We start from the raw sequence: 72,089 nt of genomic DNA, 5'->3' as shown, positions 1-72,089 counted from the left end.
GCGATCTCGGCTCCGGCGTACTGAGAGAACTTTCTCGCTTGATGGTGTCCAAGCTCTAGTGAGACACTGGGGTAAGTGCATTAGTGTATCAGGGGATTATAAAGAGACATAAAGGGAGTGTTTACTCTCAGGACTGAGTTCTGTTATTCTGTACTGTAAAAAGTCCCGCTTTGACACGAACGCCCCTTGTACAATTACATTTTACTGGTCCAGTGCTTTAGTTCAAGTCAAGTGTCTTATAATGTCCTAGAAAGTCCTAGAAAGTTCCATATTGTTCCTCAAAGCCATGGAACGTTCTCAAAACATGTCTCACATTATGAAGAACAGCTCGTTCCCATTTGGACCACAGCTGGGAATCAACTGTCCATGATGCAACAACTGGTTTAAAGAAATACTTTAAATGAAATAAATGTTTTATAAAATATCACCAGTACGGCATTTCTGCAATTTATACAGAGCACAGAGTATACTGCAGAGGGTACGACCGGACCTGACTTGAACCGTAAAGCTTAATGAACCCTTAATAAACCCTTAATGAACCCCTAATGAACCCCTAATGAACCCTTAATAAACCCTTAATGAACCCCTAATGAACCTCTAATGAACCCCTAATGAACCCCTAATGAACCTCTAATGAACCCCTAATGAACCCCTAATGAACCTCTAATGAACCCTTAATGAACCCTTAATAAACCCATAAGGAACCCCTAATAAACCCTTAATGAACCCCAAATGAACCCCTAATAAACCCTTAATGAACCCCAAATGAACCCTTAATAAACCCTTAATAAATCCCTTAATGAACCCCTAATGAACCCTTAATGAACCCCTAATGAACCCTTAATAAACCCTTAATAAACCCTTAATGAACCCTAAATGAACCCCTAATGAACCCTTAATAAACCCTTAATGAACCCCTAATGAACCCCTAATGAACCCTTAATAAACCCCTAATGAACCCCTAATGAACCCCTAATGAACCCCTAATGAACCCCTAATGAACCCCTAATGAACCCCTAATGAACCCTTAATGAACCCCCTAATGAACCCCTAATGAACCCCTAATGAACCCCTAATGAACCCTTAATGAACCCTTAATGAACCCCTAATGAACCCCTAATGAACACCCCTAATGAACCCCTAATGAACCCCTAATGAACCCTTAATGAACCCCTAATGAACCCCTAATGAACCCTTGTGCTCTACGTGTTTAGGCAATGCAGCTAAATGTTAAACTAATGACAGGTTGCAGAGTTTAAAAAGAAAATAATGAGCAATAATTTGACAAATTATCATTTAGTTTTTTTATTTATTTATTTATTTTACAAATAAATGTTTCCATGAGCTGATGATTAGTTGATTATTAAGTCTTTTTGTTGTTCTTTGTACCACATTAGTCTGATGTGTTAGTGTTCTTTCCCTGCTGATGATAAACACTGACCGCTCTGGGAGAGGAGGCCACAGTGCTGGAGGTGACGCTCCGGTCCCGGGGCTCAGATCTTTATTTGACATCTCCTCGAGGGTTCTGATGATAAAGCTGGTCATGAGGCAGCGTAAGGACATGATGATGATGATGATGATGATGATGATTGTTCTGACGGCGGGATGAGAGCGCGCCGTGCCGCGGTGAGATCACTCCACAGCGAGGCCGAGAGAATCGGCTGGTTATTAAAGGTGATGTGAGCGTCGCACGCAGCTCAGGGCTCAGACCCGACTGTGTTCTGGATTTGATTTGACTCGGACCGTAACCCAAAGCTGAGAGATTCTAATCGCTGTCCTAATCCTGGACAGACAGAGTTTGATCCGTTAATCTGTTCCCACACGAGCCTGATCCCCAGCGCGCTCAGAGTCATGGAGGTGTGTGTGTGTGTGTGTGTGTGATCACATCTGGCCCTGTGAGTTCAGTGAGACGAAAAGGGAAAGAGTCGTGACCCAAGCACAGCCTGAGCAAGGTGAGCGCCGCTGCCAAGTCACGCAAAGTTAGTTTAGCGGATAATCTGGAACATGTTCGGTGTGTAAACACGCTGCAGGCGGCGTCTCGACCCGGCCGAGCGCACCAACACACACTAATCACATCTACTGAGACTAACCAATGTCTTATAGCCGTGTGAGGAAACCAGGAGAGAGAGAGCGTTATTGGTGCGCGCACACACACACACACACACACACACCGGTGTCTTTACACGCACTCTGTGTTGTGCATGAGAAATAAAAATTTATACCTGAGGAATGTTTTAAACAGCAGTCGGTATTAAACACTGAGTGTGTGTGTGTGTGTGTGTGTGTGTGTCTGTTCTCATAAAGTTGATTAACACCACGTCAGTGTTTTTCCTCCCTTACACCACAGCAACTACAAAACAATTACAAGTTATATTTATTAAAAGAAGCTGTGTGTTGTTTTATCCATTTATAGTTTCTTACAGCTTCACCTCTGACTGTTTCACCCCATCAGCGATTAGTTTGTCAGTGTAGAGTGTGATGTACACAAATGGCCGTTACCATGGAAACGATAACGTATGAGAGCGACACATTAATATAACCTGCACTGCCGTCTGAGACGCTGCTAATCAATCAACACCTGCCGACCAATCAGAGCGCAGGGTTCAGCTACTGTTATATCATCTACTGTTTAAGGTGTGTGAGAATCCCACCGGTGTGTGTGTGTGTGTGTGTGTGTGTGTGTGTAGACGGACGCGACCACAATCAGTGCGCTCAGACTGTGGGGCTCCAGCAGTGAGGCTCCTGTTTCAGTCTGGAATCTCAAACAAATATTTAACCTCCAACACGGAACCACAAACACGCTGGAGACACGCCGAGTGGGTACGGGTTCCGCACGCCAATGTTCTCTCTCTCTCTCTGTGTGTGTGTGTGTGTGTGTTTACTCCGTGCTCACACACACTCTCAGATCTAAATCCTGCAACCTGAAAGCAGGCACGAATGAAACTAGGGGAAATAAAATAAAATGAGAGCAGCGCGGGTCCTGCAGCACGTCGTGTCCCTGCACTGGACAGGTTTATATCAGGACACTGCATCCAGGTGTGTGTGTGGGGGGGGGGGGGGGGGACTCAGCAACTCAGCAATGAAGTGCAGTGGGTGCAGTGATGGTGGTGAGGTGTAGGGGGGATGATGTCATAGTTAGTCCTGCCGGAGTCTCTGCTTGACCTCTACACTCAATATACATTCACATTATAGACTGTGTGACTGTGACCAGACCTAACTCAATTTAATTCAATTCAATTCAATTTATTTGTATAGCGCTTTTAACGATTTACATCATTACAACGCAGATTTACACAATCCAAAGAAATAAGTTTGTATGAAATGTGAATGTGTATGAATCAAAATGATATGATTGTCTCTGATGAGCAAGCCTAGGACGACGGCGACAGTGGCAAGGAAAAACTCCCTGAGATGGTAATAGGAAGAAACCTTGAGAGGAACCAGACTCAACAGGGAACCCATCCTCATCTGGGTGAAACAGATAGCAGGGATTGATGTGCATAATAATATGCGAGACTGGAAGTTCAGTATAAGAGGAGATGTGTAAGATTAAAGTCCAGTTTGTTCCTGGAGGCTCAGGTAGACTGTGAGAAATTCCAATCCTGAACTATTGAGCGACTGAAGTCACAGGTCCTCAGAGAACAGCTGTCTGCATCAGTCGAGGACAGGACCACCTTCATGGAAAAGTGGAACCAACCCCAGTCACCACACGCATTCCAGGCAGACCACACGGGGCATCCATGTGATGAGATCTCCAACCAGAAGCTCCAGGATGAGTTAGAGAGGTCCAGCAGGCAGAGGGGGTCTGGATCACTGGCAGCTCAGGAGCGACATGTATAGCTCGACGGAGAAATAGGTAGAGAAAAAAGGAGAGAGGGGGGGAGAGAGAGAGAGAGGAGAGAGCAGAAAAGGAGAGAGCAAAGAGATGGAGAAATAACAGTTAGGTATGGTCACAGTCGAACAATGTAAAAAGTGAATGTATATTTAGTGCAGAGTGCAAGCAGAGACTCCGGCAGGACTAACTATGACATCATAACTAAAAAGGGAGAGCCAGAAGGAAACACAAACATGAGGGCTTCCAGAGATGTAAGGCAACCAATCACCTCACCGTCAACAAACCTGAGTGATCAATGAGAGTGGGGAAGACAGCATCCAAACATACCAGTTCACCTAATACTCTACGTCCATGAGTCCCCCAGATCTGCTCCTTTACCTAAGGTTAATCTATTTATAAAAATGCTTGGCTAAATAAATAGGTTTTTAGCCTGGACTTAAACACTGAGACTGTGTCTGAGTCCCGAACACTATTTGGAAGACTATTCCATAACTTTGGGGCTTTGTAAGAAAAAGCTCTGCCCCCTGCTGTAGTTTTAATAATACGCGGTACTGACAGGCAGCCTGCATCCTTTGATCGAAGTAGGCGTGGCGGATTGTAAGACACTAGCAGTTCACTCAGATACTGCGGCGCGAGACCATTTAATGCTTTATACGTCAGGAGTAGTATTTTAAAATCGATGCGAAATTTCACAGGAAGCCAATGCAATGTAGATAAGATAGGGGTTATGTGCTCATATCTTCTGGTTCGAGTGAGGACTCTCGCTGCTGCATTCTGGACTAATTGAAGCTTGTTTAAGCACCTAGTTGAACAACCAGACAGTAAGGCGTTACAATAATCCAACCTAGACGTGATAAAAGCATGAACTAGTTTTTCTGCATCGTTTAGTGACAATATATTTCTTATCTTGGCATTATTTCTGAGGTGAAAGAATGCTATCCTGGTAATATTATCTACATGTGCTTCAAATGAAAGGCTTGAATCTATAATCACACCGAGGTCTTTTACTGTTGCACTTGATGGAACAGAAAGGTCATTTAAAATCACATTGTGATCAGAAAGCTTACTTCTAGCTGCTTGTGGTCCTATGACTAGAACTTCTGTCTTATCAGGATTAAGCAGAAGGAAATTAATTAGCATCCAATCTCTTATGTCCTGCACACATTGCTCAACTTTAGTAAGCTGGTTTTTCTCATCTGGTTTTGCTGAAACGTATACTTGTGTGTCATCAGCATAACAATAAAAACTAATTACGAATTAGTAAAAACTGTTTACGAATTAGTAAAAACTGTTTACGAATTATGTTGCCTAGAGGAAGCATGTAAAGGGAAAAAAGCAGTGGGCCTAAAACAGAACCCTGTGGAACACCAAACTCAACTTGAGAACATTGTCACCATCTAAATCTACAAACTGATAACGATCAGTCAAATAGGATCTGAGCCATAAGAGGGCCGTTCCCTTAATTCCTACTACATTTTCTAATCTGTAAAGGAGAATATTATGATCAATAGTGTCAAAAGCTGCACTGAGGTCGAGTAACACAAGTATAGTGACACAACACTGATCAGAGGCCACTAGGATGCCATTTACTACTTTAACGAGTGCTGTCTCTGTGCTGTGATGAGGCCTAAATCCTGACTGATACAGTTCATGTATGCTATTCCTATGTAGATATGAACATAGCTGTTGTGATACTACCTTTTCCAGAATTTTAGAGATAAACGGGAGGTTTGATATCGGCCTGTAATTGGAAAGCTAACAGGGGTCAAGGTCAGGTTTTTTGATTAGTGGTTTAATAACTGCTAACTTAAGGGATTTAGGAATATACCCACTGCTGAGTGAACAGTTAATTACTTTTAACAGCGGTTCTGTTATTGCTGGAACTATCTGCTTGAGAAAATGTGTCGGTATCGGATCTAATTCACAGGTTGACGATTTTGAAGAGGAGATGAGTGAAATTAGTTCACTCGCTTCAAGGGGAGTAAAGTATTCTAGGTTCTGATCTGATGTGATGAATTTATCATCTGTATCACTTAAATTGTCTGGTTTTAAAGCCTGAATTTTTTGCCCAATATTTATGATTTTATTATTGAAAAAGTTCATGAAATTCTCACTACTGTATGTTGTTGTTGTGGAGATTTCTGCAGTGGTATTGTTTTTAGTAAATTTAGCTATGGTGTTAAATTAAATTTAGGATTATTTTTGTTATTTTCTATAAGAGTGGAGAGATATGTTGATCTAGCAGCACTGAGAGCTCTTCTATAGTTCAGGATGCTCTCCTTCCATGCTATTTGGAATACTAACAATTTAGTTTGACGCCATTTGCATTCTAATTTCCGAGCGGTCTGTTTTAAAGTGCGCGTGTGATCGTTATACCAGGGAGGAAGTTTCTTATCTCTAATAATTTTTCTTTTAACTGGAGCTACATTATCTAAGCTATGACGAAGTGTTGACTCTAGATATTCGGTCGCTTGATCGAGTTCTGTGAAATCAGATGGCGATCCAATCAAAGTTGATAACTCTGGAAGATTATCGATAAAGCTCTGTGTGGTATTTGATGTAAATGTACGTTTAAGGCGGTAGCGCGGCGCTGTGCGTACATTATTACTATGAGATACTTTAATCGAGACAAGATAGTGATCTGATATAACTTCAGACTGTGTAATTGTAATTATGTTTCTTATACTCACTCCGAAGGATAATATTAAGTGTGACCTGCTTTATGAGTGGGTCCTACTACACACTGATTTACTCCTACTGAGTTCAGTATGGACATAAATGCTGTTCTCAGAGGGTCTTCTGGATTCTCAAAATGAATATTAAAATCTCCAGCAATTAACGCTTTGTCTACGGAAACGACAAGGTTTGAAAGGAAATCTGCAAATTCACAGAGAAATTTAGAGTACGGCCCTGGAGGTCTGTAAATGATGATTAGCGGAATCGTCTGAGCTGACTTTATGTTACTAAAGAGAATTTCAAATGCATTAATCTGTGTTTTTGTACAATAGTCAGATTATCGTTGTAAATAACTGCGACGCCTCCTCCTCTACCAGTTAACCGAGGCTGGTGTATGTATCTGTATGCAGGAGGACTAGCTTCATTTAGAGCTACATACTCGTCTTGTTTAATCCAGGTTTCAGTTAAACATAATATATCAAACTCCTGGTCTGTGATAGTTTCGTTAATAATAACTGCTTTAGATGCGAGAGATCTAATATTTAACAGTCCGAGCTTCAGATCAGAGGTGCCGACTGCGCATTCAGTATGATCTGAGTTTGTAATATCTATGTTAATTAAATTATTAAAACAGACTTTCTGAGTCTTTCTAAATTTGATTTTAGCTCGGGGAACAGACACAGTCTCAATACAGTGGAACCTCGGATTACGAGCACGATTTGTTCCGGAAGTGGGCTCGTATTCCAAAACACTCGTAAACCAAATATTTCCCATAAGAAATCCCAAATTTTCCCATAAGAAATAATGGAAACTTAAATTGTTCATTCTACAGCCCAAAAAAATAAATACATAAAAATAATTAATACAAAATATCAAGTAAAAATAAAACAAATTAACCTGTACTTTACCTTAAAAAAATTTAAAATTAAACCCCGACAGATAAGGGTTTTCGTTTGTGCATGCAGAGTGTATGTGTGTAACACACACACACACACACATTAACGGATAGACCGTTTTTAAAACCATTTAAAAATTAGCAAGGGACATTCCTAGTCACACTCACGTGAGCGCATACTAACAGGATCACTGCTGTAAGTAAAACAACAACAAGAACAACAACAAAAATTAAACAGCTCCTCACCTTTGAAAACAATCGCGACAGGAAGAAGATTGTGTGTTTATTTGGCAACCTGAGAAGAGGGGGGATGAAGGGGGGCTCGCTCGCGTTTACGGCCCCCTTCTCTCAGGTTGCCAAACAAACACACAAACTCTCTGCCTTACACAGACACAAACACGCACACTCAAAAAACACTGCAGGCACTAAGACCCAGCAGGGGAGACGATAGGTCTCGCCTTTACAGCTCCCCTTCTGTCAGGTTGCCAAATAAACACATAAACTCTTCTCTGTCGCGACTGTTTTCAAAGGTGAGGAGCTGTTTAATTTTTGTTGTTGTTGTTGTTGTTTTACTTTACAGTAGTAATCCCGTTAGTATGCACTCACGTGAGTGTGACTAGTGATGTTCCTTGCTAATTTTTAAACGGTTTTAAAAACGGTCTCTCTTAATGTGTGTGTGTGTGTGCGCGCGCACGCACATCTCAAACACACACACACACACACACACAGCGCGTGTGTGTATTCACCCAGCAGGAGAGACGATTACCTACAATTCTGCTGCAAGAGAGAGAAAAACCGTTGGCTCACTCCTGATGACGTAACGCTCGGTGTTAAAACAAGAAGCGTATGCGTGAAACATGATACTCGGTGCTCGTTAACTAAGACAATGCTCGTTTTTCAAGTAAAAAATTGTTGCTCGTCTTGCAAAACACTCATAAACCACGTTACTCGTAATCTGAGGTTCCACTGTACAGTGAACCCTGGGTGACGACTCTATGCAGCTAGCAGACGGTTGGTTTAGCCTGTCTGTCTGCTCCCTGGCCTGGGCTCTGGATTGTCACCGATTAACTAGGCCTCTTCTGAGACTTTGAGCTATACTACAGGAAATGAGAGCAGCACCTTCCGAGTGGAATGGACACCGTCCCGCCCTAACAGGCCAGCTTTGCCCTCAAAGGTCTTCTATTTATCTATGAAGCCCACGTTGTTTTCGGAGCAGCACCTGGACATCCAGTGGTTCAGCGACCATAACCTGCTGTAAGTTATGTCACCACGTCTCATTGGGATGGGACCAGAGCATACTACTCCATCGGACATCGCCTTCGCTAATTTAAACACCTCTATAAAGTTATTCTTACTAACCTCTGACTGACGAAGGCGTATATCGTTAGCTCCAGCATGTACCACTATCTTGGAGAACCTGTGCTGTCCTAGAGCCCTAAGATTAACCTGCTATGTCCGGTGCTCTGGCTCCTGGGATACACCTAACCACTGCCGCTGGTGCCCCTAAAGGTCTAGCTAATTTCACGTGTCTCAGTATAGAGTCTCCTATAACCAGAGCTATTTCAGGTTTCTCAGTGGGTGCATCACTGAGGAGAGCAAACCTGTTGGACACGTGAAGCACAGAAGAGGTGTGCTCCGGTGGGCTAGCCTTAGCGTTAGCTTTGGCTGAACGAGTAGGCCGCCGAGTCGTCACCCACTCGCCCCGCTGTGAGGGCTCTAATGCCGGAGTCGGGGGCTGGTTATCTCCGCCTGCGGCACCCAGACTGTCCGCTACAGGAATAACACTGCTCTTACACTCTCTAACCCTCTCTAAAGTCTGGATGCGCTCCTCTAACGCTGATATCTTCTCCGTCAGAGTGCTCACTAACACACACCTATGACAAATAAAATTACCACTAACGACGGAGGAAGAATGTCTAAACATCCTGCACTCTACACACTGAACAAGCTGAATATTGGACATGATAACGTACCTCATTAGTTATTTGGTGGTGGATTCCGCTTGTTGTTCTCAGATGATACGCGCGTTCTCCGAAAAAGCGCAAAAAGCAAACAAACAGAAAAAGGCAAAAATCCAGTAGTATTAAAGCCTGAAAATTAGTTAATGTTGTTATTTAGAATAAACAAGAAAAGGTAATGTAATCTAAACCCCGATACAAACAAACGAGGAACTTTCGCGGGAACAATACGAAAAACAGGAAGCTACGTCACAGGAAGTTACCTAACTATCTCTCTCTCTCTCCCTCTCCCTCTATCTCTCTCTCTCTCTCTCTCCCTCCCTCTCTCTCTATCCCTACCCACACCTGTCTCTCCTGAGCTGCCAGTGATCCAGACCCCCTCTGGACCTGTCTGACTCGTCCCGGTGTCCCTCTTCCAGGTGAGATCTCGTCACATGGACGCCCTGTTGAGTCTGGTTCCTCCCAGGGTTCCTTCCTATCACCATCTCAGGGAGTTTCTCCATCAGCACCGTCGCCCTCGGCTCGTTCATCAGGGACGATCTGATCATTCTGACTCACACACATTTTCCATATTTCATCACAATTGTCATGCTATACAAATAATCTGATTATTAGTGGAGGTTGTGTCAGTAGGAGTAGCGGAGCGGTGTAGGTGCGGTGTAGGTGCGGTGTAGGTGAGTAGTGTGAGTTCGTAGACGGTTCAGCATGAGTTTGTCATTGTCTCGAGTGACCGAGAACCATCAGGAGTTTCAGTTCGGGAATGTGGGAAAGACCCCTTAGACCCACATAGCTGCTAACAGTAATAGTCAAAGAGTGTGTGTATGCGACTGCGCCCCAGCTCTGAATACTAATGAGTGTGTGTTTGAACACAGCACTCAGGGTTCAGGGTTCAGCCCGAGCAGTGTGTTTTATCAGCTACACTCGCAAACGTAAATGCGTTGTGTAGAGATGAGAGAGGCTGCGTGTCTCCATGTGCATCATGCTCCGATTGTGTGGTAAGGCTCGCACGCGACTTTCCTACAAAACACACACGCAAGGTTTTTAGCTCAGACCTCGTCTATAAAGAGCCACCATCTGGCCCAGAGTGTTTATGCGTCCTGCCTGTAATCCCTGCTGTGTCCTCAGTGTAAGATGTGTGTTAATGGATTTGGATGTGTGTTAGAAGTGAACGCGTCTGATTGTACATTAAAGAGGAAGTCATGACAAAGTTTCTGCTGAATGTCTCTTCTTACTGCTGGTGATGGAAGTGTGTGTGTGTGTGTGTGTGTGTGTAATAATTTATTTATTAATAGAAAGACATTGACTCTGTGCTGTGGTCAGTAAACTCTGAAAGTCTGTGAGTGTCTTATTTATGTGTGTGTGAGTTGATTGAGTTCAGGTGTGTACGCTCAGTAATCAGGTGACCTTGAGTGTAAGACCACACATGCGTGTGTGTATTGGTAACCGTAATCTACATCAGCCACTTTAGGGAGGATTCTGGGAACTCAGTTTGGACACTGAAGACTCCAGTTGGTCCAGTTTGTAGCAGGAGTGCCATCAAAGATGGTGTTCAGACGGCACCATATGTTGCTCCATTAATACCCTCATAGGTATGCAGTTTACACATGCCACGGCCACTGACTCTGTTAACACTTTCAAAAACTGTTTAACTCGCATTTCCAGTGTGTCCCTGTCCATCTCAGATGAGACTGAGCCCAAAGAAGTGTTTAAGACCTCTGGACAGTATTGATCTATAGCTTCCTTAAGACTTTCAGTGTAAATGCAGCAACAAATAGTCTTGAAGGACTTAATAGTCTTGGAGGTTTACCAAATTGTTCTTGAGGCCACAACATGAAATACATTAGAGAAATGTGATGGTTTTAAAGACAGGGATGTTTGAGGGAGCAGAGATCACACGTATTCAGAAGTGGGTTTCGGCCCCACCCTTGAGTTTCATGATGATATTGTGTTCTAACATTGGGGAATGTTGGTCTGTGAGTTTTGCATAGTTTGATGGTGCATCTTTGGGCAAGTTGGCAAACTTCACCCTATTCTCCCTCACCCTTTCTCTAATCTCCTTGTGTATAATAACATAACTGGTCCACCATCTTCACTCGTCACAGTGTTATTAGATTTTAATTGGCCCTGTCCCAACTTTTAGAAAGGATGTTGCAGCCGCAAGATTTGAAATGAGTGGATATTTTCACAAACAATTAAAGTTCACATGTAAATCATCTAAACACTCTGCACTGCTCAGAATGGGCAGATCTATGGTTACTCAGGGTTATGCAGGGTTGCTAGGCGATGCCGCCACAAAGGCAATCAAAGTGGACGAGCTGCACCTGGTGGCGTGTCTATTTAAGGGTCCTGATCCCTGCGCACTTCGTGAGATCATAAGCAATAGAAAGGTATTTAAACATGTGCTCTCTGCCTCAGTTTAAAGTGTAAAAGCACATAAATAACACAAGATACCCTGATATCAGGGCCAAATGACAAAGGCAAAGAAAAAGACAAATCGCCATATATTGGGTGTGCGCCCTCTGCCTTAGTTTAAAGCACCTAAATAACACATTAATCCTCGGTAAGTGTGGATTCGTGACCTGAAAGGATAAAAAATTTTGGTCTAAGAACTGTCTTAGAATTCCTAAAAAGCAGTGGGGATGTTCCAAAATATTTTAAATTAGGAGTTATTAAATCCCTAATTAACAACCTGACCTCGAGCCCTGTCAGCTGTCCACTTACACGCTGATATCAAACCTCCCCTTTGTCTCTAAGATTCTGAAAAGATAGTAGCAGAGCAGCCGTGTTTATATCCGTGTACATGACCTGTAGGAGTCAGGGTTTAGGGTTTAGGCCTCATCACAGCACAGAGCTGACATGACCTCCTATTGGCCTCTGATCAGGGATGCATCACTAGGCTTGTGTTACTCCACCTGTGATACCCATTTTGTCTGCTTGGGATGCCTGTGGTGACTGGGGACGGTTCCACGTTACCATGAAGATTAGTCTGGGAGGTAAGCGTGTGTGTTTAACCTATTTCTGTTGTGAATTCTTACACACATCGAGATGCTTTCTCTCACAGAGCAGAGGCAGATCTCCCAGAAACCTCATCTACCTTCCAGTGCTGTTTCATTCTCCTGCAGTGGTGGTAGGTGGGCTCTGGAACAACCGGTCTGTTGTAAATAAAGCAGATTTTATTTCAGCCCTAGCTACCCATTACTTTTTGGATTTTTTGGCATAAACTGAGACCTGGATATCTCCTCGGAACTCAGCTACAACAGCTGCCCTATCCTCTGCCTATGCATTCTCTCACTCTCCTTGAGAAACTGGCAGAGGTGATGGTAGGGGTCTGCAGGTGTGTAAGAGATGGTCTTCTCGCCTTTCCCCTGGTCTTATTTCAATATATTATCATTTGAATTTCATGCTGTCAAGGTAACCTCTTTAATTGACCTCCACATCTGACCATTACCTGGTATCCTTCACCATCACCTTCCTATCCTGTCTAAAGTTAAACACCAGAATTTCTCTTGTTCTCCCTCTATACCCGGTCTCTTGCTTAGGTCATATCATTGCATGGCTTTTTATACCATTGTTATGCAGATGACACGCACCTTATTCTTTCCTAGGCCCCCTCAGATATTCAGGTTTCCACCCGGATCTCAGCGTGTCTGGCAGACATATCATTCTGGATGGCAGCTCATCAGCTGAAGCTCAATCTCAGTAAAACCAAACTGCTGTTCATCCCTGCTGATTCATCCCCTGGTCAAGACCTTGTGATCTCTCTGGACAACAATTAGATCACTTCCTTCAGCAACTGCCTGCATCCTTGAGGGAACTTTGGATGATCATCTGTCATTTTCCCCACACATCGCTAACCTTACTCGCTTTTGTTGATTTCTTCTTTACAACTTCAGGGGAATTCGCCCATTTCTTTCTTCACAGGCTACTCAGGTGCTTATTCAATCCCTTGTTATTTCAAGACTGGACTACTGCAACTCACTCCTGGTAGGTCTGCCTCTGTCCACCATTCGTCCTCTGCAGCTAATTCAGAATGCAGTTCCATGTTTCGTTTTCAACCTTCCTAAGTTCTCCCACACCACTCCACTTCTCCACTCTCTGCACTGGCTTCCTGTAATTGCTTACATCAAATTCAAAAACGCTGATGCCTCTAACCAACCTCTCAGCTCTAGTTACACCTTGAACTGCACCACATTCCCTTTGATCCTCCAGCACTGCTCACTATACAACGAAAAATTGAATTGAATTGAAAAGCGCTCCAAAAACTAAGATTTTCTAAGGATCGTCTATTTTCAATTGTATGTACTTTCAAGACGTTTCTGTACCAGTTTGGAATCAAATTTGGGAATATGGGAAAAAACCCTGACAATACATGTAGAAGTTTTAGTGAATAAAGCAGAGCAAAAGAAGAGTTTTCTGTCTACTCTCAAACTCAGATAGTCAGATGTTCCTCTAATAAACAAGTGCAGCTCTTGCCCAGAGAAGATCCTAAAGCTATTGATGAGATAATGATTCAGCTGTACTGAAAACAGTGTGTCCTCAAAGAGAAGGTTAAGAAGAACTCAAATCCTGCACAGGTCCAGCAGAGTCTTTTCACTTTCAACACCTGGCTCCAGCTCAGAACCCAGCTCTAAATCAACACTGAGATCAGGCTTTTATTCTCAGGCCAACAGCTCATAAAACAAGACCAATAAAAGACTGTAAGTGCATCACACTTGTATGGCTGTGTGTCTGAAACACACACACACACAACACACACAGCGTTGCGTGAGTGTTTTTACTGCAGGTGTTGTTATGAGGACATATAAAGCTTTGTAGGATCCGTAATGTCAGCAGTGAAATTGATGGTAATAAAGTCAATAATGCTTACAAACACACAACACACATTTGACCCAGAGCTACGTCTTCTCAACATCTCAGCCTTCTGAATTGATACGGGTTTACAGGGTCCCGTAAACCAGACACCCTCCATGATGTCATCACTGTGTTCTGAGAAAAGCTTCATGTGTTACAGAAAGCTTATGTCATGCTGAAGTTAATAAAACAACATGAACCTTCACATTTTTGTCCTGCTGTAAAGCCTTAGATAAAAGATTCAATGTAATTAGAAACATCTAAATATGTCATTTCTTTAAAAAACTAAAAGGAAAGAAAGATCAGACATAGCAGTAAATGATTTACAGTTATTTTAAAAATGTAATACACATATAATAAATATATTAACATATCTAGCATAATGATGTGTTTAATGTTTCTCTACATTTCTTTCAATTCTTTTCAAATTTAAATGATGTATTTACTTTTGTACATTGTTACTTCTATTATGTACTTTTATCTATTACTAATGTAGTGTATTTTAAAATAACATATATTTCTTTGTTTTGTATAAAATGTTTCTTAATATTTTATTATATGACTGGATATCAATAAAGACTGAACACACACACACACACACACACACAGCAGTGTTGTGTGTGTGTGTGTGTGTGTGTGTGTGTGTGTGTGTTTTTACTACATGCCGTTGTTATGGACACAGCAGTGCGTTAAACTATTTGCCGTATGTTACAGATATAACGCTCAGGGCCGCTTCTCCTCCATGTGGTACTCATGCAAACGTCTGCACGCTACATTGCACTTTCCAGCTCGTCAACTGCGTCGGAGTGAACCGAGGTCACATTATACATTTCACTTACAACTGAGAGACTTGAAGAGCTTTATAGGAAGTTAGAAATATTTACTCTGATCTCATCCCTGAGACTTCCTTCTCCATCCATGATTTTATATTTATATATTTATATTCAGGCATTTGGCAAAGGGTTTTGAGGGTGAGGTGTGTATTAAAGAGTGGAGGTGTGTGTTGGTGGGTGTGGTGAGATGTTAGAGGAAGGAGATATGTATTAGAGGGTTAATGTGTGTGTTAGAGGGTGGAGGTGAGGTTAAAGGGTGGAGGTGTGGTGTTAGAAGGTTAGAGATGAGGTGTTAGAGGGTGGAGGTGTGGTGTTAGAGGTTGATGGTGAGGTATTGGAGGGTGGAGGTGAGGTTAAAGGGTGGAGGTGTGGTTAAAGGGTGGAGGTGTGGTGTTAGAAGGTTAGAGATGAGGTGTTAGAGGGTGGAGGTGTGGTGTTAGAGGTTGATGGTGAGGTATTGGAGGGTGGAGGTGAGGTTAAAGGGTGGAGGTGAGGTGTTAGAGGGTGGAGGTGAGGTGTTAGAAGGTTAGAGATGAGGTGTTAGAGGGTGGAGGTGTGGTGTTAGAGGTTGATGGTGAGGTATTGGAGGGTGGAGGTGTGGTTAAAGGGTGGAGGTAAGGTGTTAGAGGGTGGAGGTGAGGTTAAAGGGTGGAGGTGTGGTGTTAGAGGGTGGAGGTGAGGTGTTAGAGGGTGGAGGTGTGGTGTTAGAGGGTGGAGGTGTGGTGTTAGAGGGTGGAGGTGTGGTTAAAGGGTGGAGGTGTGGTGTTAGAGGGTGGAGCTAAGGTCTTAGATAGTGGAAGTGAGGTGTTAGAGGGTGAAGGTAAGGTATTAGTGGGTGGAGGTGTGGTGTGGGTAAAGGATAGAGGTGAGGTGTTAGAAGGTTAGAGGTTTGGTGTTAGAGGTTGATGGTGAGGTGTTAGAGGTTGGAGGTGTGGTGTCGTTAGAGGGTGAAGGTGAGGTGTTGGAGGGTGGAGATGTGATGTGGTTAGAAGGTGAAGGAGAGGTGGAAGAGGGTGGAACAGGTGAGGTGTAAGTAGGTGTTAACATTTGTAGATGAGGTGCTAAATGGAATAGGTGTGGTTAGAGGGTGGAGGTGAGGTGTTAGATGGCTGCCATCACAACTGCTCCGGCCTCTTTTCTTTGTTTCTGTCTTTTAAACTTTCAGTAATTTGAAACCAGTAAATTCTTCATAATTGAGCACATTAGGTATGATAGAGACACTTTTATTTCTATTGGTGTACAATATACTCACAATTCAAAGTTTTTAATCCTGGGTCCAGGCTGTCGGAGTAAGATCATGAGAAAGAACAAAGAGACGACCCAAAGCGGCAACAGACACCACGGAGAGACTGAGGAGAAGCTTCTTCCCGCAGGCTATATGGACTTTCAATCACATCACCTGAACACTCTGCTCCCCCTCATATACCACTCAGCACATCACACATCAATGCACATTTGCACATTTAACTCATTTGCTAATTTGCACATACTGTTTACACTGTTACGCTGCTATTCCCATGACTGGACATTTCACTTCAATTCTATTTTTATTTATTTATTTATTTATTTTTGTATTACTTGTACATAATGTAAATTTTGCAGCCAAAAGTTTTTTAGAAAATATTTTCCATACTGTAAATTTTTTACTTATTATATTCTTATTTCATATTCATATTTGGGCGGTTGTTAAAACATTTCACTGCATATCATACTGTGATTTGAAGCCTTGCATTTGAAGCTCATGTAGATAATATGTCCCCAGGCTTCGTCTAGAGGTGTTGGGTCAGAGTGGAGAGGACGCAGGCGTTGTATGTTTCAAGTTCAAGTTCAAGTAGGCTTTATTGTCACTTCAACCATATACAGTTAGTACACAGTGAAACGAAACAACGTTCCTCCAGGACCAAGGTGCTACATGCAACATAAACTTACAACATAAATTAACAGAGACACTAAACTAGCTAACTAAGAGGTCTAGTTAGCTGGCTAGCAGAGACAGGACAGAGAGACCTAACATAAATTACAACAAAAACTAACTAGCTAAGTAACATTTTTATAGACAACATAAAGTGCACGTGCATATGTGCAATGTGTATGTATGTACGTGTATGTATGCCGCTTCTCCACCTACGTTGTATGTATGTATGCTGCTTCTCCACCTTCTTTACCGCTGTTTTGAAAAGGACAAAGAACATGCACCTGGGAAAGGAGAGAGAAAGGAGAGGAGGAGACACAGGCGTTTCGGACGCCAACCAAATGGCCATAACTGGCGCTGGGCCAAGTCTAAAGGGGCCCGGCACTACCTTTAAATACTTTGTCTCTCAGCTGTTGAGTCTTAACTCCCGGCTACCTCCATCTTGCATCCCAGTCATAAGACAGCTTGGACTTCTTCATCGACCCCGGTATTTCCATAGAAGCCACCAAAAAAAGTTTGTCTATTTCCAGCATGGCATTGATAAAATTCCATCTGTCTGGTCTGCAACAGCGCGTGTCGCACCTGAGAGGCGTCATCGGAACATCGGCGTACCTGGATTACGTAGCTGCCACCCGCCCCGCCTCTCTCTGAGATCCTCTAGTGCTGGGCGGAATGAAAATCGTGGAGTGGATTATAGTGTTTTGCGGAGCTTACAGAGACACGTACCAATAGATCTGTCGCCTGCTACTATGGAAATACTGAACACACAATCGCTTAATAATAAATCATTTATCATACATGATCATATCTTGGATAAAAGACTGGACTTTATGTGCCTGGTTGAAACTTGGCATAAAACAGAAGATTATTCATCACTCAATGAAGCCTGTTCTCAGGGCTACAGTTATTTGGAGAAAGCTCGCTGCATTGGACGTGGAGGTGGCCTGGCTGTTACTTACCGGGATGATCTGAAACTTTCTCCTTTGCCACTATCTGACTTTATCTCTATGGAATGCTTAGCCTTGCAAATGCAAACCTCCATACTCAATGACAGTGCTGCTTATATATCGTCCCCCCAAGCCTCACTCCATATTCCTTCCTGAAATGCATGATTTACTTACATCATTCTGTTATATGTCAACCAACATAGTTATTGTTGGAGATTTAAATATCCATGTAGACAATCCCTCTTGTCAGCTTTCAACAGAATTTTTGAGTCTGCTCGACTGTCTTGGTCTCCAACAGCATGTAAATGTCCCCGATGCAACAGCTTTATTGACTTTTTTAGACTTAAAGTCTATAGTATTCGCTCTTCAATTTCTGGGCCTCACCCTAAATCTCCTTTGGTCTCTGACTCCTCATCTGGGAGTTTGCCATCTCTCCCATACTTCACTGAGGTTTCAAACAGCCACATTGAAGAAATTTTGCAAGGAATGAGACCATCATCTTGTGTATTGGACCCCATCCCAACAGTACTGCTCAAGTTATTAATTCCCAGTATCAGTCCATTAATAACACAGTTTGCTAATCTTTCACTACAAACTGGCTACGTTCCACCTTCTTTGAAAGCCGCTGTCATCCGTCCGACTTTGAAGAAGCCTTCACTTGATCCTGATGTGTTTGGAAACTACAGGCCCATTTCAAATCTCACGTTTCTATTAAAGGTTCTAGAGAAGACAGTTGCCTTTCAGCTCTTGAACCACCTCAAGTGCAACAACTTATTTGAGAAGTTCCAGTCTGGCTTTTGTCTAGCCCACAGCACGGAGACAGCACTGCTCAGGGTGACAAATGATCTACTCATGACAGCTGATGCAGGATCACCTTCTCTACTTATCCTTATTGATTTGTCAGCAGCCTTCGATCCAGTGGATCATAATATTCTCCTGGATTGTCTCCATTACACTATTGGTTTGTCAAAAACTACATTGCAGTGGTTCCAGTCATACCTGTCTGTCAGATCTGAATGTGTCATGTTGGGAGGATGTAAGTCCAGGCTGCTTAATGTCACATGTGGTGTTCCACAGGGGTAGGTTCTTGGCCCTATTCTTTTTACCATCTGTATGTTACCTCTTGGGTGCATTATCAGCAGACATGGACTGTCTTTTCATTGCTATGCTGACGACAAGCGGCTTTATATTAAAACTGCTCCAAGCCCCTCTGAAGCCCTTTTGAACCTTACTGCATGCCTTGAGGAGATAAAGAAATGGATGAACAATAACTTTCTACAGTTGAACAGCAATAAAACTGAGGCAATTCTTGTTGGAACCCCTCATCAGATCCTTTCTTCTCCCATATCTCAGTTTACTTTTGATGGTCAGGTTATCACTTTGTCCTCCACAGTCACTAACCTGGGGGTTCGGTTTGATTCACAGCTGACTTTCAGTGAACATATAAAACACCTATGTAAAACATCAGTTTACCATCTACGAAATATCTCCAAACTCCACCCCTTTTAACACTAAAACTTGTTCATGCCTTCATATTATCAAGGCTGGATTACTGTAATGGACTCTTTGTTGGGATCCCTAAAAAGGACATTAAAAAATTACAATACATCCAAAGTAATGCCGCTAGAATCCTAATGAAAACCAGGAATTTTAAGCACATCACTCCCTATCTCCAATTACTACACTGGCTTCCTGTCTCATGCCGTGTTGAATATAAAATCTTGATGTTAACGCATAAATGTCTCTCTGGTCAGGCACCATCTTATCTGCAAGAGCTGATCTCTGTACAGTGTTCTAATCGCACCCTTAGGTCATCCGGAAGTGTGCTCCTCAAAGCCCCTTTTACCAGACTCCGTACCATGGGGGACCGAGCCTTCTGCTCAGTTGCACCACAGCTCTGGAATCACCTTCCTGTCCATCTGAGAGCCACTCAGAGCCATGATTCACTTAAAGCTAACTTGAAGACTTTTTTGTTCAAGAAAGCGTACAATTGTTGATGTGGTATTTTATTATTTTTTTACCTGATGTTAGCACCTTGAGATTTAATGAATGAAAAGTGCATTACAAATAAAATGTATTAATAATAATAATAATAATAATAATAATAATAATAATAATATTACCAGGATAGCATTCTTTCACCTCAGAAATATTGCCAGGATAAGAAATTTATTGTCGCTAAACGATGCAGAAAAACTAGTTCATGCTTTTATCACCTCTAGGTTGGACTATTGTAATGCCTTACTGCCTGGTTGTTCAGCTAGATGCATAAATAAGCTTCAGCTAGTCCAGAATGCAGCAGCGAGAGTCCTCACTAGAACCAGAAGATACGAGCACATTACCCCTATCTTATCTTCACTGCATTGGCTCCCTGTGAAATTTCACATTTATTTTAAAATACTACTCTTGACATATAAAGCATTAAATGGTCTCGCGCCGCAGTACCTGAGCGAACTGCTAGTGTCTTATGATCCGCCACGCCTACTTCGATCAAAGGATGCAGGCTACTTGTCAGTACCGCGTATTATGAAAATACAACTGGGGGCAGAGCTTTTTCTTACAAAGCCCCAAAATTATGGAATAGTCTTCCAAATAGTGTTCGGGACTCAGACACAGTCTCAGTGTTTAAGTCCAGGCTAAAAACCTATTTATTTAGCCAAGCATTTTTATAAATAGATTAGCCTTAGGTAAAGGAGCAGATCTGGGGGACTCATGGACGTAGAGTATTATGGTGAACTGGTATGTTTAGATGCTGTCTTCCTCACTCTCATTGATCACTCAGGTTTGCTGACGGTGAGGTGATTGTTTGCTTTACATCTCAGTTCCCCCTCATGTTTGTGTTTCCTTCTGGCTCCTCCCTTTTAGTTATGATGTCATAGTTAGTCCTGCCGGAGTCCCTGCTTGCACTCTGCATTAAATATATGTCATCTTTCCTTCTCTTCTGCTCTCTTCATTTCTCTCTCTTTTTTCTCTCTCTTTCTCTCTCTCCCTGTCTCTCTGTCTAACTACACACGTCTCCCCTGAGCTGCCAGTGATCCAGACCCCCTCTGACCTGTTTAGCTTGTCCTGGTGTCTCTCATCTGGTTGAAGATCTTGTCACATGGACACCCCGTGTGGTCTGTCTGGGATGTGTGGCATATATGTGTGACTGGAGACGGTTCCACTTTACCAAGATAGTCCTGGCCCAGGCTGAGACAGACAGCTGTCTCTCTGAGGACTTGTGACTGCAGTCACTCAATAGTTCAGGACTGGAGTTTCCTACAGTCTACCTGAACCTCCAATAAAGAACTGGACTCCATATGAACTTCTCCACATCTCCTGTTCTACTGAACTTCCAGCCTCCTAACACACAGTATGAGTGCAGATCAATCCCTGCTATCCGTTATCACCCAGATGAGGATGGGTTCCCTGTTGAGTCTGGTTCCTCTCAAGGTTTCTTCCTATTACTATCTCAGGGAGTTTTTCCCTCAACACCGTTCTGATTCACACACACTCACATCTCATACACACTTATAATAATTTCTTTTGATTGTGTGAAGTTGCTTTGAGACGATGACAATTGTTAAAAGCGCTATACGAATAAAAATTAATTGAATTGAACTTAAATAGTACATGGGTGAAAGAGAACCATAGTGGTGTCACACAGCTGCATTTATTTTACTGAAATACACCACAACAGCTGGAATGGAGAGATTTGCGTGCAGACGTGAACATGAAGAACATCTGGAGGAACCTCTACCTCTGTCTGCTTTCATACTGTTCCTACGGCACCTACAGGGAGGAGCATCAGTGTTGTACTGCACTCAGGTTCTCTGGACCATCCGGTACCTGACGTCCCAGCATCGGGAGGTACCGCGATCATCTTCAGTTCTTTTTTTACTTTATATCAGGAAAAAGCATTTGCCTGTGGACGTAGATCTTTACGATCTGCAGAACAAGAACTTTTACTGCGTGAGATTAATGAACATGTCTAATGAATAAAAATCTTCTAACAAGAAACAGTCAACACCCCGGACTGGGTTCACTAAACACACACACACACACACACACACACACACACACACACACAACTATGACATTTACTCTAGTGTTTATCTTCAGTGCATCATCTGTTCCATCAGCCTGACATTAAACAAATCACACTGAATAAACACCATTAATACACACCACACACATCTACAGTCAGCTACACTTCATCTTCATTTACATCTCTCTCTTTCTTTCCCATTATTTCTTTTTCTGTGTGTATGTGTGCGTGCATGCATGTGTGTGTAATATTTTATTCCCATCTGGGTTCTCCGGGTTCCTCCTACACCTGGTGGTAAGAAGACTTGGTTAGTATCTTCAGTGTGTCTTTCATCTGTAAATGATCAAACCTTCTTGAGCAGTGATGTCATTTAAATATTTTACTATAAACGATACCACACACACACACACACACACACACACACACACACACACACACAGAGTTCCAGGTAAAAGACCCACCCTGATGTTCCACTGAAGGTACCATGCCAGTGTTAGGGGAAAACATCTGTACTGTTATCTTAGAGAATGTTTAAAGATCCCTTAATTAGGTCAGCTTCTAGATCATCGTTTTCGTCATTTCGACATTTTGCTCTGACAGTTTGCTTCCCTTGATGAAGAGCTGCAACCTAAGTGCTGGCATTAAACGAGTGAGAGTTTGAAGGTAAGTGGCTCATTCCTGACTGTTGACTCGTCCTTTATTAGAATTTCTTCACTCAAAATTCCTTCGTACTTAGGAAAAGTTCTGAAAAATTCTCTCCATAAAATGTATAATTTCTGAGTCACTTGGAAACAGGACACAGGTTTACTGACTCCTGCTTCAATTCAGTTTTATTTTATTTGTACAGTGCTTTTAACAATTGACATTGTCGCAAAGCAGCTTTACACCATCAAAAGAACTAGTTAAATTATTTAAAAACTCTTGATGTGACATAATCAGAGATGGCCTGTGCCTCTGCTTCTTTAGTGACGAGTGGCTTCACATGGACTCAATGGAACAATGTGGTGATGCTTCTCCCAACAATTCACTCATTCATTCATTCATTGTCTATACCAGTTAATTCTGTATTCAGGGTGGCGGGGACCTGGAGCCTATCCCAGGAGACTTAGGGCATGAGGTGGGGTACACCCTGGACAGGGTGCCAATCCATCGCAGGGCCCCAACCACTCAGCCTCTATTTGTATAGCCCTTTTAACGATGGTCACCGTCTCAAAGCAGCTTCACAAAATGTAAAGAAAATTATACAGATATGTATGAATCAGCATGATCAGATTGTCGCTGATGAACAAACCGTCTCAGGGAAAAAAAAACTCCCTGAGATGGTAATAGGAAGAAACCTTGAGAGGAACCAGACTCAACAGGGAACCCATCCTCATCTGGGTGATAACAGATAGCAGGGATTGATCTGCACTCATACTGTGTGTTAGGAGGCTGGAAGTTCAGTATAACAACCACAACAGCAACCTTTACCTTCAAACACTGTGTGAACAAAAAAAACTTTCTAAAAGACACAAATGCAGTGACTTTAGATTTCTAACATCAAGTCCCATCTGGCCTGAGACAGATTTATAAAGTTAAGGACGTATACAGTAGCATGACCTGGTGTATGTACAGTAACTTCATGAAAGATAAACACCTTTAATGGAATGTAAAAATAAGAATGAAACCTCTACAAGTTTTTTTTTTTTTTTTTTTTTTACAAGTCACTTTTTCATATCTGGACTTTTTACATCTAGAGTGTGATATACTGAATATAAGGGTCAAATTAACTAGTAGTGCCATATGTACTACCCAGGCGCATTCCCTTTTAGAAATTATGTCATGGGGACACAGGTTCAGAATCAGAATCAGAATCAGAAAGAGTTTTATTGCCAAGTGCGCTTACACGTAAAAGGAATTAGTTTTAGTGACAGAGCTTTCAGAACAGAAAACAAATGACAAGACAAAAACAGCACGACAAAAAAAAAAAAAAAAAAAAAAAACATTTGACATCAAATGGAGTAGGGTGTGAGATACTTTTTAAATAAGTTATATAAATATCTGAAATCTGTGGTATTATACAGTATATTGCACTGTGGTACTGTACACAATATTGCACATATATTTATTGACAGTTGATGTTTAACTGTTCATGAGGGAGATTGCCTGGGGAAAAAAACTGTTTTTGTGCCTGACTGTCCTAGTGTTAGGTGCTCTATAGCGTTGACCCGACGGCAAAAGTTCAAATAAAAGGTGACCTGGGTGTGAGGGGTCCAAAGTGATATTCCAAGCCCTTTTCCTCACTCTGGATGTGTACAGTTCTTGTGGCGTGGGCAGGGCAGTGCCGATAATTCTTTCAGCAGTCCGAACCGTCCTTTGTAGTCTTCTGATGTCTGTTCATACACACACACACACACACACACACACACACACACACACAAAACAGCCGTGTGTCCATAATAAATCCACTTGTTATTGAGACTCATCAGAATAAAGTCTTCAGTTTGTTCGGGATCATAAAGACTGGACTTTGGAGTGATGGAGAAAGGTCATGTGACCTGATGAGTCCAGACTGATCCTATTCCAGAGTGATGGGCGTGTCAGGGTGAGAAGGGAAGGACATGAAGCGATGCTCCCATCATGCATAGTGTCCACTGTACAAGCCTCTGGAGACAGTGTTATGATCTGGGGTTGATCAGTTACTCAGGTCTAGACTCAGTAACGTTATGGGGCAATAAAATGAAGTCAGCTGACCACCTGAATGTACTGAATCACCAGGTCATCACATCTATGGTTTTTTTTTCTTCCCCGAGGGCACGGCCGTATTCCAGCACTCAGAGTGTGTGTGTGTGTGTGTGTGTGTGAGAGAGAGAGAGAGAGAGAGAGAGAAAGTGGCTGTGAAGGCACCAGGAATCATTTACACACATGAACTGGACACACAGAGAAAAAAAATAAAGGCGACTGGATGAAATCCTCACACACGAACGCCATTGATTTTCACATATTGTATTTTTTCACACAGAGGAGTTGGCCCTGTGATCATTTATACACATGTCTATCGATATTTATTTATGTTCATGGGCCACTTGGACACTTCCAGGCTAAATTTGTACTTTTCCCCCTCAGATGATCACATAATCACATAATCATGCGTGAGAATTTTCTGTAAGACCATCACATGAAATCTTAATTATATTACAGTTTAGATTTAATAAGAACAATTGATTTAGTTAGTGTAAACAATGACTAATGATGTGAAAGATTATATTTATTTAAATCGTTTTATGTTTATTTGTTCTTTTCTTTTTTTAAAAAAGTTCCACAAATGTGTTTATAGTCTTTAAATTGCTCTTTAATTCTAGTTTAAACATTTTATCCAAACTTTGAAGTCCCTCAGGTTGCCTGGTAACGCGCCACATAAACACTTCCTGTGTCAAGTACGAGTGCTTCCGGTGCACCGCTAATACGGCGATAAGCCGAGTATTGAAGCTAGGAAAGGGTTTTGTGTAGATTAATAATAATAATAATAATAATACAGACAGACATTCGCTGCGTTTATTTATTATAATCCTGTGATTTATCTGAAAGGTAAGTGTTTATAAGTGTTGAATTCATGCGGCTAATAGATAACTAGTTTAGCTAACATTGCTAATCAGAAAGCTAATAAAGTCACGCTAGCTGCGCTGGATTGGATCTGTGCGCATGCGCGGTACGGGTCCGCGGGCAGCCTTGTTAGACACATCCAAACCACGTGATCTATAGACCTGAGTATATCTACTGTATATGTGTGGAGGAGAGGGTCGGGACCCCAGGGCGATACAGGATGGGTGAGGAAGGCCTTCTGTTCAGAGTGAGGGTGAGGAGAGCATGGTGATGGACCACAGTTCCAGTGTGTCCAGATCTGTATCACAGAAACGTGGGGCTGCTGGACAGTATGAACATGTGCAGCACTCAGGACTTGGGCGGGGCTCCTTCACATGAATTACTGCAGCAGTGGGCGTGGCATGGAGCCCATCAGTCTGTGGCACTGCTGAGGTCTTACTGTATGGAAGTCCAGGCAGCTCTGATAGCGGCCTTCAGCTCCTCTGTGTTGTTGGGTCTGATGTCTCACATCTTCATCTTCACAACACACTATAGATTCTCTACAGGGTTTAGGTCGGGTGAGGTGGCTGGATCTAGCACAGGGGTACCGTGGTCCAGGTATTAGTACTTTCGGCAGTGTGGGCAAGTCCTCCTGGAAAATGAAATCAGCTTCTCCATAAAGCTGGTAGTACGATGTACTGACCTTTGACCTGATAAAACACAGTGGACCAACACCAGCAGATGACAAATTTAAGAAATACAATTAAGTGAATGCAGTGTAACAGTGTTGTGCAGTTGTATTTATAATACTGTGACAACAGTGCAAATAATTCAAATTCAAATTTTATTTGTCACATACACAGTCATACACAGTACGAAATGTAGTGAAATGCTTACACGACCGCCAGTGACCTTAAAAAGAGAATTAAAGCTTATAATAGTAATAAATATGAATAAAAGAAATACGATAGAAAATTTAAATAAAAAAATAAATAAATAAATAAAATAAAATTTAACTAGGAAAAATAGAACTAAAAATAGAACCTGAAAATAGAAATGTACTGTACAAATAGAAATATAATGGTGTGCAAATATGCATAGAAAAAGTGACTTTGTGCAATGGTTATTAAAGTGTATTAAGGTTATTAAAATAGTAATAATTGTGCAAAGAAGAGATTTTGCACAAGACCTGCGCAGGTGTGTTGGGTCACTGAACAAACCACTGGCTTACATTTACATCTCATACTGTGTAATACCTGCTTAGTGTATTAGTGTAGTGGGACTTTGTTGATTCATTACAGTGTAAGTGCTTTCCAGTGACAATGGGCTTTCCTGTTTTCTCTCTCTCTCTCTCTCTCTCTCTCTCTCTCTCTCTCTCTGTAAGGAGAGCGTGATGTCTCAGTCAGGAGAGGACAGACAGCATGGTGCTGAGAGTGTGAATAAGGCTGGGGGACTCAGTGATGTATCAGAGGTGTGTGTGAGGAGGAGGAGGAGGAAGAAGGATGATGATGATGATGATGATGAAGATCCTCTGCAGGGTCTGGTCCTCTCTCCTCACACTGTACTGGATGAAGCTCATCACACGGGCAGGTTAAAGTGCTCCACCTGCGGCTCGTCCCGCCTCCTCTACTGCTACACCTGCTGCTGCCTGGTGGGACTCGACCCTCAGCTCGTCCCCAAGGTCAAGGTCAGAGTGTTTCCCACACAAACACAAACATATCAACAGTACATACATTTCCTATTAATTCAAAAGTGTGTGTGTGTGTTCCAGCTCCCTGTGAAGATTGACATCATTAAACACCCGAATGAGACAGACGGGAAAAGCACCGCAGTTCATGCTAAACTCATCTCACCAGACGACGTGTCCATTTACACATACCCCTGCATCCCAGAGCTGGACACACACATGCACGACGTACAAGACTCTCTCTCTCTCTCTCTCTCTCTCTCACACACACACACACACCCTGTTATTGATGTCATTTCATCTTCTTTACCTTTTACTGTTATTCTGATTGTACTACCTCTGTGTGTGTGTGTGTGTGTGTGTGTGTGTCCAGGTGGTTCTGGTGTTTCCAGGTCCAGACTCCATGACGGTTCAGGAGCTGGCAGATTATATGAGTAAGAACGGGAGGAAAAGGGAAGCGGAGAGATCGCATGAGGAGGAGGAGGAAGAGGAGGGGGACGCCAAGAAACCCAGAGTGGAAGAGACGAGCGACAGCTCACACACACCCTCACACACACCCTCACACACACGCACGTCACAGAACACGCAACACACAGCGGGGCACAGCTGGAAGCTTAAGCGGGTCGTCTTCATCGACAGCACCTGGAATCAGACCACTAAAATCATTACTGACGAGCGGTTACAGGGTAACACACACACACACACACACACACACACACACACAATATAATTGATACATTTTTAAATGTTTTTTCTTTTTTACATTCAATATCAGAAGCATTCACACACATTAAAAACACTGTACTAACTATTTATAAATATGTAAACGAGGCCACGCCCTCACTCTACTTTACATTTATGGCAGACGCCCTTATCCAGGTGGACTTGCATTTTTATTTATACTTCTATTATAAATCTGAGCAGTTGAGGGTTAAGGGGGCGTCCCCAAACTGTTCCCACAAAGTTGGGAGCATAAAATTGTCTTTCAACTCCTAAAATAACACCATTCCCGGTGCTGGAGTTCACTGAGCTCCTGTGAGCTTTCATAAGTGTGTGAAGAAGTGGTCTGCATGCCGGTGCTTGATGTTATACACCTGTAACAGTGGAACACCTGAATTCAATGATCTGGAGGGGGGCGTGCATACTTTTGGCAATATAGTACATTTCTCTCCCCACAAACATCTATCCATCTCTCTGCCCCTGTCTCCCTCTCTTTGCAATAATTTGCCAGTCAGCCTGTGATTGCTTTAAAGCAGTTATTTTAGTGACATGACAGACTGAGCTCATACTTTGCCCCGCCCACAATAAATAAAATTAAATGAAATGAAGTGATGAATTGTGCTTTATTACTTTATTTAAAACAAACAGATGAATTTAAACATTAAGGCACCACACTGCAGAGTTCAGGAGGTTTTTAATTATTGTGTGTGTGTGTGTGTGTGTGCATACACGCAGATTTGCCACGTGTGGAGCTGAAATCCAGGAAAACGTGTTTCTGGCGTCACCAGCGAGGATCTCCGGACACGTACCTGTCCACCATCGAGGCGCTGTATTACTTCCTGAAGGACTTCCACGTGCAGTGTTTGGGACGAGAGTACAGCGGGGAGTACGACAACCTGCTCTTCTTCTACAGCTTCCTACACAAACTCATCAGAAAAGCCAAGCAGGGCAGAGTGTGAGGAGGAGAATATGTTCACTTACACACACACACACGCACACGCAGCCTGAGTTTCTCCACCATCATCTCTCTCCATTGCTGTATGAGTGGTGTGATGTATTTACAGATCACAGCGGGGTCACACTGAGTGTGCAGTGGAGTGTGATGAAAAATAAACGTCATGCTAATTGCTAGCGATCGCGTCTCTGATTTTAGCCTGCAGACTGTCGCAGGTCTTCTTGGCGTCTCCCAGCAGCATCGCCGTGTTGGCTTTGTAAAAGATGGGATTATCCACAGCGGCATAGCCTACACCCAGAGTCCGCTTCATCACGATCACCTTAAGGACACACACACACACACACACAACACACACACACACACACACAGTACATGTATACACACTGCCACTCAAAGTTTTGGGCATCCCTTAAACAATGCTGAAGGCGTTTATTATCCAAAACACACAATAACCTCCTCTGAACAGTTGATATTGAGATGTTTATCTGCTCCTTCTGCTCTGTAAAGCTTCATAACGGCTCTAATCTGAGCTGCTGGTTGTTAATTGGTGATTTCTGAGGCTGGTGACTCTAAATGAACTTCTCCTCTGCAGCAGAGCTCAGGTTTGGTCTTGTTCTCCTGGGAAGGTCTTCATGAGAGACAGTTTCATCATGATGGGTTTTACAAACACACTCGACACGATACTGTTCTTGTAGGAACTGTTCCAAAACAGCTGACCTTCATGTCTTTAAAAACAACTGACTGTTACTGGTATTGTTGTTGTTTAATTACCTAATGCCATATGTGTTATTTCATAATTTTGAAAAAAATCCAGTACTGTTTAAATATTGAATAAGAAGGGGCGTCTAAACTTTAGACTGGTCCTGTACAGAGCTCTACTAATCTGACCTGCAGGACATGTTTAGAGGTGTGTGTGTGTGTGTGTGTGTGTGTGTGTGTGATTGATTCTGACCTGTTTGGACTTCCACACCTCCAGCACCGGCATCCCAGCGATAATGGAGTTCGGATCCTCCTGAGCCGCGGAGTTAACCGTGTCGTTGGCTCCGATCACAAGAGTCAGATCAGTCTCTGAAGTATACACACACACACACACACGGGAACTTAAAGCAGTCCAGGCTCAGCTCTGCGTGATTATCAGCTGTGTGTATTCTGTTGCTCCAAAACATTGCATGTCTGTACACAATTAAAGGATGAAAATGAATCCTTACAGAGTCAACACACACACACACACACACACACTTGGACATGAAGCGAAGACTTCTAAACCCTTCCCGCAAAATTAGTGTCACATCTGAGCTTTGATCAACATCTCTTGACTCGGAGTCGGTTTATTCCTTCACTGTGTTCATATCAATATGACTCATCTGAGTCAGTGACTCACTTCAGTTGTTTTGTAGAAATCTGTTACTTTTTGTAGTTTTATTCTATACATTACTGAATCATTTCCGTGTTTGGATCAAGAGTAAATGACTCAAATAAAATTAATCACAGTTTTTCATCTAATGTTACGTGACATTACAGATAGACTTGGGGCAAAAGATCTGAAGGCGATGCAGTGAGTCTCGACTTTATTTAAACCCTGCAGGTGATAATTGACGACAAACTCGCATCCTTTATTTAAATAAAGCAGTTAGTTCAGTGCGCTGTGTGTCAGGGCTCGGGATATTAACAGTGACTCAGCACTTCCTTAAATCTCTTTGTTCATGGCTGACACACTCCGGCGGTGTTCTGTGTTTAACCTCATAGACACAAAATGACTCAGAGATTCTTTAAACATGTTTCTCGCAATGATTCCCACTACTACTTTGTATGAATCATGATTTAAATACAGAACACACACAGTGCCTGTGTGCGAAGCGGCACTTTCCATGAACTTTCACACGGCGTGTAGAGTCTGAGTTCTGAGTCTGAATCTGAACAGGTTGAATCAGTGCCAGCACATCTTGAATCTTCTTCCAGAGATTTCTGAATCAGTGCCACGACTGTGCTCATCTCGACTGAACCCTTGTTTAGTGGACGATTCTGAAGCCTCGCCAACACTGAGTTTTTCTTATATCTTGCTGGTTCTTTGCATCATCGTCCAGAGGTCTCGGAATCGTGACTCCTCGTCTCTTTGTTCAGTTTGGCTGATGATTGGAAATGGTGTTTATTACAGAGTCAGCCATTTTGTTTCAATTACTGGGACTGAAGATGAAAGACTCTTCTCTGCTCAACTCTCTCACATCATCTCTCTCACATACACACACAAAATACATAATTCTACTTATGAAACTGGTGAGCTCAATGAGAACAAAACAACTAAAACTGTGTCCCCGTTAGTGAGAGCGGTTTGACCTGGCCCAGCCCGGCCCGATAAATTGGGACGAGGGGGGTGTAATCTTTTAAATCCACCTTTAAAAAAAAAAAATTCTATTTACTAGATAAATATTATACAAAAAACACTACATCTAATTGTTCCTTTCTTGCTGGAATTCTTTCTGCACATGTTTTTGCCCCAGATGGGGGTAACATCGGGTGACAGTAAACATGAGAACAAACACCTCTTTGTGTCCTGTCTTAACCTTCATCCACTTCAGTGACAGAGGAACGAGCTTTGATTGGCTTATATTCAACCCTCAGTAAAGCTTCTAACCAATCACAGATGAGACTGAATTCTCATAAACAATCACAATGCAAAAGTCCGGGTTTATCAGAAAAATGGGACGTCTGAGCTTATTTTTACACAGAGTTAATACAGCGAGCAGAACCACTCTGCATATAAACAGCTGAGTTCAAACTATTTTGATCAAATTAAAGAATGTGGAGTAGATGATATAGCCCACTGTTATTATGATTATGGGACACCAGAACTCTGAGAGGACGATTCACAAACTGATTCACTTCTAGAATACAAATCAGTTACTGAACACTGTAGAGATAAAACAATTATATTACATTACATTTTTGCAAAGAAGAGTGGGCTAAAATTCATCCACAGCGATCTGAAAAACTAATTGCCAGTTGTCGCAAACTCTTGATTGCAGATGTTACCATCAAGGATGGATCGCACAACCAGTTATTAGGATTAGGGGGCATTTACTTCTTCCTTTATTCATAACCTCAATGCCCAGACGTCTTCAAACTGTTTAAAAAAGAAGAGGAGGTGCTACACCATGGTAAACACGCCCCCGTCCCAAATATTTTGAGACCTGTAGCTGACAATAAATTTAAAATGAGATCATTTTGTGCATAAAATTGTAAGTTTAAACCTCAGTTTAAACATATGTCATGTTCTCTATGTTCTATCGTGAAATAAAATATTGGTGTTTTGAAGCTCTTTTAGTTTTCGTTTTATTCACATTTGAAAAATGTCTCAATCTTTCCAGACTTTGTGTTGTAATATTAAAATTTGCCCCAATAATTTCAGTATGACAAATATGCAAAGAAAAAACACAGGAAGGGGCAAATACTTTTTTTTCCACGTCACTGTTTATAAAATATATACTGGTAAGTTTTAATGTTTTGGTATTATTTAATTTAAATAAGATTCAAACACGAAATTAGTCAGTGATTCTTTGAATCTTATGTTGCGTAACTGAACTGAACTTTATATCTGGTTCTGGTTCTGCCTCTAACACACTGTGTTTTTGTTTGTGTGTTTGTGTGTGTGTGTGTGTGTGTGTTTTGAGCCCCACCAGGGAAATCCTCGTTAATCTCGTCCATTTCCAGAACCACGTCGTAAGGAACTCCAGCCTCGGCAAGCAGCACGTTCAGCTGTCCTGGCATGCGTCCTGCCACTGGGTGAATCCCAAACCTGAGGTCACAGCGATTGGACACAGTTTCATTCCACTATTAATCTAAGTTGATTTTATTATTACTCCATTTATCTGATCAGATCAGGATAAATCAGGGTAAAGCCTCACAGAGCAGATGAAGCGTGTTATAGGCTTAGAGTGTGTGTCACCTTGAGATGCAAGGCTTTACTCGTTTTGTATAAAGTATGTTTCATAACACCGTACACGGTCTTCCAGACTGAACTGAAGATCAGGAGGAAAAGAGCTGTGGAGAGGTGCCTTTATGTTCCCGACTGACACCCTCGCTGTCCTTCAGTACAGATCGTCCTCACTGCAGTCTCGACTGTCTGCAGGAACTAAACCTTCTCTGAGGTTTTGTTATTTGTGGAGTTTGATATACAGTATATTGCAGTGAACGCATTCGCTTATTTATAGCTGGTTAGTGTTCATTAACATACACATGAGTATGAAGAAAATGAGAGTAACTTTTGTAAGTCTGATCGGGCTTTTCATGATGAAAATATTTACACCAAATCTTATTAAAATATTTATATATACGAACACACGACACCAGCCGACCGCATCTTTTCGAACTGCTCGCTCATGCACCGTTGGGGGCGGCATTACACACTCGGAGGACAGCGCTATCCACTCCTTCTGCTTGCATGTGCTCACAGACGCCCCTGATTGGCTGTAGCGCTGTGATTAATGTGAGAGCACTAAGTGACTCCCATCCCTCCCCTCTGAAAGAGCTCAGCCAATCAGCTCTTTCTAGACCTCCGGCTGCGAGAGGTCACAGCATCACTCGGGAATCGAACTCGCGATCTCTGGATAATAGGGCGAGCACTTTACCACTGCACCACTCAAAGGCTCAATAGTATATGTTAGTGGTATGTTGGTAGCAGTGACAGGTATCCGAGGTGCTTATGTTATCATGGTAACGCGCTGAGGAAATGACGTCAGCACTGGTGACTTCGCAGGATGTTCCGAATGGTGGAGTTTTATCTAGGGAAGTCCCCTTCTGCAAACGGAGCAGGGTTTAGGGAGCACCCTGTGAAGTACACGGAGCACTCCATGTGAAGTACACTTCAGGATGGAACACAGTTTAACTCCTCCCACCATAATTTAACCCCTCCTTCCTTAATCAAACTACTCCCACCATTGTCTAAGACTTGGTCTACGCAAAACATCCAGATATTAGTTCTGATGTAACCTGTCGCCACCAGGAGTCGCGTCATCTCCAAACTTGCCTATTCCACGCTGTATGGAATGTGTGTGGAGGTCCCTGTACAAACCGCTCACAGAGCAGCGAACAGCTGATCTACACTGGCGAATAGTACACGGGGCTGAAGCCACAAACACACACATGGTGCACAGTGACCCTACCAGGAGCACAGAGTGTCTGTTCTGTGGGAGAGAGGAAACAGTAAGAGATTGGGAAGACATTTTTCACTGCTTAGAACCTGGTCAAATGGGTTAGGAGTAACATGGACCAAAAATCTATACATACACTGTCCAAAGCACAGGACAAATCTGTCACTCTTTTAAATTACATTATAGGCCAGGCAAAACTCGCAATCCGGCTCACAAGGAAAAGCTAAATGCAGGGGAGTGGTACACACGACAAAAGCACAAAAAATGCTCATTTTAATGCTCAAATTAAAGCTGAGTTCGCCTTTTTAAAGATGACACACAGACTACTAGAGTTTGATCAGATGTGGGCACAAGAGGAAGTCTTATGTTCCATAGACGTGGCGGTTTTAGGTTTTCATTTTTAAAAACTCTTTTTACCTCTACTTATCTTTTTATTTGCTGTTCTATGTATTATTTGTATTTTTGTACCTTTTAAACGTTGCCTTAATACATCAGCTCAGCACTGTACATATTTCACCATTCACCGTATTAGATTTACCTTTTTTCATTTACTTATTTAGTGAATTCATTTTAAACTCCTTTTTCTAAGCTTGTTTCAAACTCTCTCTCTCTCTCTCTCTCTCTCTCTTACACGTCCAGCGGTCAGGCAGATAAACATCAATAAGCACAAGCCTCCAAACTCGGGATTTATGTCCTGAAATATCTGAGCCATGATGTCACGGTGATGGTAATAATGAAGAACACTGCAGAGGATCTCACACACACGCTCAGACACTCACGCACAGGCCCAGGGGAGCATTGCAGTGCCTGGTTCTTACTCGTGCGTGTATGTGTGTGTTTTTCACTGCTTGATATCAGACCCAGATGTGTGTGTGTGTGTGTGTGTGTTCCGCACATTTTACTATGATGATCCTACATCACTTATTATTTATTGCAATAACACTGAGAGACAGAGAGAGAAAGAGAGAGAGAGGTCTATGGAGCTGTGTGTTTTTTTTTACCTGACACTCTTGCCTTGCTCCGTCAGCATCTTCACCATGTCAGCAATGGGATACTGAGCCTTCGCTGCACACAGACCCCACCCTGTAACACACACACACACACACACATATGCTGAGAGTGTATGTGTGTGTTTGTGTGTGCGTAGGGAACTCCGTGTGATTGGATTCAGACTGCGGTGATTCCCAAATTGCTTGTGCGGTCCAACAGATCAGGCACAGTGCGTGCGAGACACACACACACACACAGATCACAATAACAGACTTTCATCTTTCTCTCTCTCTGTCTGTCTCTCTCTCATACACACACACACACACACACACACACTGATCATAGGCCCTGATCACGCACACTTTACTCAGATTTCTGGAACTCTTAATCCAAACACAGTTAAACTTTACGTCACTCTCTCTCTCTCTCTCTCACACACACACACACACACACATCAAACAAAAAGATGATAATAACTAAAACACACTATTTGACAAGATACAGTTGCATGCAAATGGTTTCTTGGTAAAAAGTTTTACTGGATTTTAAGAGAAATGCTTGTGTTAAATGTGTTTGAGCTGGAAAGTAAAAGATAAAGTGATACTGCCCTCTACTGGTGATGGACTGCATTACTGTTGGCTCTTGTGATGAAAGTTTAAGACTGGAATTTCCTACAGTTTTGTACCTGAGCCTTCAATAACGAACTAGACTCCATATTAACTCTCAAGGTTTCTTCCTATGACCATCTCAGGGAGTTTCTCCCTCAGCACGTCACCCTCGGCTCGTTCATCAGGGACGATCTGATCATATGATTCACACACATTTTCTCACATTTCCATAGTTTACAGGACAGTAGTGAGTACCAGCAATGTAGTTACAGTAATAGTTACTCACTGTCTATAACGCTTTATCCTGTATTTAGGGTCGCGGGGACCTGAGCCTATCCCAGAAGACTTAGGGCATGAGGCTGAACACACCCTGGACAGGGTGCCAATCCTGGTTCGTAGGGCTCACACACATATACACACTACGGCCAATTTGAGAACGCCAATTAGCCTAATCTGCAGGTCTTTGGATTGTGTGAGGAGATCGGAGTACCCGGAGGAAACCCACCAAGCACGGGGAGAACATGCAAACTCCATGCACACAGAGATGGGAATCGAGCCTGGCCGGGAATCGAACCCGGACCCTGAAGGGTGCAGGATAGTCATCTGATGGTAATTTATGTTGCACCTTGGTCCAGGAGGAATGCTGTTTCGTTTTACTGTGTACTGAACTGTAGATGGTTAAAATAAAAGCCCACTTGACTACATAACTTGACTTGATGTAGTAAACAGAGTTAGATGGAGACACATGGGCTGCTTTGGCAACCCCTAAAAGAAGAAGAAATCCACTTTGCGACAATAACCATTGTTTAAAAACCCTATACAAATAAAACCCAATTTAGTTAAACCATGATGTCATACTTTTTAAATTAAATTATTGCTTTCGAATTCTAGGTCTATAGGGTGTGTGTGTGTGTGTGTGTGTGTGTGTGTGTGTGTGTGTGTGTGTGTGTGTGTCAGACCGGGTGTGATAATGATGCTGTTGGCCTCTTTGATCATCTCCACAGCCTGGTCCAGGTTCACCTCAGTGTGTGTGCCGACAATCTCCATCGGTTTTCCTCCAGCTGTTGACGTGGTTCCGTATCCACCAAGGATCACGTTAGGAAGAGAACGATTCATCGCCTGTCTCACACACACACATGTGGCTGGTTAGAAGGTGTTAATTACAGCATGGCGTGTAGTGTGAATACAAGGTGTGTGTGATTTTCCCCCGACGCACCACACACATGATGTAGGAAAGGATGGCTCCGGACGAGCCGATCAGAGCTCCCACGATGGTCATCAGGTTATTATCCAACAGGAAGCCTTCAGCACATAGGGCCCAGCCTGAGTAACTGTTCAGCACTGTGATCACTACAGGCATGTCAGCGCCACCTATCGCTGCGGTCAGGGTCACACCCTGTACATACACACATACAATATATACAAACGACCTGTAAGTACATACACTGTGTGATGTTTGGGTAGTGTAGGATTTGGGTGGTTTAACATTTGGGTGGTGTAATATTCAGGCGGTGTAATGTTTGGACAGTGTAATATTCATGTGTCAGTTAATGCCAAGTCAGGGACTTAATACTTGGTGTAATATTTGCTTGATGTAATCCTCAGGCATTATAATATTCTAATGGTAATATTTGGCTAGTGGAATATTCAGGCGGATTTATTTCGGAGTGGTGTAATAGTTGGGTGGTGTAATATTCAGGGTGTGTAATATTTGGGAATAATTGGGCAGTGTTAGTCTCACCATGACCCCGGAGAGAGCGGACACACCCAGCAAACAGCCCATCCCTGTCATATAGCTGTCAGTCAACATGAAGGGCACTAACCCTCCTGCCGAGGCAGCTATCAGACACGCATTCAACATGTGACGACCGGGCAGGAGCAGAGGGGCGGAGTCTAGGAGACCTATACACACACACATATACACACACTCACATTCTAGTCTACGTACAATGTACATAGTGCATAGGTCAGTTGGGAATCAGTGCATTAGAGGCTTTATCTTAACTTTTTAAAACTATAAAGTCAAGCTGTATACTAATCTCTTCTGTTCTCTCTTGGGGTAACCTTGGACAATAACTGTCATTTTCCCCTCACATCGCTAACCTTACTTGCTCTTGACAATTTCTTCTTTACAACATCAGAAGAATTCGTCCATGTTTCTCCACACAGGCCAATCAAGGGCTTGTTCAGTTCCTTGTCATTTCAAGAGTCAAAACACTGATGCTAAAAGCTCCCTGTCAGCTCTAATCTAATCCCGCACCACACCACGTTCCCTCCGATTCTCCAGCCCTGCCCTTTTTAGATCTTTCCCAGTAAAAAAAACTTCCAATGATTCAAGATTGTAATTACTTTATTAATCCCAGACGAAAATGGCTTTGTCTTGGTTGGGTTGCAGTTGTTTATTGTTTGTTTTCCGAGAAAAAAGGAAAAGAGTAAAAAAATTAGACCAGTCTGGAAAAAAATGTAGAAACAGTCAATTGCGTTGGAAGGTGCAGCACATGAATCGAAATTGAGTTTCCAGATATCGCACTTGGAAGGAAAAAGTGAAAGGCATTGCACATATAATACAGTTATCAAATATTGCACTTGAAGAGTGGTTTGGCCCAAGAGAATTGGTAAATAAGGGCTTTATATATTCACTGAGGAGTGTGTCACTGACTTTAGCAAAAATCTGATATTTTGACTCGAACACTGAGACTTTAGAATTTGCACTTTTCTTCTAAGCAAAGTGGACTTGATAAAGGATGCATTATGGCTTGAATGTGAGTCAATAACAGTGTCACTGCTTTAAAACTGTACCTTGCAGCTTGCCATAGGCCACCAGGGAGCCAGTAAAGGTCACCCCACCGATGTAGGTCCCTAGGTAGGCGACGCACTTGAGCACTGAGGCGGCCGGGTGAGTGTCAAGGTGTGGGTGCTCGATCATGAACTCAGCAACGCAGGTGAGAACTGCAGCGAGTCCAACCAGACTATGAAAAGCAGCGACTAGTTGAGGCAGGTCTGAGATCTCAATCCGTTTAGCCACAGTGAGCCCTGCACACACACACACACACACACACACACACACACACACACACAGAGAGTGCACAAAATGCATAAACATTGACACAAATCCACACTAATACAACTAATACACACCATCATTCCACTGCAAGCAACTTCCAATCCACACTCACTATTCACTGCACAAAACTCCACCGTCACTGTGTGTATGTTCCAGTAACACACTTTTCTGCATGCAGGTGGTGTGAGAATGGATCTTACCCAGAGTTCCTCCAGTTGCCATGGCCAGGGACATCTGTGTCAGGAGCTCAGGTGAGGGGTTGAGTGCTCCAAGTGTAGCTGCAATACCACCTGACACGCCAATCATCCCCAACGTGTTACCGAGGCGACTGGTACCCTGAGCCGAGAGACCGGCTAATGCACCGACACAACACAGCCCCGCACCCAAATACATCATCTACACACACACACACACACACACAGAGTGTACAATATGCACAGACATTAACAAAAATACACACCACTACAAATAAAATAAAAAATCATTTTGAAACAGACAAACGCTCAGTCCTTTTAAATAAAAAAAACATACCCACAGACAAATATATACCTTATGTGCACATTACATAGGAATAACACAGTTTGTAAGTTTAAACACACACACACACACACACATATATACAGTGAGGTCAATAAGTATTTGATCACCCTGTGATTTTGTAAGTTCTCTTACTCAGAAATCATGGAGGGTCTACAGTTTTCAGCGTAGGTGCATTTATATTGTGAGAGACAGAATCTAAAAAGAATCCAGAAATCACATTGTATCATTTCTTAACTATTTATTTGTGAATTACTGTGTTAAATAAGTATTTGATCACTTGTTTATCAGACAGATTTCTGACCCTCACAGACCTGTTATTTTGCTTTTAAATAGTCCATATGCTTCTTACGGAGCCACTCCTTGGTGTTCCTGGCTGTGTGCTTTGGGTCATTGTCCTGTTAGAAGACTCAGCCACGACCCATCTTTAATGCTCTGACAGAGGGAAGGAGGTTTTTGCCCAATATGTCACAATACATGTCCCTGTTCATCCTCTCCTTAATACCCTGCAGTCGTCCTGTCCCCTGTGCAGATAAACACCCCCAGAGCGTGATGCTTCCAGCCCCATGCTTCACTGTAGGTATGGTATTATTGGGATGATACTCATCATTCTTCTTCCTCCAAACACGGCGAATGGAGTAAAGACCAAAAAGTTCTACTACATACCTCATGTATCTACTTAGACTTTGGCTGATTGTGGGGTCACAGGTGTCTTTATGACGGCTAACGACCTCAAACAGGTGCTAATAATTTAGAGTCATGAGCAGAGTGTAGCTGGACTATTTAACAGTAAAATAACAGGTCTGTAAGATTCAGAAATCTGGCTGATAAGCAAGTGATCAAATACTTATATGATCACTTCAAATTTAAATTTTATGTGTATGTGACAAATAAAATTTGAATTTGAATTTGAAGTGATTAAATACTTATTAAACACAGTAATTCACAAATAAATAGTTAAGAAATTATACAATGTGATTTCCAGATGTTTCTTTTTAGATTCTGTCTCTCACAGTTGAAATACACCTACGCTGAAAATTGTAGACCCTCCATGATTCCTAAGTAAGAGAACTTACAAAATCACAGGGTGATCTTATTGACCTCACTGTGTGTATATATATTTATATATATATGTATTGGTGAGTGTGACCTGTTCAATGCTGTATCCAGCGTAATGTGCCGCTCCATATCCGCCCACAAATACGGCTCCAGGTACAGCGTACAGGTAGTTATACTCTGGGGGATCTGTAGGTCTTTTGAACATGTCCAGCATCCTCTGTGTGATAAGGAAGCCACCTACACACACACACACACACACACACACACACACACACACACACACACAACACACAGAGTTAATTATAATTATAATTTATTTATAATGGACTTATCCAATCCAATAATAAAAAACTTCAAAGCACTTATTTTTCAAAGTCGCTCTGAATAAGAGCAAATGCCTAAATGTAAATGTAAATGTGGCTCATCAATCCTAGAATGTAATCAGGAGCGAATAGTGACTATTAGGGTTTTTCAAGATAAACTGGTCAAAGGTGAGGGGTTCAAATATAGATTAAGGACCCAGATACATCAGCCTGGAATAGAGAGACTGTGGTTCAACCCTGAAGAATGGCTTGAAGAGAGAGCTTGTTTTTAAGCACCTGGTGGTCAGATCCTTATTCATAAGCTCTAGCCAGGCACAGCCTGAAAACACTATAATGGACCATTCGCCACATGCAGATAGACAAGTAAGACGCTGTTACAGTGTGGATTAGCAGGAGTCAAAGACAGAGGACTTGGGAGACCAGACCCTGAATAGCAAAACCTCTATGTTAGGAAAGAACCTGTGGAGCTAGTGAATCAGGCTCACTGCAAAGCACAGCAAGAAACCCATCTGAAAACAGTCTCTGGGGGAGGACCTAGACTCTGTAGAGTCTGAATTTGCTCTGGGTAAGAGGCATAGAGCAAGAGTTGCCATACTTATAGCCCCAGTTCAGCATTGGATAAAGTTGGACTTTATCCCAGTGGTCAAGAGGGTCTTACCCTGTTGGCCTCATTTCAGGGAATGAACTCTGACTCTTGTTTGCGCAGAAAGAGCCATCAGGCTAAAGAAGGAGGTGGGCCAGACAGGTCAGACTTAGTGTATTTTGGTTTGTGTTTGAGTGTTAAGTGGGCCTGTAAATCTGAGGCCATGGTTCTTACCCAGAAACATGTATTTTTTTTACCTTTAGATTAGAGGTGTGCAGAAAAAATTAGGTATTAGTCTGTTGTGGTAAAGATGGAGCCAAGCCAAAAGGCAGAAGCTACTGTCGATTTGCATCCCAACCCTTACCTACACTCACCAGCTCCGTTTTACTGATACAAGCAGTGGAAATGTGCTTCCTACACAGGGTGCTTGAGCTCAGCTTTAAAAAAGGCTAAGGAGTTCAGATATTCAGGAGGAGATCAGAATAAAGCTGCTCCACTGCACCGAAAGGAGCCAGATTTGAGCATTTGGGCAGGATGCCTTCTGAATGCCTTTTTGGGCATGAAATCTTTTTGGGCATGTCTTTTGGGAAACAAACCCTGGGGCAAAACAAGGACAATAAGGAGAGATTATATCCCTGTTATGACCTGGGAGCACTTGGAAAAGTTGGAAAAGGTGGCAAGTGAGAAGCAGGTCTGGGCATCTCAGCTTAGACTGCAGAACTTACAACCCAGATAAGCATGGGAAAATGGATGGATGAAACACCTTATAAATATATTAACATATATCAAATGTCTGTGTGTGTGTGTGTGTGCACGCACCTGCAATGTTGATGGAGGAAACAAAGGCTGCGAGCAAAGCAAGAGATTCAGGAAGTGTAGAAGGAGACAGACCTCCACCCATCAACACCAACCCGCCTACTGCTGTCAGACCTACACACATGTCATCATTATCACCAACGCCACCACTATAAACACCATTATTTTTATCAATCTATATGTGTGTGTGTGTATGTGTGTGTGTGTGAGAGAGAGAGAGAGAGAGAGAGAGACCTGAGATGGCATTGGTGACAGACATTAGCGGCGAGTGTAATGCAGGAGTCACGCCCCACACTGTGTGATATCCCACGATTCCCGCCAGGCCAAATGTCGTCACCATCTGTGTGAACGCAGCATTGGGGGAGATGAGGCCTAACCCAATCACTGAGGATACACCTATTCGCCCACACACACACACACACACACACACACACAAATAAAAATACAGATGTTAAAGTTTGACTTGTTTTTTTAACAGATTGCCACCAGGGGGCGACACAGATCCTCAAAAACAGGGAGCAGCATTAATTAGTTATATGTTATATTAAAAGTATTGTGTGTGTGTGTGTGTGTGTGTGTGTGTGTGTGTGCATTACCTGCTGTGTAAACTCCAGCTGAGGTCATGGTTTTTCTGAATGGAGAAATCCCTGCCTTTTTCTCCGCCTCCAGTTCAGCTACGGTTCTCTGTTTGTCTGGGGACACGGGTGGGGCGGTCCTTGGTAAGGGGGCGGGGAAAAGATTCTTACCTTCCTGTACATGGGAAATGAAATCATGATTTTAGTCACAATGTCGTGTGTGTGTGAGAGTAAGAGAGACACACACCAGCATGACCACGGTGCCTCTGATGACGTGATCGATGGTGCCATAGTCGAATGTGTCGCTGGGCATGAAGTGGAACCTCTCTTTATCAGGACTGATGGCTTTCAGGAGCTTCAACACATTGTTGGAGTACAGAGCGCTCGACTGTGTGGCCATGAGGCTCGGCAGATCTGTGTAACCAATGTGTGTTACTCCCTGTGAATACAAACACACCAAAATTAAAGAGGTTTAGATGCACTTAGTAATTTATCGCCCTCTGCTGCCTGAAAGAGGGATAGCAGCGAAGACTCTGATAAGCTTTTTTCTCTCACCAACAGAAAGAAAAACTTTCCTTAACTAAAACATTTAGCACCATTCTGTGTGTGTGTGTGTGTGTTCAGACCTTGTGTATGTGCAGTTCTCCAGGTTTTGTTGTCTCTATATTTCCTCCTGCTTCTGCTGCCATATCCACCACCACTGATCCGTCCTTCATACTCTCCACCATCTCCCTTGTTATTAACACAGGTGCTTTTTTACCTATATATGCATACACACACACACACACACACACACACACACCTTAGATTACCTACCAAACACACACATCGTTAATGCCATAGATCAGGGGTCTCCAATCTACGGCCCGCGAGGCCCTCTCATCCAGCCCATGGAGACCTTATTATTTATGGAATAAAATTACAGATATTTACGTGTATCCTGCCAAGATCAGCCATTGCGCGCAGTAGTATGTTATGTTTTCCAACCGATCACTACATCGCAAAACCTTATTTGCCGCTTACTCTTTCTAACACTGTTCACAGTCAATGAGATGATATAACGCCATCTAGTGGCAGACTTTTTAAATGGTTTAGTGCTTGCTCAGAACTTGATTATTTTGATCACAGTTTGTCAGTTGCGGTTGACTGCTGCGGTGAGGAGGTGTTGGTGTCAGTTAGAATAAGTGGATATATTTGCAGACTATATTCAGGTAAGTTTAACTTAAGAAATCATAAGAATTTAAAAAAATTGTTTTTTACAGATGGTGAAGTAGTGAAGGAATGTTTATTGGAGACGAAACAATATAAAAATGTAGCTTTGGGTGCAAATCCAGGAAACATTTTCACCATTCCCACTAATACAGGTGTTCATGTGTAGTGTATCAATGTGTTGTTAAATAATAACTGAATAAAATAATATAAAATAAATAATTAAAAACAAAATCTATGTTTTGATTCTTTTTTTATTTGGACCTCGAGTGTGTAGTCGGCCCCCAAGCTGCTGTTTGTTAGTTAATGCGGCCCTCAGGCTGAAAAGTTGAAAGACCCCAGCTCTACATGAAACACATATATATCTGTATTATTTGACTAATGTTACATCTTTTTAAAGAGTTGGCACCCATTCTAGGTCCTATAGTTTTAAATATTATAAATAGCAGCTTGGGATCTGGGGTGGTACCCAGAAATTTTAAATATGCAGTTGTGCAGCCTTTGTTTAAAAAAAAACCTAATCTTGATCCTTCTGTGTTTTCTAATTACAGATCAATCTCTATCATTTCTGTCTAAGATTCTGACGAAAGTAGTATATAAACAACTAATAAGTTATCTTAATGAGCATGAAATTCTTGAGGTCTTTCAGTCTGGTTTTGAGGCTCTTCACAGTACTGAAACAGCTCTGTTAAGGGTCTTAAATGACATTTATCATACTGTGATTCTGTGATTCTACTGCTCCTTAAGAACTGCCTTTGATACAGTAGACCATGACATCCTCCTGTCACGCTTAGAACACTGGGTGAGAATTAGAGTGACAGCTCTAGACTGATTTAGGTCCTATGTTATTGATAGAACATTTAATGTTAATCTTGGAGATCTTGAGTCATCATCAGCTCCTCTGACATATGGAGTCCCACAGGGGTCTATCCTTGAACCTCTTCTTTTCTACTTGTATTTGTTGCCACTCGGCTATATCCTGAGAAAACATGGCATCTCCTTTCACTGCTATGCAGATGAAAGTCAGATTTGTCTCCCATTAAAACAGAAGGAAGGCTACTCTGTCAAGCCTCTGTTAACATTTCTAGATGACATAAAGACATGGTTAGCCCAAATGTTTTTAAATATTATTGATAAAAAGACAGAGGTTTTGGTATTTGGTCCTGGTGCCAGGGGTAGAGTTTCACCTCTGGATTTAGGAGCCTTGGAGCAGTATGTTAAACCCTCAGCTACAAATTTGGGTGTTATTTTTGACCATGGCCTTAAACTTGATAAACATTTTAATTATGTCTTTTTATATTATTTTATTATTTGTCTTTTTATTGTTTTATTATTTTATTATTTATGTGAAGCACTTTGGGGCATTCTTGTTGAGGTTAGTTGAGTAATGTTCAGTCATCCAGTTACAAAAAATCTCTAGAAGGGGTGTGTGTGTGTGTGTGTGTGTGTGTGTGTGTGTGTGTTAACCAGGAATAAGAGCCGTGCTGATGACGATGTCCACTTCTTTGCACTGTTTGGCGAACAGAGCCATCTCAGCCTCGATGAACTCTTTAGACATCTCCTTGGCATAACCTCCGACTCCCTCCCCAGATTCCTTCACATCCACCTCCAAAGGTTCCGCTCCGAAAGACTTGAACTGCTCCAGAGCTGCAGGTCTGTAATGAGATAAAATGTAAGTTGCTCTGGATTAGGGGGTCTGCCAAATTGTATAAATGTATTTTTACTTTATAGTTTGGTTCTGTTTCTATTTACATAATAATTATTTCTTAACATTAGAAAAGCAATAGCCAAATAAACAATCACTACAATATTTATGTAAAAACATTTCTCTCTCATTTAAACAAGTGTCTGTGAGGGGGGAAAATCATTCCATCTTTCACATTGTTAATGTACTTCATACCCAAGTGTACACTCTACACTCTCCAATACAGCAGGTGGCAGTGTGCACCTTGTTGGTATGCAACCCATCAATTAACACAAACAGAAGAAAAGTTTTAAAAAGTCAACCTTCGCTCTGTACCTAATATTATTGCTATTTCAGAGACAATGTCAGAGGCAACCCTCTCGTCGACCCACAGACACAGACACACACACACACACACACACACAGAGATATACAGTTGTAGCCATTATAATGCGTGTCTTGAGGAAAGAGATCCTACGACCTGCCGCAGCAGTGCGCGGGAAGTTGTGAGGGTTTCAGGCACATGGCGTACATTACCTGTAGGGGGCAGTCGTGTTTCAATCTTAGATATTGCGTGTCTCCTGGTGCCGATAATATGTTAATCTTTCTTAGGCACCTATTGACAGCAAGTGACCGAGTTTATAAACATGTCAAGCTTAAACTGTAAATACTGATATGTTTTTTTTTTCATTTTCTTCTCTCCTTCTTTTGTATCAATAATGATTATTCTTTGAATAGGCACTTTCTCCATTCATTATTATTAGTAGTAGTAAAAGTAATGTGAGTTTTTTATTATTATTATTATTATTTAATTTTTTTATCTTTGCTTTTGCTATAATTATTAAAATGCTACATGATTAAACTCAATACAAATCAATACAAATCTCTGAAACTACTGACAAGACATGAACAAAGTGGAGCCAGCTTTGCCCATCACTTTTTTGCAACCCAAAAAAAAAAAACATAAAACATATAGTAAAACATTCTTCCTCCACACACATTGGAGTCACACATATCCATCTATCTAATGCTTTCATTCATAATAAGTGTGAAGTTATTAAATTTTGCTGGGTTACTGTGTAGGAAGAAGGAGGAGGAGGGGTTACTGTGTAAGATGAGAAGGGAGGGTGGTCTGATACCTCCTCTCCTCTTACTTTAGCTTCACACACATACACAAACACACATACACACACACACAGTGTCTGCACACATAAACGGAAACACTTATTTGTCTGGATTTATTTGTACTTTTAAAGGTAAAGTGCAGGTTAATTTGTGTTATTTGTACTTTATATTTTGTATTAATTATTTTTATTTATTTAGTTTTTCGGGCTGTGGAACGAATAAATTGAGTTTCCATTATTTCTTATTATAATGGAAATTTTGTATCAATAATTTTGATTTGGTTTACGAGTGTTTTGATATATGAGCCCACTTCCAGAATGAATTATGCTCGTAATTCAAGGTTCCACTGTAACTTATTGCAATGTTCCAAGGCATTTAATTTACCTTTAGTACACGTGAAAAGTCATTTTCTCAGGGAAAAAATGTTTATTGCTATACTTAAGATTCTTATTCTCTATTCTCTTCTCTTGTGGAATATAGTCTTTCAGAGCATGCCACACCATCTCAATAGGATTCATGTTGGGGATTCTGTGGGAATCTCTTCTCACCTTTTACACATGATAGGTGTAAAGATATCGGTTTCACTGGTGGCAAAAAGGGTGTTTAAAGATGAGTTAACAGGACAGAGCAAACACCTCTGCCTAAAATTCTTTTCTCCAGCAAAACATGGAATACATAAAAATGAAAATGCTTAATGGTAGCAGTTAAATCAGACTTCTTAGTTTATTATGCTTTCTATGGAGAATAAATAAATCTAGCAGATTGTTTTAAACACAGAACTGAGTTCATGAAAGTCTTGGGCAGAGACAGACTGGCCAGCTGCAGCACCGGGAGTTTTTCCAGTGGGCCGCTGGTCAATAAGGGCCGGCTCAGTCAGTACACAAATATGTTAAAAAATGACAGAAACCATATTAATGCATCTTTTTTCAAAATTAACTAAGCTGTTGCGTTGGAAAAGCCAGCGTTTATTTAGCAAGTAGCCTATATATTTAAGTTTGTTGAATTTCTAGGAGAAATAACTGCGCATGTGTTTATCAGCTTTTTGATCAAAACACTGCCTTTTGTAAAGTAAGCGCTGCAGCTTCACGCACTCCGATGAGCAGCTTTATTTCAGTTATAAATTTACAACCACATTCCAGCCATTATTTCCGCCTTGGTCAAATAATGGATGAAATAATTATTCAATGCTGAACACAAAAATCAAAAAAGCTTGATGATTATTATTATAAAATGGCCAAATAGTGTAGATTTGTGTGGATTCATACACAAGTAATTTTATTAGGGAAAGATTCTTAAATGGATATAAAAAATATATATATATTTGAAAATATTGATTTTTTTTTAGTTTTAGATATTTTGTTTTTAACATCTTCACGAATCACAACATTCACATAGCCTACTATCAGGAAATGAAATTAATTTTAAGACAACTTTAAGCCAGGCCTTCCCATGTCTTTCATTGTCTTTAATTGTTTTGTCCCTGTTAAAAACATTACAAAAACTATATAATCACTATATAACGACTTTTTATTATGAATTTTAAAGCACAATTTCAAACCTTCCATTGTATTTATTTAAAGCGCATATACACACATTCATCATGAAAGATTTATTGTAAAACAAAATAAAATTTATGTTTGCTTCAGCATTGGAAACAATATTGTTTTAGGCTAACTAATTATGCACAATAACACATTTATTTAAATTCTTAAATGGTGCTTGTGCGATCTGGCGGCATTCCGCAAGACAAATTGCGGCCTTCCACGGTAAACAATCTGCATTCTGAATAGCAACATCTGTAGAAGAAGATAAACAGCACTAATGATGTAAGGTTTTAAACAGCTGTCCCCTTCCCTGTCTACACCTCGAGAAAAAGAACAAGATGCTCAAGAACACCATTTCACGTAGACCCCTTTACCTTTTTTTCCTCCCACTGATCGTCTATCTCACGTGTCATGTAAAGACGTTTTTTCTTCACACTCACCTGGTGTCGAAACCTCTCACAATGGCTCCCATAGATTTAGCAGCTCCAGCAGCAGCCAAGCCGGCTACACCTCCACCAATCACCAGCACCTACACAAACAGATACACACACACAATACTCTTGTGCAAATAAAATACTGTGTGTGTGTGTGTGTGTGTGTGTGTGTGGTGCTGTACCTTGGCAGGAGGAACCTTCCCTGCTGCTGTAATTTGCCCAGTAAAAAATCTACCAAAATTGTTAGCAGCGAGGACCACAGCCTTGTACCTGTACACACACACACACACACACACACACACACATGCTGAACTTTGTCTTAGGAGTCCCAGCTGTAAATTTGCTGAATAAGACACAAAGACAGAGACATTGTCATACCCAGCAATGTTGGCCATGGAGCTGAGAGCGTCATAGCCCTGAGCGATGGTGACGCGTGGCACCTGGTCCATGGCAAGCACTGTGCTGTGCCGCTGTCCCAGTCTCTTCATCAAATCAGGATTCTGAGCCGGATAAATAAAACTTACCAGAGTGGAGCCTGTCTTCAGCAGCTCTGACTCATGGAGACCCAAGGCGTCGTTGAACACTGGCCCTCGCACCTATAACAACAACAAGGCAATCATTTACAACAATAATACAAAAACATAGTGTACACATGACCTGAGAGGAGTGTGCTTGCTGAAAGCTCCTCACTTTAAGCACGAGGTCTGAGTTAAACGCTCCTGTGGTATTGGTGATGGAGGCTCCTGCCGCTTGGTACTGCTGGTCGGAGAACTGTGCCTCTCGTCCGGCTCCTTCCTCCACCTGCACTCGGAAACCCTGCTTTACCATGGCCTCTACACCAGCAGGGGACACCGCTACCCGCCGCTCATTCTTTACAATCTCCTTAGGAACACCCACCAGCACGTCCTTATAAGGAACACCTGGATAATATGCATAGAAATATATGGCAGGTGCACAAGAGGCAGAATCAGTGGCATTGAAAATTTGAGATTTAAGAACTGTGGAAGGATCCAAATAAGAGACAAGGCAGAAAGAGACATGCCATAAACACACAAAAACACACACAATTTCTGCCAATTTCTTTCTTCACAGGCTACTCAGGTGCAGGTTCAGTTCCTTGTTATAAAACTGGACTACTGCAACTTACTCCTGGCAGGTCTGCCTCTGGTCACCATTCATCCTCTGCAGCTGATCCAGAATGCAGCTGCATGTCTAGTTCTCAACCTTCCTAAGTTCTCCCACACAATCCCACTTCTCTGCTCCCTGCACTGCTGCATTAAATTTAAAACCCGGATGCTTGCCTAGAAAGCCAAAAAAGGGCCCAGCACGTTAGAGCTGAAGATCTTTGCCCAAATCCAACGGGATCCGACAGGACCCAACGGGCTTAGGCTCAATTTCTATTATTTTACACGGGCTTGGGCCGGGCTCAGGCTTGCCCACGAGTGGCTTGCTAACGGAGACTTGCCTCTGGCGTTTATATTTTGGTTGCACCAGCAACGAAAGCTAAGTATGGGGTGTGGAAAAGTTTTGACCATGTGCATAATGAGAATAAGGAGCCATTAGGTTATGTAAAATGAAAAAAAAGCAACATTCTGTTAAAGTACGACAGCAAAAAGACAGGGAACTCCTCGCTTATAAAGCATGTTCCAAGATGGAGATCCAAGATGGCACCGGTGAGATCGGCTGCCATCACGAATGACCCCTTTTATATTGTTTTTGTTCTTTAAGGTAGTTTTTTAGTGATCTAAATCTGGCAAATCCATCACCATTACATGCATTAAGTTTATAGATGATAGAGATGCTCTTTATTTCTATTGGTTTACAATGTACTCACGATTCAACGTTTCGAACTCCGGATCCAAGCTGGCCAAGTGAGATACTGAGGGAGAACAAAGGACGCGACGCGAAGCAGCGGCCCTGAGGGAAACGAGCCGGCATCAGGAACAGGCTGAGAGCTGCCTAGCATCCTGCTCGCCAATGTCCAGTCACAGTAAAACAAACTCGATGACCACAGGGTCAGGGTAAAGTTCCAAAGAGACATTCGGGATCGCAATCTCCTGAGACATGGCTGAACCCAGCAGTGCCGGACCATGCCATCCCCCTGGCTGAGTTCTTCTCGGTTCACCGCATGGACATCATGGTGAACAACAGCTGGTGCAACAGCGCGAGTATTGTTCCTCTCACATGCTCCTGCACACCCAACCTGGAACTATTGACCATCAAATGTCGTCCTTTTTATCTTCCTCAGAAATTAACATCGGTCATAATTAGCACTGTTTAATAGGGGGACTTAAATGGGACTTTAATAACACCAACCTCAAACGTGCAGCGCCAAACTTTCATCAACACATCACCTGCCCCACCAGGGGTGAAAGGACACTGGATCGTTGTAACACAACAGTCAAGGACGGCTACAAGGCACAATCTTGCCCTCCATTTGGGAAATCCAACCACACCGCCATCTTCCTCATGCCAAAATACAAACAAAGGCTCAAACATGAAGTTCCAAGTCAGAGGGAGGTCACGCGTTGGACGATCCAATTGGGGGCCACGTTGCAGAATGCACTTGATGACACAGACTGGGACATGTTTCAAAACAGCTCAGATGACATCCACGTGTTTGCGGAAGCAGTTGTGGGATTCGTCGGAAAACTAGCGGATAATACCATGGACAAACCTAACATCAGAACATTTCCCTATCAGATGCTGTGGGAGGATAAAACCATCCAATGCTCTGAGATCTCGCACCGCTGCCTACAATGCGGGACTTGCGTAGAGGGACATGAATTCATACAAGGCTGCGTCATACAAACCTCCGGAAGATGGTGAAAGAGGCGAAGCAACGCTACAGGAGAAAACTAGAGTCACAACTTCAACAGAGTGACTCTAGGAGCCTGTGGCAGGGACTAAGGACAATAACGGACCATAAAGTACCAACATCCGGTATGACGAATGCTATTGATACTTATGCTAGCGGCACCAACGGCTGCAGACATGAAGACAATGCCAGCACCGGAAACGCGTTTATCATCTCCGAGCATGGCGAGAGGAAATCTTCCAGGAGAGTGAACATCAGGAAAGCAGCAGGACTAGACAGCATCTCCGGTCGAGTCCTCAAAGCCTGTGCAGACAAGCTAGCACCTGCGTTCACAGAGATATTCAATCTCTCCTTATCCTAGTCGGTGATCCCCTCATGCCTAAAGGCATCCATCATTGTTCCTGTTCCAAAGAAACCTCATCCTGCTTCTCTTAATAAGTATTGCCCTGTAGCCCTCACCTAAGTAGTGATGAAGAGCTTTGAACGGCTGGTCAGAGTTTTCATCATCTCCTCTCCACCACACTGGACCCATTACAGTTTGCATACCGCCTAACCCGCTCCACAGATGATGCCATCTCTCATCTCCTCCATACATCACTCACTTACCTGGACATTCGGAAGGGGCATTATGTTAAAATGCTCTTTATCCACTACAGCTCAGCATTTAATACCATAATTCCCTCCAAATTCACCATCAAGCTGGAGCACCTGGGACTCAGCTCATCTATGTGTCAGTGGATCTTTATTTTCTAACTGGCAGATCACAGGCAGTAAGGATGGTCAGACATGTCTCAGCCTTCCTCACTCTCAGCACTGGAGAAACCCCCCGGGGTTGTCTTCTGAGCCCCCTGCTGTACTCTTTTTACACGTACGACTGCGTGGCCACTACCAACTTCACCACCGTCATCAAGTTTGCTGATGACACCATAGTGGTGGGCCTGATCACGAACAACGATGAGCTGATAGTGGACTTTGGTAAAAAGCAGAAGGGGAACTACCAGATCCCCATCATCAATGAGAGCCTAGTGGAGAGAGTGGACAGCTTTAGATACCTCAGTGTTCACATCACGCAGGACCTGTCATGGTCCTGTCACATCAACACTGGGGTGAAAAAGGCCCGGCAGCGTCTCTATCACCTTAGACGCTTGAGAGACTTCAGACTGCCCTTTAGGGTGCTCAGGAATTTCTTCTCCTGCACCATAGAGAGCATCCTGATGAAAAAACATCACAACCTGGTTTGGAAACAGCACCATGCAGGACAGATGTGCTCTACAGAGTGTTGTGCGATCAGCTGAGCGCATCATCCGCACCAAGCTCCCAGAACTGCACTCATTCTATAGCAAGTGGTGCTGGACCAAGGCCAGGAAGATCGTGAAGGACCTCAGCCAACCCTGCAATGGACTGTTCTCTCTGTTTCAGTATGGAAAGCAATTCCGCTCCCTGAAGGCCAACACAGAGAGACCGAGGAGGAGTTTTTTCCTGCACACGATAAGGTCTCAACCACAACACCACACAGGATAAATACCATTTTAAAACATCCACAACTCGGGCCTCCCAGTGGCGCAGTAAAGTGCTCACCCTATCATCCGGAAATTGCTGGTTCGATTCACGGGTGATGCTGTAACCTCTCACAGCCGGAGGTCTAGAGAGAGCTGATTGGACTGAGCTCTCTCAGAGGGGAAGGATGAGAGGTACTTCGTGCTCCCACATTATTCACAGTTCTACAGCCAATCAGGAGTGTCTGTGAGCCCACACACGGAATGGATAGCGCTGTCCTCCAAGTGTGTTACGCCCCCCCAACGAGCGAGCCAGCAGTTCAAAAAGATGCAGATGGCTGGAGTCATGTGTTTCAAAGAAAACACGTAATTAGTCTTTGTCCCTCCCGACTGAGTGGTAGTAGTAGCCTTAATGTGGGAGCCCCCTAGTGACAGGGAGGAATTGGACACGACTAAATTAGGGAGAAAAAAAATAAAAAAAATAAAAAAAAAATAAAACATCCACATCTATGACACTGTCTCTTCACACTCATCCTGGACATCAATGGACACTTATGGACACAATTGCACACAAGTCACTTTAATAAGACACTTTTAATGCATATTGGCACACACCCCCACTCATTTTGCTTAATTTTCCTCTATTTGGACTTAATTTATATATTTTCTATTTTTCTATATTTTCTATATTGTACAGAAGGTCTTTATTTGTACAGAATATTTGTATTTTTATCCTGGTTAATTTTATATTTTTATTGTATTTCTTTTTATTCATATTTAGCTCTTATCTATAAGCTTTTATTTTTAAGGTCAGGGGTGGTCGTACAAGCATTTCACAGCTTCGATCAATCGTATCGTACTGTAATCGCATATTGTACTGTGTATGACTGTGTATGTGACAAATAAAATTTAAATTTTAATGCTGATTGAAGCTGTGCAACACCTGCTAGTGCCCAGAATTAACCTACAATTAAATCGCATTCAAATTGCATGAATATATTTGAATAATGTCAGGCTGTAAAGGAGTTGGGCTTTGAAAAATCTGTCAATCGAAATGTACTTGTCGCGCTCGGGCCGAATCTGTAGGCCCAATTACAGCTTTAACCCACGTACCTCTCAGCTCTAATCACACATCGCACCGCACCACGTGTTCTCCGATCCTCCAGCACTGCTCGCCTGGTCCCACCATCTCTCAGGGAATAAGGAAGACATTCATCCAGACTCTTTTCTGTTCTGGGACCTACTGTGGAATAAACTTCCTCTAGATGTCCATATAGCTAAGTCTTTGACAACCTTAAATGACGACTCAAGACGTATTTGTTTCTTCAGTACTTGGACTAATACATGTCCCCCCATTTATAAAAATAAAATCCCCAATTGTGTTTGACTACTGCCACTTAGTTAGTCTTAGTGTGTAAGATAGTAACATTGATGGAAACTTCCAAGCACTTTTTGTAAGTCGCATCTGCCAAATGTCTAAATGTAAATGTAAGTTAAAGCAGTATTGAGACAGTATATGAGGCTGGGTACACCCAGGGCAAGGTGCAAGTCATTCACAGAGCACACATGCACACACACATGCTCAGATGCTATAGGCAATTCTGCCTCAGCACTCCTTACTGCTCCTCTTTCTGCCTGAATAATAATTAATGCCTCAGTTCCTGCATCAATACTCCGTTATTACCACTGTTTCTGCCTTGATATCCCTTAACATCATCTACCTCAGTACTGTTCCTACCTCAGTACTCATTCAGATTTAGATGGCATTTCTGTTCCATCAAGTAGAACAGTAAAAGACCTCGGTGTGATTATAGATTCCAGCCTTTCATTTGAAGTACATGTGGATAATATTACCAGGATAGCATTCTTTCACCTCAGAAATATTGCCAAGATAAGAAATATATTGTCACTAAACGATGCCGAAAAATTAGTTCATGCTTTTATCGCCTCTAGGTTGAGCTATTGTACCACCTTACTGTCTGGTTGTTCAACTAGGTGCATAAACAAGCTTCAGCTAGTCCAGAATGCAGAGTCCTAACCCTAGAGTCCTCACTAAAACCAGAAGATACGAGCACATCACCCCTATCTTATCCACACTGCATTGGCTCATTTCGGCTCAATTTTAAAATGCTACTATTGACGTATAATGCATTAAATGGTCTCGTGTCTGTATCTGAGGGACGTAGAGTATTACGATGAACTGGTATGTTTAGATGCTGTCTTTCTCACTCTCATTGATCACTCAGGTTTGTTGCCAGTGAAGTGATTGGTCGCTTTACATCTCAGGGAGCCCTCATGTCCGTGTTTCCTTCTGGCTCCTCCCTTTGAGTTATGCTGCTATGGTTTGTCCTGCCGAAGTCCCTGCTTGCACTCTGCACTAATTATATATTAACTTTATACGTGGTTTGACTGTGTGTGTCATCTCTTTTTTTCCCTTTCTCTTTCTTCCGCTCTCTTTTTCCCCTCTACCTGTCTCTCTTTTGAGCTATACATATCGCTCGTGAGCTGCCAGTGATCTAGACCCGCTTTGTTTTCTGGAGCTGCCTGACTCGTCCTGGTGTCCCTCCACTGGCTGGAGATCTCGTCACATGGATGCCGCGTGTGGTCTTCCTGGGATGCCTATGGTGACTGGGAACAGTTTAACCTTCCGCGAAGATGGTCCTGTCCTCGGCTGATGCAGACAGCTGTTCTCTGAGGAATTAGGACTTCAGTCGCTCGATATTTCGGGACTGGAGTTTCCTACAGTCTACCTGAGCCTCCAAGAATGACCTGAAATCCATTTTAACGTAAACACATCTCAATTCCCTGCTATCTGTCTCACCCAAATGAGGATGGGTTCCCTGTTGAGTCTGGTTCCTCTCAAGGTTTCTTTCTATTACCATCTCAGGGAGTTTTTCCTTGCCATTGTCACCATCGCCCTCGGCTTGCTCATAAGAGTCTTATTATTTTGATTCATACACATTGACAAAACTTAAGTAATTCTTTTGAGTATGTAAAGCTGCTTTGCGACAATGTCAATTGTTAAAGGTGCTATACAAATAAAATTGAATTGAATTGAATTGCCTGCCCCTCACCTTGCCTCAGCACTCCTTACTACCCCCATTGTTATCCCACTACACCTTTACTACCTCTGTCCTGGCTCTGTACCTTCTTCGACCTATTGCTGCCTGAACACTCCTATTTTGACTTGGTTATCTCTAAATGCCCCTTTACATCCTTTCCTGCCACTCAACACTTCTTCTCTGCCTATGTCCCTACCTCAGAACTCCTTCTCTTGCCCTTATTGTGTCACTGCATTCATTATTTTTTTGCAGTATTGAGGTTGAAGTTGAAATGGAGTAATGCATGAGGCAGTCCCTGGGGAAGCTTGTGCTCCTGCAGTTCTGGCACGGCTCAGCCTCACAAGCTCAGCTTTCACATTTCTCCTCGTAACCAACATGGCCGCCTCCAATGACACCAGTACATTATTAGCAGCTGATTGGCTGAAATCCAGCAAGTCCTGGCCTGTACAACCTCACTGACTAACAGTGTTTAAATCCCAATGTACACTCAAACACACACACAGAAAACTTCATAAGAAACTGGGAGAGGACCTCTCTCTTTCTCTATCACACACACTTACACTAACATAAAAAGAAAGTAGTCGCTGCCGTTTGGCCACAGTGTTGCGGTCACCTTTATTTGACCTCTCTTTAATCTTTAGTGATTAACTTTAACACACAAGAAACTTATGTAAAGCACCAATGCACTTATACTCAGATAAAGAATAAAATATTTTTTATTCTAAAGAAAATAAAACCATGCTTCTTTCTGTGTGTGTGTGTGTGTGTGTCTTAGTTTCAGTTGTGTGTAACACACATGCAGTTTTCTTTTCCTACCTTTAACCACATGTTGGTTCCAGAGTGCAGGAATGTTGTGGAAACGTCTGACGGGGACGCCACACACACACCGCAACAATGTGGACATGATTATTCTCACACTCCTCACTCTGCGCTGTCCCTAGGTTATTAAACAGCGTGGATATTGGTCAAGCTCATGTGCTCATGGTGTTCTCACGAAGCCACACGAACTCCCTCTCTTTTTCTATTCCTGTGAGAGCGTGTGCGCGCGTGTGTGTATCTTGGCGAAAGGCTTGCGGACACTAGGAGAGAACATGGTAGGACAGCCAACTCTTTCTCTCTCTCTCTCTCTCTCTCTCTCTCATACACACACTTGCACACAGTGCAAAATGGCACTGACCCACATTCCCAAGATAAAAAGTTCCTCTAAATCTTTGATCAGAAAATGTGCGTGAACACCTCCATCTGTGACCATGATATAACCTCAGAGCTTCTGCCTCAACCACCTGTAAGAAACTCTCAGACTAAAGAAATTACATTGGTTTAAAATAACAAGAATGAAGACCTCTCCATAAAGACTGCCATAAACTTTAGTGACTATCAGCTCAAAGCTACTGGTCAGATTCAGGTTTGAATAAAAATGAGCAAAGAGGTGTTTGGACCCCTAGATCTAATGACTTTAATCACCCACTTAATCATCTTACCCACTCATCTATATCACTTTATTCCGTAAACAGGGTTGCAGGGGGCCAATATGGGCTGTGGGAGGAAACCGGAGTACCCAGAGGAAAACCACCGAGCACGGAGAGAACATGCAAACTCCACGCACACAGGATGAAGGAAAGGATGCAGACAAAGGATGCAGGCTGCTTGTCAGTACCGCCTATTATGAAAAGTACGGCAGGGCAGAGCTTTTTCTTACAAAGCCCCAAAGTTATAGAATAGCCTTCTATTCAATGTTTGGGACTCAGACACAGTCTCAGTGTTAAAGTCTATACTAAACCCTGCTATCCATTATCACCCAGATGAGGATGGGTTCCCTGTTGAGTCTGGTTCTTCTCAAGGTTTCTTCCTATTACCATCTCAGGGAGTTTTTCCCTCAGCACCGTCACCCTCAGCTTGTTTATTAATCACAATCTGATCATTCTGATTCATACTGTACATATTGGCTCAGACATTTTATACACATTACCGTAATTTTCCTTTAATTCTGTAAAGCTGAAAGATTCTTTTTAAAAGCGCCATACAAATAAAATCTTATTGAATTTAATTAAACTCATGGTACAAGAGGCAACACCACATCTGAAAGCTCAATTTACTTTAGTGTTAACTAGGTAGTCTTCCTCTCTGGTTTCTTAGGGTCAGACCTCAGGCTCTGTCTACAACTCTGTCCTACTTGATGGTTCACCTGTACTATCCAGTAGCAGATTTCAAGTAGAACTTATTTGGGAACTGATTATTCATATCAATTCAATTTTATTTATATAACGCTTTAAACAATGGTCATTGTCTTAAAGCAGCTACACAAAATTAAATAAAGATTATGGAAATGTTTAGAAGCAAGTAAAAATGTGTATAGATCATAATAAGATTGTCCTTGATGAGCAAACCAAGGGCGACAGCGATGCTGGCAAGGGAAAACTCCCTGGATGTTTCTATGCTTGGCAATATTTCTAAGGTGGAAAAAGGCTGTTTTTGTAATATTGGAAATATGATTTTCACTGTCAAGCTGCTAGTAACAGTTCATCCTACTAAGTGCAAGCTGAAGTGTAAGAGCTTTTCTGTGCCTTTTTTTTTTTTCAATAATTTATATTTCTGCCTGAATTTAGTATGAGAAAATTATTGATCATCTGATTTTTTATAACTTGGATATTTCACCTGGTTTTGATGAGATGTATATACATTTACATTTAGGCATTTGGCAGACGCTCTTATCCAGAGCGACTTACAAAAAGTGCTTTAATGTTTACAACATTGGATACATACTTACACTGGGTTAACTAGGTTAGTAACTAAGTACCATTAGTCCAACACAACTGAGAAGAGTTTTTTTTTTTTTTTTTTTTTTTTTGGGGGGGGGAGGGGGGTTAGTCCAAGTACTGGAGAAACAGATGCGTCTTGAGTCGTCGTTTAAAGATAGTAAAAGTCTCTGATGTACGGACATCTAGAGGAAGTTCATTCCACCATCTAGGTGCCAGAACAGAAAAGAGCCTGGATGAATGCCGCCCTCGATCCCTGAGAGATGGTGGGATGAGGCGTGCAGTGCTGGAGGATCGGAGGGAACGTGGTGCAGTGCGTGGTGTAATTAGCGCAGAGAGGTAAGTGGGTGCTGGGCCATTTTTGGCTTTGTAGGCAAGCATCAGCGTTTTGAATCTGATGCGGGCAGCTACAGGAAGCCAGTGCAGGGAGCGGAGGAGTGGGGTGGTGTGGGAGAACTTGGGAAGGTTAAAAACGAGTCGTGCTGCTGCATTCTGGATCAGTTGCAGAGGACGAATCGTGGACAAAGGCAGGCCTGCCAGGAGTGAGTTGCAGTAGTCCAGTCTTGAAATAACAAGGGACTGAACAAGCACCTGAGTAGCCTGTGAAGAAAGAAATGGGCGAATTCTTCTGATATTGTAAAGAAGAAATCGACAAGAGCGAGTAAGGTTAGCGATGTGTGGGGAAAATGACAGATGATTGTCCACGGTTACCCCAAGATTGCGGGCGGTGGTTGAGGGAGTGATTTGGTTGTTGTCCATGGATATCACAAGGTCTTGACCTGGAGATGAGTCACAAGGGATAAACAACAGTTCGGTTTTACTGAGATTGAGCTTCAGCTGATGAGCAGCCATCCAAAATGAGATGTCTGCCAGACATGCTGAGATCCGGGTGGAAACCTGAGTGTCAGAGGGAGGAAAGGAGAGGACAAGTTGGGTGTCGTCTGCATAACAGTGGTATGAGAATCCATGCGATGATATGACCTTACCAAGAGACCGGGTATAGAGGGAGAACAGAAGAGGACCAAGTACTGAGCCCTGCGGGACACCAGTAGAGAGTCTACGTGGGGCAGATGTAGATCCCCTCCATGTTACCTCATATGACCTATCTTTAAGGTAAGAAGCAAACCATTGCCACGCTGTTCCACAAATTCCAAGGCTTGTAAGAATAGATAATAGAATCTTGTGGTTCACGGTGTCAAATGCAGCTGACAGGTCCAGGAGGATGAGGACAGATGAAAGTTTAGCAGATCTAGCAGCATGGAGCTTCTCAGTGACTGACAGAAGGGCAGTCTCTGTGGAATGTGCCACTTTGAATCCAGATTGGTTTGGGTCATTAAGGTTGTTCTGTGAGAGATAAAGAGACATTTGATTATAAACCGTTCTTTCAAGAATTTTGGAAATAAAAGAGAGCAGTGATACCGGGCGATAGTTGTTAACTTCTGATGGGTCCAGGCAGGGTTTCTTGAGGATGGGAATAACCCTCGCCTTCTTAAAAGCGGCAGGAACATGACCAGATGATATGGATTGGTTGATGATGGCTGTGGTGAAGGGAAGGAGGTCTCGTGAGATGGCCTGGAGCGTTGTGGAAGGGATTGGGTCTAATGAACAGGTGGTGGGGTTAGATGACGAGATGATCTGTTGAAACCTGTCAGATGACAAGTTGGAAAATTCTGCTAAAGGAGGGAAGGAAAGGTCCTGAGGTTCTGCCGTAGGAGTTTGGTTGAGAGCGAAGGACTGGCGGATTGCTACAATCTTCCCATCGTAGAATGTGGCAAAATCGTCAGCAGTCAGAGAGGAAGGGGCAGGAGGAGTCGGTGGGTTGAGTAGTGAGGAGAAGATGTTGTGGAGTTTGCCAGGATCATGTGCAGACGCTTCCAACTTTTGTCTGAAGAAGGTAGTTTTGGCAGAAGTCACATCACATGAGAATTTGGAAAGAAGAGTCTGGTAAGAGATGAGATCTGCATCAAGCTGTGATTTCTTCCATCTTCTCTCTGCAGTTCTTAATTCTCTCCTGTTGTTGCGCAGTACATCAGATAGCCAAGGAGCAGGACAAGATGTCTTCCTTGGTTTAGATGACAGCGGGCAAAGGAGATCTATGGATGAGGAGAGAGAGGAGAGGAACGTTTCAGTCGCAGTCTCTAGTGGTAAAGAGGAGAAGGAGTCTGGGTCTGGGAGGAATGATAGGGTGTATGAAGACACAGAGGAAGGGGAGACAGAGTGAAGGTTTTTGCGGGTAAAAGAGACATTTTGGTGGTTAGGTTTACATAGAATGGGAAGGGTTATAGTGAAGGATACCAGGTAATGATCAGATTTATGAAGAGGAATAGTAGTGATATCTGTGACTGGGGAAGGGCGGCAGAAAACAAGGTCGAGAGAATTTCCTGCCTTGTGTGTAGGAGGGCAGCTGTTTAGGGTTAAAGAGAAGGAGTTAAGGAGAGGGAAAAGGAAAGAGGATTGGAGTTTATCAGATGGAAGGTTGAAATCTCCTAGAACAGTGAGAGGAGTGTTAGCAGAAGGAAAAAGACTAAGAAGTATGTCCATTTCATCTAGAAAGTTTCCTAGAGAGCCAGGAGGACGGTAAATAACCAAGATGTGGAGGTTAATCGGAGAGGTTACCTTGACTGCATGAAATTCAAATGATGAAAAACTGAGATGAGACAGGGTGATGGGCGAGAAGGACCACCTCTTGGACAACAGGAGACCCGTACCACCACCTCTGCCAGTTTCTCATGGAGAGTGAGAGAATACATAGGCAGAGGATAGGGCAGCCGGTGTAGCTAAGTTCTAAAGAGATATCCAGGTCTCAGTTAGTGCCAGAAAGTCAAAAGAGTAATGAGTAGCTAGGGCAGAGATAAAGTCTGCTTTATTTACAGCAGATTGGCAGTTCCAGAGCCCACCTACCACCAGTGCAGGACAATGAGACAGTACTGGAGGGTAGATGAGGTTTCTGGGAGATCTGCCTCTGCTGTGTGAGTAAAAGCATCTTGGTCTGTGAGAACTGACAGAGATAGGTTGAAGACACATGCTAGACTGAGGTAACTGTCTATAAAAACTTGTAACTTCTTGGCAAACAAGAGTTTAAATCAATTCTCTGTGCACTACCTTTGTTGCAGGATATTCTTATTAACCGCTACAGACACCTTCAATATATGTAGCTAAGCCCTGCCCACAATTCACACCTTAAGGAAGCCTGAAACTACTCTTGATTAATTACCTGAGAACTAATTGCTTTAGACCTACTTCAATCACACTGCAATCAACACTACCAAACAGCAAAAACTAGGTACAGTATGAACCAATTGTGTTTTCAAAAACAGTACAAAAGTTAAAAACCTACCTTACCAGTGGAGAAGCATCCAATTTAGAAAACTAAAGCACACTAAAGTATGAGCTAGATCCACCTTCAATATATGTAGCTAAGCCCTGCCCACAATTCACACCTTAAGGAAGCCTGAAACTACTCTTGATTAATTACCTGAGAACTAATTGCTTTAGACCTACTTCAATCACACTGCAATCAACACTACCAAACAGCAAAAACTAGGTACAGTATGAACCAATTGTGTTTTCAAAAACAGTACAAAAGTTAAAAACCTACCTTACCAGTGGAGAAGAATCCAATTTAGAAAACTAAAGCACACAGGTATAACTGGGTATCATCAGCATAGCAGTGGAAACTAATCCCATGTCTTCTGATGATGTTACCCAAGGGATGCATGTACTGTATATAGAGAACAACAGAGTTCTACAACTGACCCTTGTGGGAGCCCATATTTTACTGGCATTACACCGGACAGTTCTCCATTCCATCTACAAAATCGTATCGATCAGAGAGGTAGGATCTAAACCATTTTAATGCCTGTTCCTGAATACTTATGTGATCATCCTTTTGTTTTGGCATCGATTAAAGGACATCATGCTGGCACAGGGTCTTGGGTTCAAACTTGAGCTGTAGTACTGTCTGTGTGGAGTTTTTCAAGTTCCCCCTGTGTCAGTGTTTCCTTTTGGTTCTTCAGCCTTCTGCAAAAAGGTGGACTCACTGAGACGAATTGCCTCAAGGCATGAATGATTGGTGCGAATGTAATATGCCCAGTGCTCCCAGTATATCCAAATTCTATTTTTTTTCTTTTGGCTTGTATAAAACCATACACAGTATGATATGAAGTGAAATGCTTATACAATGTATGTGAACCAAAATAAAAAGATTTCACCACACTGTAAAAAAAAATTGCAAAAAAAAATTAATTTGTATAAAAAATAAATTTAGTCAGAAATATACAAAGTTACAAAATAAAATGAGCAAAAATAAGAGTATATAAAGCTAAACAAATTACACAGGATTTACAGAATTTAACTGCAAACTGTGAGGTATAAAAATGTAAAAAAATATGAGAGCAGCAGTGTGATTGAAACTTGAAGTATGAAATGAAATGATGAGTGTATCCGCAGCAGTGTGTGTCCATGTTCTTAGTACAACTAAGTTCTCTTTCAAGTATTAATGAGCAATGTGAAAAGAAGAATGAGAAATGTGCAACATATAAGCGGTGTGCAAATGTGCAGTGTAGTGTGTAATGTGCAGTGTTGGGTAAGTTACTAAAAAAGTCATTTACTACAAATAACTAATTACTACTTTAAAATTGAAATTTGATTACATTACTGATTATCACATGTAAAAAGTAATCAGATTATCAATTATGTTACTTTCAAGTTGCTTTGAAACCATCTGTCACGGTGTTTGCCTGTGATGAGTGCTCACTCCATAGGCTCCCTACGTAGGCTTCCCCCCCCCCCCCTGCTGTTTGTTAGTTTTGTACTGAAAATACATTAGTATTCGTTCTATTTGAAGCTTCTCGGATGTAAGATTAGTGTGACAGTGCTTTAGAGGAGCTCTGTTCATTTTGTGTTTTCAGTTTTTTTTGGTTTTCTTTTACGTTTCTTAATTAATAATCCCACGCTATCTCCAAAAAGAAAGGTCTTCCCCTGTCTGTCATAAGCTCTCACAACAACTCCTATTTCACTGACCCCCTCTAAAGTCCTGCGTCGGGGCTCTTATAATCAGTAACACATCTCTTGGTGCGGATCTCCACACCGCACCCCCTAACAATATAATTAAGAGAAAAATGTAAATTAAGGACGTCTTGAAACATAATGCAGTAACTCTTTATTCATTTAAAGACGGTAAAGGTGTTAATGTTTCAAACATTCCTTTATTCGTCCTTTCTGTTTGTGTTCAGGTTTCATGGTTTTCCACATACATAAAATGTTTGGACAACAATGCTTCGGTAAGCGATATTAAATAAGGAAAATACACATTTTGTTTCAATACAGTTTTATTAAATATAGAATATAGCAGACAGTATATGGTAAATGGTCACTGGAATATCTGGAATGTGATTGTGAATTCATGACTGAAATAAAGCTGTTCATCGGCGTGCGTGAACTGGCGGCTCGTACTTTCACTTTACAAAAGGCAGCGTTTTTATCAAAAGGCTGATAAACGCGTGCGATTTATCGATAAAATGCAGACATATTCCACCAGAAAGTCATCGTCTCTCGCCTCTCTGCAGATACATAATACATCCGTCCATAAATAAAAAGGAATATTTAAGCATATACGCAAAATGTATTCCACTTAAACATTACAGATTAAAACAGGAAGACGTAGTAGACGTGTAGACGTTCTGAGCTTCAGTTCATTGTGATGTGGACAAAAGGTCTAGGAAGGAAACAGGTTTCGTTATTTTACAAAATCTGAATATTTTTAGTAAATTTATAAATGACACTCAAAGTATCAAATCCAACAAGTCTGGTTTAATTGGTACCATTGAACATTTTATTTATATTTATATTTATGTTTTCCTGGTGATAACATTGTAGGCAGAGACGTCTGCTCGGTCTTGTTAATTTTTTTTAAAACTCCTTAATTCTGTGGACTCCCCCATCAGTGAAACCGGTTTGATAACTTCACACCTATCGTGAATTAAAGGTGAGAAGAGGCATTACAGTACCTGGGGTTCTGTGGGGTGTCACCTCGGAGCGCGCTGTCGCGTTGTATTCAGAGAATAGACTAAAACCAAATCATGATTGCATCAGCATTGGAAACAATATTGTATTAGGCTAACTTTATTAAAGATTATTCTTTTTTATACTTCGTCTTTTTGCACACACGCGCGGGCATCTTTAAATTTGAACAGAAAATAATAGTGGGCTGGTAGGCACGTTATTTTTCATATAACTTAAACGGCTGAATGAAGTTAAATATACACAATAAATTAATAATTGCGTTTGCTTTACATTTGAGCACTCATGTGTAAATAGCTTTTTCATTTTATTTACTACACTCATATATTATACACTATACTCTTGAGCAGTAGGGGACTGGCCATCTGGTGCACCATGAAACATTAATTGAAATGCAATTCTTATACACAGAAAAAAATTAAATACACAGTTGTATTTCTGGAGGGAGGAAGTAGCCTGTAAAAGCAACATAAGAATCATTTAATACCTTTAGCACAACACTGACATGTACAGGTTGTTTAATGTTGTCGCAAGAAAAATACATACCATTTTCTTTTTTAAGGGCCGGGTGTTCACAATTTTTTTTGTGCTTTAAGGCGACTTGTTTTTTTTTCTTCTTCAGAACACTGTACAGACAGTAAAGACTTAGGATACAAGTACACCAAAATCAGAATGTCAAATAAAGTCAGTGGAAAAATCGGTAACTGGATAGTTACAATATATTATTAAAATGCCTTCTTCCCCTTTGTTATTTTCCCGCACAAACAGCAACATTCTTCCTGGAATAAAACATCTTTGCCTCCATTTCTGTTGCTACTAATATCTGTAGGAACTGCAAATGCCTACAGTTGTTTATAGCTTAGGACCCTCCTTGGGTTGGTTGGTGAAGTAGCTTCCTGTTTTTGTATCGTTGCCGCAAAAGTTTCGCGTTTGTATCAGCGTTCAAATTAAATAGCTTTCCCGTTTATACAATAATAATATTAACAGCAACTATTTTTGGTATGGTTTTCATACTATTGGGCTTCACCCTTTTTCAATTTTTTGCACTTTTTGGAGAACGCGTGAGTTTCTTCTTCTAAGAACATCAGACGGAATTCAGCTCAAAACAACAAAACTCTGACTCAGGTACGATATCATGTCTAATATTCAGCTCGTTCAGTGTGTAGAGTGCAGGATGTTTAGACATTCTTCCTCCGTCATTAGTGGTAATTTTAGTTGTGATAGGTGTCTGTTAGTGAGCACTCTGACGGAAAAGATATCAGCGTTAGAGGAGCGCATCCAGACAGAGAGGGTTAGAGAGTGTGAGAGCAGCGTTATTCCTGTAGCGGACAGTCTGGGTGCCGCAGGCGGAGATAACCAGCCCCCGACTCCGGCATTAGAGCCCTCACAGCGGGGCGAGTGGGTGACGACTCGGCGGCATACTCCATACAGCGGCAGTGGTTAGGTGTATCCCGGGAGCCAGAGCACCGGACATAGCAGGTAATCTTAGGGCTCTAGGACAGCACAGGTTCTCAAGGATAGTAGTACATGCTGGAGCTAATGATATACGCCTTTGTCAGTCAGAGGTTAGTAAGAATAACTTTATAGAGGTGTTTAAATTAGTGAAAGCGCTGTCCGATGAAGTAATATGCTCTGGTCCCATCCTAATGAGACGTGGTGACATAGCTTACAGCAGGTTATGGTCGCTGAACCGCTGGATGTCCAGGTGGTGCTCGGAAAATAATGTCTGCTTCATAGATAATTGGAAGACCTTTGAGGGCAAAACTGGCCTGTTAGGGCGGGACGGTGTCCATCCCACTCGGGAAGGTGCTGCTCTCATTTCCTGTAGTATAGCTTATAGTCTCAGAAGAGGCCTAGTTAATCGGTGACAATCCAGAGCCCAGGCCAGGGAGCAGACAGACAGGCTAAACCAACCGTCTGCTAGCTGCATAGAGTCGTCACTCAGGGTTCACTGTATTGAGACTGTGTCTGTTTCCCGAGCTAAACACAAATTTAGAAAGACTCCGAAAGTCTGTTTTAGTAATTTAATTAACCTAGACACCACAAACTCGGATCACACTGAATGCGCAGCCGGCACCTCTGATCTGAAGCTAGGACTGTTAAATATTAGATCTCTTGCATCTAAAGCAGTTATAGTTAATGAAATTATCACGGATCAGGAGTTTGATATACTCTGTTTAACAGAAACCTGGTTTAACGGGACGAGTATGTAGCTCTAAATGAAGCTAGTCCTCCTGGATACAGCTACATACACCAGCCTCGGTTAACTGGTAGAGGAGGAGGCGTCACAGTTATTCACAATGATAGTTTGACTAGTATACAAAAACACGGACACAAATTTTATTAATTTAAAGTTCTCCATAGTAACATAACAAGTGTAGCTACAAATATTAAGTCAGCTCAGTCGATTCCACTAATCGTCATTTACAGACCTCCATGGCCGTACTCAAATTCAAATTCAAATTTTATTTGTCACATACACAGTCATACACAGTACGAAATGTACTGAAATGCTTACACGACCACCAGTGACCTTAAAAAGAGAACTAAAAATTAAAACTGAAAATAGAAATATGCTGTACGAAAAAAGAAATATACTGTACAAATAGAAATATAATAGTGTGAAAATATGCATAGACAAAAAGTGTATTTGTGCAATGGTTATTAAAGTGTCCTTGTGCAATGGTCCAGAATGTAAACATAAACATGTAGTGTAGATGTGAAGGTAGATGTGCGTGGAATTGTCCATAGTGTCCATGGATGTATAAAGATTGATTGATGCAGATGTTAATCTAGCCATGTCAGACCAGAACCTAGAATACTTTACTCCCCTTGAAGAGAATGAACTAATTTCACTCATCTCTTCTTTAAATTCATCAACCTGTATATTAGATCCTGTACCGACACATTTTCTTAAACAGATAGTACCAGCAATAATAGAACCCCTGTTGAGAATAATTAATTCTTCACTCAGCATTGGATATGTTCCAAAATCTTTTAAATTAGCAGTTATCAAACCAATAATTAAGAAACCTGACCTCGACCCCTGTCAGCTGTCCAGTTACAGACCAATATCAAACCTCCCCCTTATCTCTAAGATCCTGGAAAAGATAGTAGCGGAGCAGCTATGCTCATATATACATAAAAATGGCATACATGAACTGTATCAGTCAGGATTTAGGCCTCATCACAGTACAGAGACAGCGCTCGTTAAAGTAGTAAATGACATTCTATTGGCCTCTGATCAGGGTTGTGTAACTATGCTTGTATTACTTGACCTCAGTGCAGCTTTTGACACTGTTGATCATGCTATTCTTCTTCACAGATTAGAAAATGTAGTGGGAATTAAGGGTACAGCCCTCTCCTGGCTCAGATCCTATCTGACCCATCGTTATCAGTATGTAGACTTAAATGGTGATTATTCTGCATGTTCTCTAGTGGAGTTTGGCGTTCCGCAGGGTTCAGTTTTAGGTCCACTCCTTTTTTCCCTTTACATGCTTCCTCTGGGCAACATAATCCGTAAGCATGGTATTAGTTTTCATTGTTATGCTGACGATACACAGTTATATGTCTCAGCAAAACCTGATGAGAAAAAACAGCTTACTAAAATTGAGCAATGTGTGCAGGACATAAGAAATTGGATGCTAATTAACTTCCTTCTGCTTAATCCGGATAAGACAGAAGTTCTAGTCATAGGACCGCATACAGCTAGGAGGAAAAATTTTAGATCACACCGCAACTTTAGATGGCCTTTCTGTTCCATCAAATGCAACAGTGACAGACCTTGGTGTGATTATTGATTCCAGCCTTTCATTTGAAGCTCATGTAGATAATATTACCAGGATAGCATTCTTTCACCTCAGAAATATTGCCAGAATAAGAAATTTATTGTCGCTAAACGACGCAGAAAAACTAGTTCATGCTTTTATCACCTCTAGGTTGGACTATTGTAATGCCTTACTGTCTGGTTGTTCAGCTAGATGCATAAATAAGCTTCAGCTAGTCCAGAATGCAGCAGCGAGAGTCCTCACCAGAACCAGAAGATATGAGCACATCACCCCTATTTTATCTTCACTCCATTGGCTCCCTGTGAAATTTCGCATTGATTTTAAAATACTACTTTTGACATATAAAGCATTAAATGGTCTCGCGCCGCAGTACCTGAGCGAAATGCTAGTGTCTTACGATCCGCCACGCCTACTTCGATCAAAGGATGCAGGCTGCTTGTCAGTACCGCGTATTATGAAAAATACAGCTGGGGGCGGAGCTTTTTCTTACAAAGCCCCAAAGTTATGGAATAGTCTTCCAAATAGTGTTCGGGACTCAGACACAGTCTCAGTGTTTAAGTCCAGGCTAAAAACCTATTTATTTAGCCAAGCATTTTTATAAATAGATTTGCCATAGGTAAAGGAGCAGATCTGGGGGACTCATGGACGTAGAGTATTATGGTGAACTGGTATGTTTGGATGCTGTCTTCCTCACTCTCATTGATCACTCAGGTTTGCTGACGGTGAGGTGATTGTTTGCTTTACATGTCAGGAAGCCCTCATGTTTGTGTTTCCTTCTGGCTCTCCCTTTTAGTTATGCTGTCATAGTTAGTCCTGCCGGAGTCTCTGCTTGCACTCTACAGTTAATATACATTCACATTATACATTGTGTGACTGTGACCATACCTAACTGCCATCTCTCCTCTTCTTCTCTTTCCCCCCCTCTTTCTTTTTCCTCTCTCCTCCTGTCCCCCCCTTTCACTCTTTCTCTCTCTCTCTGTCGAGCTACACATGTCGTTCCTGAGCTGCCAGTGATCCAGACTCCCTCTGCCCTCCGGACCTGTCTGACCCATCCTGGTGCCCCGCTTCTGGCTGAAGATCTCGTCACATGGATGCCCCGTGTGTCTCTCTGGGATGCGTCTGGTGTCTGGGAATGATTCTCTCTACCTAGAAAATGGTTCTGGCCTTGACTGGTGTTGGCAACTGTTTCTCTGGGGACTTGACAGTTCGATAGTTCATGACTGGAACTTCTTACAAGTCTACCTGGGTCTTCAATAACTACCTGGACTCCATATTAACATCAATTAACATCAGTTATTATAGCTGAACTGCCTCCCACCCTACACACTGTATAAATGCAGATCATTTACTGCTTTCTGTTTCACCCAAATGAGGATGGGTTCCCTGTTGAGTCTGGTTCCTCTCAAGGTTTCTTCCTATTACCATCTCAGGGAGTATTTCCTTGCCACTGTCGCCCTCGGCTTGCTCACCAGGGACAAACTGACCATTTTGATTCATACAAATTCACATTTCATACAAACTTAAATAATTCTTTTGACTATGTAAAGCTGCTTTGCGGCAATGAAAATTGCTAAAAGCGCTATACAAATAAAATTGAATTGAATTGAATTGAATTGATTGATTGTGAAAAGATGAGTTGTGTGTGTTTGATGTGTTATTTCTGCATAGTGGTGTGGTTGAGAGACCTTATCGCCTCCGGGAAGAAGCTCCTCCTCAGTCTCTCTGTATTGGCCCTCAGGGAGCGGAATCGCTTCCCAGACCGCAACAGAGTGAACAGTCCTTCCTGGCCTTGGTCCAGCACCGCTTGGTGAAGATTGAGTGAAGGTCAGCGAGCTCGGTGCGGATGATGCGCTCAGCTAATCGCATCACCCTCTGTGGAGCTTGTCTGTCCTGCATGGTGCTGTTTCCTAACCAGATTGTGATGTTTCCTGCAAGGATGCTCTCTATGGTGCAGGAGTAGAAGATCCTAAGCACCAGGGAGGGCCGTCTAATGTTTCTCAATCGTCTGAGGTGGTACAGATGCTGCCGGGCCTTTTTCACCACGGTGTTGATGTGAAAGGGCCATGCCAGGTCCTGCGTGATATGAACACAGAGGTATCTGAAGCTGTCCACTCTCTCCACTGGGCTCCTGTTGATGATGGGGGTCTGGTAGTTCCTCACCTGCTTTGTACTAAAGTCCACTATCAGGTCCTTTGTCTTGCTGACGTTCAGGAGGAGATTGTTTCTCTGGCACCAGTTCTCCAGATTTCCAACCTCCTCCATGTAGGCCGTCTCATCGTTGTTGGTGATCAGGCCCACCACGACAGTGTCGTCAGCAAACTTGATGACGGTGGTGGAGTTGGTAGTGGCCACGCAGTCATAGGTGTACAGAGAGTACAGCAGGGGGCTCAGAACACAACACTGGGGGGCTCCAGTACTGAGAGTGATGGAGGCTGAGACATGTCCACCCATCCTTACTGCCTGTGGTCTGCCAGTCAGAAAATTGGAGATCCACTGACACATTGATGAGCTGAGTCCCAGGTGCTCCAGCTTGGTGGTAAGTGTGGAGAGAATTATGGTATTAAATGCAGAGCTGTAGTTGATGAAGAGCATTTTCACATAATTCCCCCTCCGAGTGTCCAGGTGAGTGAGAGATGTATGGAGGAGATGTGAGATTGCATCGTCTGTGGAACGGTTTGGACGGTATGCAAACTGTAGTGGGACCAGTGTGTCTGGTAGTGAAGAGATGATGAAGTCTCTGACCAGGCGTTCAAAGCACTTCATGCTGAGGTGAGGGCTACAGGGCGATAATCATTGAGGGAAGCAGGATGAGGTTTCTTTGGGACAGGAACAATGATGGACTCTTTGAAGCATGTGGGGATCACCGACTGAGATAAAGAGATGTTGAATATCTCAGTGAACACAGGTGCTAGCTGGTCTGCGCAGGCTCTGAGGATACGACCTGAGATGCCGTCTGGTCCTGCTGCTTTCCTGGTGTTCACTCTCTTGAAGGCTCTCCTCACGTCATGCTCAGTGATGATGAACGCGTTTCCGGTGCTGGCAGTGTCTTTCTGTCTGCAGCCGTTAGCGCTGCTAGCATTAGCAACGCTAGCGTCTTTAGCTGCAGCCTCAAAGCAAACATAGAAAGTGTTCAGCTCGTCTGCCAGAGTCGCGTCCACGTTCGTCATACCAGATGTTGTTGTTTTGTAATCCGTAATTGTCCTTAATCCCTGCCACAGGCTCCTAGAGTCACTCTGTTGGAGTTGTGACTCTAGTTATCTCCCGTAGCGCTGCTTCGCCTCTTTCTCCGCCTTCCGGACGCTGTATGACGCAGCCTTGTATGGTTCCATGTCCCCCGACGTGAGTCCCGTGTTGTAGGCAGCAGTGCGAGATCTCAGAGCGTCGCGGATGGTTTTATCCACCCACGGCTTCTGGTTGGGAAACGTTCTAATAGTCGGTATCATCCGCTAGTTTCCCGATGAATCCCACAACCGCTTCCGTAAACACGCTGACGTCATCGGAGCTATTCCTGAACATGTCCCAGTCTGCGTCATCGAGTGCGTCTTGTAACGCGCCCACCAATTGGTCCGTCCAGCGCGCGACCTCCCTCTGAA

The 72,089-nt window shown here is 42.4% G+C and overlaps 2 protein-coding genes across 3 annotated transcripts; one reads left to right on the top strand and one right to left on the bottom strand.

Annotated features, from left to right (window-relative positions):
- The first annotated feature begins 25,366 nt into the window (after positions 1–25,366).
- On the top strand, positions 25,367–29,033 carry dtwd1 (DTW domain containing 1). Of its 2 annotated transcripts, none has more exons than XM_053499955.1 (5): positions 25,367–25,501; positions 26,880–27,176; positions 27,267–27,410; positions 27,556–27,868; positions 28,638–29,033. In XM_053499955.1, exons 2-5 carry the CDS (start codon positions 26,889–26,891, stop codon positions 28,859–28,861), a joined length of 969 nt encoding a protein of 322 aa, XP_053355930.1. In that variant the 5' UTR covers positions 25,367–25,501; positions 26,880–26,888; the 3' UTR covers positions 28,862–29,033. The 2 variants fall into 2 exon arrangements, with proteins under 2 accessions (XP_053355930.1, XP_053355929.1); XM_053499954.1 differs by having other exon boundaries at positions 26,880–27,182.
- LOC128527499 (NAD(P) transhydrogenase, mitochondrial-like) lies at positions 28,981–57,010 on the bottom strand. The gene is made up of 21 exons (XM_053499913.1): positions 56,748–57,010; positions 49,246–49,475; positions 48,934–49,151; positions 48,738–48,825; positions 48,562–48,650; positions 45,236–45,423; positions 43,186–43,319; positions 42,807–42,998; positions 42,581–42,734; positions 42,219–42,380; positions 41,988–42,098; positions 40,354–40,499; positions 38,867–39,062; positions 38,402–38,635; positions 37,344–37,504; positions 36,819–36,998; positions 36,562–36,721; positions 35,006–35,087; positions 32,532–32,650; positions 29,810–29,925; positions 28,981–29,176 (listed from the first exon to the last, which is right to left on the bottom strand). The coding sequence occupies exons 1-21, from the start codon at positions 56,833–56,835 to the stop codon at positions 29,024–29,026; spliced, it is 3,201 nt and encodes a 1,066-aa protein (XP_053355888.1). The 5' UTR covers positions 56,836–57,010; the 3' UTR covers positions 28,981–29,023.
- Positions 57,011–72,089: the final 15,079 nt, after the last annotated feature.

The sequence above is a fragment of the Clarias gariepinus genome, chromosome 7, assembly GCF_024256425.1.
Source record: "Clarias gariepinus isolate MV-2021 ecotype Netherlands chromosome 7, CGAR_prim_01v2, whole genome shotgun sequence".
NCBI classification, from domain to species: Eukaryota; Metazoa; Chordata; class Actinopteri; order Siluriformes; family Clariidae; genus Clarias; species Clarias gariepinus.
The sequence above is the reverse complement of the archived record's forward strand: the minus strand, read 5'-3'. Positions and strand labels throughout refer to the sequence as shown.

Bases quoted from the DNA above. Each gene is read 5' to 3' on its own strand.
- LOC128527499 (XM_053499913.1), bottom strand. From the start codon at position 56,835: ATGTCCACATTGTTGCGGTGTGTGTGTGGCGTCCCCGTCAGACGTTTC. The intron at 42,381-42,580 runs GTAATGCACACA...GTGGGCGAATAG, and splicing joins AGCTGGAGTTTACACAGCAG to GTGTATCCTCAGTGATTGGG. The intron at 42,099-42,218 runs GTCTCTCTCTCT...ACATGTGTGTAG, and splicing joins TGTCACCAATGCCATCTCAG to GTCTGACAGCAGTAGGCGGG.
- dtwd1 (XM_053499954.1), top strand. From the start codon at position 26,889: ATGTCTCAGTCAGGAGAGGACAGACAGCATGGTGCTGAGAGTGTGAAT. The intron at 27,183-27,266 runs GTCAGAGTGTTT...TGTGTGTTCCAG, and splicing joins AGCTCGTCCCCAAGGTCAAG to CTCCCTGTGAAGATTGACAT. The intron at 27,869-28,637 runs GTAACACACACA...GCATACACGCAG, and splicing joins TACTGACGAGCGGTTACAGG to ATTTGCCACGTGTGGAGCTG.